The following is a 72,089-nucleotide window of genomic DNA, read 5'->3' as shown; positions in this document are numbered from 1 at the left end:
TACATACCCCCAACAGTGCTTCCATAGACTAGCTCACCAAGCTAGCCTGATGGCCCTTGCCTCCGGTGCCAAGTGGTCTCCCACCTATTGTTTCTTACTCCCCTCACCCCCGCCCATTGAAACCATTGCCCTAATCAAACCGACCCCAAACAATCTCCCAATTACCATAGGAGACAACCCACAATGTAAAACCCACAAAGAACCCCCGCAATAGTGCAAATCAAAGTAATAAAAAGTAAAAAGCCCCCACCAGCCACCCCCACCAAAAACCCATAGAACCGAATAACTTTTACTTCCCCCACCTTCACCCAAACTCAAAAGCAGAAGAAAAACGACAATCAGAATGTATAAACATCACTCAGAAAAGTTACAACTTAAAACCAAAAGGTTCTCAGTTCAGCACCAGCCCTTCTTGGCAAAGTCCATCGCGTCTTTGGGCGACTCAAAATAATGGTGCAAGTCCTGGTGCGTAACCCAAAGACGGCCGTGTATAGCAGCCCAAATTTCACCTTCTTCTTAAACAGGATCGCCTTCACTTGATTGAAGCCTGCCCTCCTTCTGGCCACCTCCACACTCAGGTCCTGATAGCCACGCAATATGCTATTGTCCCATTTGCAGCTCCGCGTATGCTTGGCCCACTGGAGAACAACTCCTTGTCGAAAAGTCTGTGGAACCGGACCACCTTCGCCCTTGGGAGGTCCCCCGGCCGTGGCTTCCTCACCATCGCCCTGTACACGCTGTCCACCTCCAACGGTCGGGGAAAAGCCCCCTCCCCCAGAAGCTTCTGAAACATACTCGCCACAAACGTGCCAGCATCAGCCCCTCAGTCCCTCCAGGGAGACCAACAATTCTTAAGTTCTGCTGGCGAGCTCTGTTCTCCAGATCTTCCGCCTTCTCCTGCAGCCTCTTTTGCTGATCCTTCAGCATCCCCACCTCTAGTTCGACCACCGTTTGGTGCTCCTCCTGGTCCACCAGCACTTTCTCCGGCTTCTGAATCGTTTGATCCTGGGCATCCAGCCTGCGCTCCAGCTGATCGATCGACTCCTTTATCGGGTCAAGACAGTCCCATTTCTGTCTGTCAAAGCCCTCTTGGATCATGTCCTCCGTCAATGGTTGGGCCGTCGCAGTATGGGTCCGAACATCAGCCATGTTGTCTTCAGTCGCAACCTCCACCCAGCCCTCGCTTATCTTTTTATTTCTTCCTTTTCCATCCCTTGGGGTTCTTTGTTCCATGCACGAATGTGTTGATCCAGAGCCAAGTTATCTGCGCCTTCAAAGCCAAAACTCAAAACCCCAAAAAGATCGGGGGAAAAGGTCCAAAAGTCCGGCCAGAGCGGGAGCCACTAAATGTGCGACTGACTCCCTCATAGCCGCCACCGGAAGTCGGCAGAATATCTTTTTGGCTTAATGTTAGCACCTGTTACTGGTGAATAGCACTCATGCTGCTACTGCATCATAGCAGTGTGAAACCGCTAGTTTCACCTGATGCATTCAGGGTAATCTGAGGCAGACGGGGTACTTTTCAGGGCTGAAAGTGACAGCCTTAGGCCTATCTGTGAGTTTGCGTGATATACAGTGCAAAATGATCTGATCATTATCCCGCAGGATGGTTTGATGTAACCTATTTCAAGCTTGCATGGTGAGCAAATGCCTCAGATGCTATTTACAAGGATGTCAATAATGCCAAGCTGCATGTGGAGCTATAAGAATCCCAACGTGTATATTGACCAGTGAAACTAGGTTTGAGGTAGACTGTGATAGAGAACCTCCTGGCAGATGTCTCAACTAGTACATCAAGGAAAGTGAGTTAATTTGACTGCTCCATTTCAAAGGTGAAATTGAGAGCAGGGTGAGCCAATTAAGACAAGTAAGGAAATTATTACCTGTAGCTGCAACAAACCTATCATTCACATATCAGAAATATGCAAGTGATAGGAGATTGGGTATCATGCCATCGAAGACAAGTTTCTCACAGAACCCAACAAAGATGTTTGTGAGAGCTCGGGTAGAAGGGATCCCACTGCAACACCATCTGTTTAGGCATTCACAGTGTCGTTAAAACTAAACTCAACTGCGTGAGTTTCCGAGTGCACAAGTTCAACGAATACTGATTCTCCCAATGGTCTTTTGATATTGATTGAAGGATACACTTTGGCCAGGTCACCAAGGATAATTCCAAGGTCTTCTTCAAAATAGTTCTATTGGATCTTTTAATCTACCTTAGAGAATGGATGGGACCCCGGTTTAATGTCTCATCCGAAAGATAGCACTTCCGACAATGCAGCACTGCAGTGTCAGCCTTGAGTGCAACTCAAACACATAACTTTCTGCCTCAGCGGAGAGATTGCTACTCACTTTACTATTATGGACATTGAAAGAGTGACATTGAGCAAAGGATTGGCTACGTGGATGCAATGAATGATTTGTTAAACGTTTGGGAACATTGGCACATTATTAAACTGCAGTGTAATGTGTTCTTCTGTTGTCCATGGCTTGCACAATGTATCTGTGTCTAATTGATTGTCTAATCTTAACCATGTCCCTGGCCTGGAATAGCATAGAAGAGCATCTACAACCTTATCAGCTGATGACAGTGCAGTGCCTGTGGTCTAGGCCAGGGGTGGGCAAACTTTTCCGTGCAAGGGCCACATTCAGAAATTCACAATTCACAAAGGGCCGCATAGTATATTAAGTAAAATAATTACTTCACCCGGTTATGATTCTGGGCGCCTCATATAGAACATAGAACAGCACAGAACAGGCCCTTCGGCCCTTGACGTTGTGCCGAGCAATGATCACCCTACTCAAGTCAACGTATACACCCTATACCAGTAAGTAACCCAACAGCCCCCCCGCATTAACCTTAAAAAAAAAATTTTTTTTTTTTTTTTTAAATTTTTTAAAAAGAAATTTTTTTTTTTTTTTTTTAATGACTTGGTGGGCCGCAGAAATACCTTTGGCGGGCCGCATGCGGCCCGCGGGCCGTAGTTTGCCCACCCCTGGTCTAGGCAGTCATAGGTCTGGGTGCCACATGTGATACATAAGCAAATAAGAGATTCCTTGTAAATTGAAGCCTCTTCAGGCACAGCACCTCGAAAAAATGCAAGTACAAGGTAAACCTGTCAACCGATTTGGGTGTGCGGGTGTATTGCCCCATGAGTGCTGTGTTTCTGACCAGCCTGCTCAGCCACCATTCCTCATTCTTCCAACAAATTAAATAATTACTATTGGATAACCAATTTTGTCTTCTCTTAAATGCTAAGGGTAAAAATGGCACAAAGTCCTGTGGCACAAAGCCAGTTACTGAGACAGTTGACGACACATAAAAACCTCAGTCCAAAATAATCTTTAAACTGATGGTCTATATGTTGATACAAGGCTTTTAAGTTCTCTTTTTTTTCACTTCAGATACTGGATATTTTATAGCAGCAAGGATAAGAAATCCGGCAAATTATGGAAAATGGAGTGCATGACACCATGGTGCAATTTTCTGCAGGCAACGGCTCAAAATGGCTGCTTCTGTTAGCCAAAACAATGGCTGCTTCCTTTAGCCAAAACAATGGCTGCTTCCTTTATTTAAAAAAATGGCTGCTTACTTTTGCCAAAAGAAAAACTGCTTCATTTTGAAATCAAGCAAACCCCGATCTGAAAACCCAAGCTGCAAAATCTCTAGTTTGGAACGGTTTGTGCTATTAAAGAATTTCAAGTTCCCTTTGCTGTCGAGGACTATCAGTTAGTCTCAATGTTAATCTGCTTGTCTGCCAATTATTAAATAACTTCCAACTGTGGAATACTCAATAGGAAGTCTGTGTCAAATAAGGGCTACTTTAGAAAGTTGGGATGGTGCCCAACACCACAAAAGCCAAAGCAGACATCAGAATCTTTCAAACAATTACATTTTGAACTATTACACAAATAAACATCCAGATTTCTACTTTGAAAATATTCTCAACATCCTGCAGAAGATAATGGAAGTTCTAAAGACCACATCATTTAAGTAACTCCCAAAAACTGGCCCCAGTAAAAATGTCAGAACTCCAAACTGTAAATCAGAAATTCCTCATGTTCGTTCTTCATTGAACACAGATCACAATGTGGTCAAAACTAACTCAGCGTCAGCTATTTTTATATCCCAACAATGTGAATAATGCTCGATTATTTGAAATTAACTGTGGAAGAATGTAAACAGATTTTGAGTTTGTTCGTCATTAATTAATAATCCATTTGCCTTGCCAATCAATGCTGCAATAAGGATCCATATTTACTGAGACACATCCTGTGTTTTCAAATACATGACTGGGATTTTATGCCTAGGAGGTGAGTTCAGTTAAAGTTGGTGGCCTGTCTGTAGGCTTGGCGCAGTACCCTCTTGTTTGGGAGCCATGTGGATCACAGAGGCTCTCCTTAGTGGCGGGGCCCCTCCAGAATGACATCCGTACCCTGCTGGGCGCATTGTCACTGGCTGTGAAGCTTTGTGCGCCTTGACGATATTGCTAATTTTCAGCCGTGACGTCCGACCCTGCAGCAGAAATAGAAACTGGAGGAAGAGTGGCCATGTCTGCTTTTTAAGGCAATAGTTGCTTTCAAAGGTCTCATGTCTTTCCATAAGTTAATGGATAAGTGGGTGGGTGGGTGGATGAGTGAGTGGGTGGATGTGTGGGTGTGAGTGGGTGAGTAACTGTGTGAGTGGGTGTGTGAATGGGTGTGAGTGGGTGGGTGACTGAGTGAGTGGGTGGATGGGTGAGTGAGTTGGTGGGTGGATGGGTGTGAGTGGGTGGGTGACTGAGTGAGTGGGTGGATGGGTGAGTGAGTTGGTGGGTGGATAGGTGTGAGTGGGTGGGTGACTGAGTGAGTGGGTGGATGGGTGAGTGAGTTGGCGGGTGGATGGGTGTGAGTGGGTGGGTGACTGAGTGAGTGGGTGGATGGGTGAGTGAGTTGGTGGGTGGATAGGTGTGAGTGGGTGGGTGACTGAGTGGGTGGATGGGTGTGAGTGGGTGGGTGACTGAGTGAGTGGGTGGATGGGTGAGTGAGTTGGTGGGTGGATAGGTGTGAGTGGGTGGGTGACTGAGTGGGTGGATGGGTGTGTATGGGTGGGTGGATGAGTGAGCAAGTGGATGTGTAGGTGTGAGTGGGTGTGAGTGGGTGAGTGACTGTGAGTGAGTGTGTGAATGGGTGTGAGTGGGTGGCTGACTGAGTGCGTGGGTGGATGGGTGAGTGAGTTGGTGGGTGGATGGGTGTGAGTGGGTGGATGGGTGAGTGAATGGATGGATGAGTGAGTCGATGGATGAGTGGATGAATGAGTCGATGGATGAGTGGGTGGGTGAGTGAAGGGGCATGCAGTTGGGTCAGGTTGGTTGGTAGTCAGGTTGGGGTATAGTAGTGTCGAGCTGGGTTGGGGGTGATGGTGTGGAGGGGAGGGTCAATTGGAGTGCTCAGTTCAGTTGCATTGACTAAACACCAAGTTATATCAGTTAGTAGCTTGCATATCATTTCAGGGTATGTATTCAGGTAGGTCCTGTGTATCTGGCCCAAGTCGCTGACACAGAAATCAGTGTCAGACACTTTTGTGTAGTGTTTATGGCAGCACAAATCACCCATTGGAAGTTTAAACTTCCCAGACAATTACAGCACAAGTTCGTGCTCCAAGATTTCCAAAGTGTCGTGACGCGCAGCAGCAACTTAAGACCAGATTTCGCTGTTCTGTCCATTGGAAGATTTGGGCCAATGTCACGAGGAGGGGCACCCGAGTGACTGCGCAGGAGATGAGCAGGAGGAAGAACAGAATCCTTTGCAGATGATTCTCTGGCATATACAAATTGAACGAGGAAAATGCAATTCCACCCAGCTGGTTGATGTGGACAGTCATTGGAGGAAGATGGTGTAATCAATCATGCTGAAGGCTGCAGACAGGCCGAGAAGAATGATGAGGGATAGTTTACTTTTGTCAGTCACATAGGATATCATCTGTGACTTGTGGTGGTAGTGTTGGAACCCCGATTGGAGGGATTCAAACCTGGAGATCTGGGGAAAGATGGACGTGAATTTGGGAGGTGACAATATGTTCATGGACTTTGGCGACAAAAGCGTGGTTAGAGATTGAGCGGTACTTTGCAAGAATGGAGGATTGGAGGGTCATGGTTATTTTTTTCTGACATAGCTTGTAATGTAACATTATGAATGAATGAATAGTAGCCATTCTTCCTGTTGATAATGTTACCTGATGGTTGGCCTGAACACAAATAAGAAATATATTTTGTTGTCACACTGACCTTTTTGCTAAAGTTATCATCAGGAAGAATTTGTAGAGGGGTTGGGGATGTAGGGGAAGTGAACTGAATCAAGGTAAAGTGGGGGGCAGGGGAGATGTGGTGGAGTGCCAAGTTGGGGACAAATAAAAGGCGAGGTGGTGAAAATAATGTGTGGGTGGAAGTGGATGATGGATTTGTGGGTTTGTGTTGGGGAGTGGGGAGGGGGTGTTATTTAAGGGGTGAGTGACCTTTGGGGATGGACAGGGGAGTAAGCTCCTCCAGAGGCAGATTTGCAATGAAACACACTCAGGACCTGACCAATGCGTGAGTGTGTGTGAGTGTGTGTGTGGGGGGGGGGGGGGGGGGGGGGGGGGGCTGCCTAGGGTGCCTACATGGTGCACTGGGCATCCAATCAGGGCCTGACTACTCTGCATTTGCTGATAGGCTCAATGGTCTTTCAGCAGGCAATGGAGAGCAAAATCAGACTCTGATTGGTGAGTCTAAAAGAGCAGGAAAACACTGGCCCAAAAATATACAAGTGGTACGAATCCAGAGACCCAGGGTTTGCTTGGGTTCAAATCCCACCTTGGCAGATAGTGAAATTTGAATTACATTTTTGGAAAATCTGGAATTAAGTCGAATGGTGATCATGAAACCATTGTTGATTGTTGTAAAAACCCATCTGATTCACTAATGTTCCCAGGGAAGGAAACCTGCCGTCCTTGCCCAGTCTGACCGACATGTGACTGCAGATCCACAGCAATGTAGTTGACACTTATCTGCTCCTCACTGAAATGGCCGAGCAAGCCACTCAGTTGAAAGGCATTTAGGGATGGACAATAAAGGCTGGCCCAGTCAGCGACGTCCACATCCCAAGAACAAATTTTTAAAATGGTTAACTTGAGGCATGTGTGCACAAGTTGGTTAGCGACTCGACCAAGGCAGGCCAGCAACAAGGCACTGAAAGACACCACGAGGTGAGGTCAGCCCGCTGAACAGGTGAGGTGAGCAGGTTTGCGACTGAACCAGGGCAGCCAGCAACTGCGAGACATGAGGCAAGATGTCCCAGATCAAGCCTTAGCTACGGGGAGATGACGAGTGAGGCAGGAGACTATCTTGAAGACCCCAGGTGAGCGAGCTGAATGCAATAGTGAGAAGGGGAGTGTGAGGGGGCAGGAGGGGAGTGTGAGGGGGAGAGGGGGGTGTGAGGAGGAGAGGGGAGTGTGAGGGGGAGGGGAGTGTGAGGGGATGGAGTGTGGGGGGGAGGGTTGTGAGGGGGGAGGGGAGTGTTGGGGGGGAGGGGAGTGTGAGGGGGAGGAGAGAGGGGGTGAGTGGGCGGTGTGAGGGGGTGAGGGGGACAGAATGTGAGGGGGTGAGGGGGAGAGGGGAGTGTGACAGGGAGGGGAGTGTGAGGGAGAGGGGAGTGTGAGGGGGAGGGGAGTGTGAGTAGGGAGGGGAGAGGAGTGTGAGGGGGAGGGGAGTGTGAGGGGAGTGAGTGGGCGGTGTGAGCGGGTGAGGGGGACAGAGTGTGAGGGGGTGAGGGGAGTGTGAGGGGGAGAGGGGAGTGTGAAGGGAGAGGGGAATGTGACAGCAAAGGGAGTGTGAGGGGGAGGGGAGTGTGGGAGCGGTGTGTGGAGGTGAGGGGGCAGAGTGTGAGGGGGAAAGAGTGTGGGTGGAAGAATATGAGGGGGAAAGAGTGAGGGGGAAAGGGTGTGAGGGGGAAAGGGTATGGGGGAAGTGTGGGGGGAAAGAGTGTGAGGGGGAAAGAGTGTGAGGGGGGAAGAGTGTGGGGGGAAAGAGTGTGGGGGAAAGAGTTTGAGGGGAAAGAGTTTGAGGGGGAAAGAGTGTGAGGGGGAAAGAGTGTGAGGGGGATGAGTGTGAGGGGGGAAAGAGTGTGAGGGGGAAAGAGTGGGGGGAAAGAGTGTGAGGGGAAAGAGTGTGAGGGGGAAAGAGTGTGAGGGTGAAAGGGTGTGAGGGGGAAAAGTGTGTGAGGGGGAAAGAGCGTGGAGGGTGAGGGGGAAGAGTGTGAGGGGTGGGGGAAGAGTATGGGGGTGGGGGAGGGGGAAGAGTGTGGGGGAGGGGGAGAGGGGGAGGGGGAAGAGTGTGAGGGGTGGGGGAGGGGAAGAGTGTGGGGGTGGGGGGGAAAGTGTGGGGGTGGGGGGGAAAGTGTGGGGGTGGGGGGAAAGTGTGGGGGGTGGGGGGAAATGTGTGAGGGGTGGGAGGGAAAGTGTGAGGTGGGGGGAAAGTGTGAGGGTGGGGGGGAAGTGTGAGGGGGAAAGAGTATGAGGGGGAAAGTGTTTGAGGGGGAAAGAGTTTGAGGGGGAAAGAGTGTGGGGGGAAAGAGTGTGAGGGGAAAGAGTGTGAGGGGGAAAGAGTGGGGGGAAAGAGTGTGAGGGGAAAGAGTGTGAGGGGGAAAGAGTGTGAGGGTGAAAGGGTGTGAGGGGGAAAAGTGTGTGAGGGGGAAAGAGCGTGGAGGGGTGAGGGGGAAGAGTGTGAGGGGTGGGGGAAGAGTGTGAGGGGTGGGGGAAGGGGAAGAGTGTGGGGGAGGGTGAAGAGGGGGAGGGGGAAGAGTGTGAGGGGTGGGGGAGGGGAAAGAGTGTGGGGGTGGGGGGGAAAGTGTGGGGTGGGGGGGAAAGTGTGGGGGGTGGGGGGAAATGTGTGAGGGGTGGGAGGGAAAGTGTGAGGTGGGGGGAAAGTGTGAGGGGTGGGGGGGACGTGTGAGGGGGAAAGAGTATGAGGGGAAAGTGTTTGAGGGGGAAAGAGTTTGAGGGGGAAAGAGTGTGAAGGGGAAAGAGTGTGAGGGGGATGTGTGTGAGGGGGAAAGAGTGTGAGGGGGAAAGAGTGTGGGGGGAAAGAGTGTGAGGGGAAAGAGTGTGAGGGGGAAAGAGTGTGAGGGGGAAAGAGTGTGAGGGGGAAAAGTGTGTGAGGGGGAAAGAGTGTGGGGAAAGTGTGGAGGGGTGAGGGGGGAAGAGTGTGAGGGGTGGGGGGAAGTGTGGGGGGTGGGGGAGGGGGAAGAGTGTGGGGGAGGGGGAAGAGGGGGAGGAGGAAGAGTGTGAGGGGTGGGGGAGGGGGAAGAGTGTGGGGGTGGGGGGGAAGTGTGGGGTTGGGGGGGAAAGTGTGGGGGTGGGGGGAAAGTGGGGGGGGGGTGAGGGGAAAAGTGTGAGGAGTGGGAGGGAAAGTGTGAGGTGGGGGGAAAGTGTGAGGGGTGGGGGGGAGTGTGAGGAGTGGGGGGGAAAGTGTGAAGGGTGGGGGTAAAAGAGCGTGAGGGGTGGGGGAAGAGTGTGAGGGGTGGGGGGAAGAGTGTGGGGGAAAGTGTGAGGTGGGGGGAAAGTGTGAGGGGTGGGGGGAAGTGTGAGGGTTGTGGGGGGAAGTGTGAGTGGTGGGGGGGAAGTGTGATGGGTGGGGGAAAAGAGTGTGAGGGGTAGGGGAAAAAGTGTGAGGGGTGGGGGAAAGAGTGTGAGGGGTGGGGGCGAAAGTGTGAGGTGGTGGGAAGTGTGAGGAGTGGGGGGAGGTGTGAGGAGTCGGGGGGGAAGTGTGAGGGGTGGGGGGTGTGGTGAATGTAACTTGGTAATTCACTTTGTAGACCACCACCCCCGCCGGACTTGATTTTTTTTGCAGGGGGTGAATGTGGTGAATATAACTTGGTAATTCACACTGTATCTTTGTAAGCGGAGTAGCGCTATCCGGCCACTAGGGGGAGTAGCTCTGGGAATGCTCAGGAGTTTGTACGGGGCTCCACCCTTGGCTCCGCCCACGACTCCTCCCCCTTGTGCTGCTGTATAAATACCCTTGTCCAGAGTCAGCCTGCAGTTCACCGAGAGTTCATCAACGGGTAACAGGCTGGCTCTATAGTAAGTAGATTAAAACCACTGTTCATATCGGAAAGCACGTGTCTGGTGAATTGATGATCCCATCAGGGGGAAAAGAGTGTGAGGGGGGAATAGTGTGAGGGGTGGGGGAAAAGAGTGTGAGGGGTGGGGGAAAAGAGTGTGAGGATTGGGGGAAAAGAGTGTGAGGGGTGGGGGGAAAGAGTGTGAGGGTTGGGGGGAAAGAGTGTGAGGGTGGGGGGAAGAGTGTGAGGGGTGGGGGGGAAAGAGTGTGAGGGGTGGGGGGAAGAGTGCGTGAGGGGTGGTGGGAGAGTGTGAGGGGGTGGGGGGAAAGAGTGTGAGGGGTGGGGGGGATAGAGTGTGAGGGGTGGGGGGGAAGTGTGTGAGGGTGGGGGAAGAGTGTGAGGGGTGGGGGGAAGAGTGTGAGGGGTGTGGGGGGAAGAGTGTGAGGGGTGGGGGAAGAGTGTGAGGGTGGGGGGAAAGAGTGTGAGGGGTGGGGAAAAGAGTGTGAGGGGTGGGGGGAAGAGACTGGGAGGGGAGGGGATGGGAGACTGGGAGGGGATGGGGAGACTGTGAGGGGGAAGAGTGTGAAGGGGGAAGAGTGTGGGGGAAGTGTGTGAGGGGTGGGGAAAAGAGTGTGGGGGTGGGGGAAAGAGTGTGAGGGGTGGGGGGAAGAGACTGGGAGGGGAGGGGATGGGAGACTGGGAGGGGATGGGGAGACTGGGGGGGAGAGTGTGAGGGGGAAGAGTGTGAGGGGTGGGGGGAAAGAGTATGAGGGGTGGGGGAAGAGTGTGTGGGTGGGGAGACTGGGAGGGGATGTGGGGGGAGACTGGGAGGGGATGGGGAGACTGGGAGGGATGGGGGGAGACTGCGAGGGGATGGGGGGAGACTGGAGGGGGATGGGGAGACTGGGGGGGGAGAGTGTGAGGGGGAAGAGTGTGAGGGGAAGAGTGTGAGGGTGGGGAGAAAGAGTATGAGGGGTGGGGGAAAAGTGTGTGGGGTGGGGGAAAGAGTGTGAGGGGTGGGGGGAAGGAGTGTTGAGTGGCGGGGGAAAGTGTTGAGGGGTGGGGGGAAAAGAGTGTGAGGGGTGGGGGAAAAAAGTGTGGGGGTGGGGGAAAGAGTGTGAGGGGTGGGGGGAAGAGACTGGGAAGGGAGGGGATGGGGAGACTGGGAGGGGACGGGGGGGGAGACTGGGAGGGGATGGGGGGAGACTGCGAGGGCGAATGTGAGGGGAGGAGAGTGTGAGAGGGGGTTAGCCACGGTTGAAGACGGGTTACATTTTGATGGGAGGGAGAGTTTGTGATGGGGTTAAATCAGGATTTGCTGGGGGGGGGGGGGGTTCAGAAATGAAGGTTAAACTGTCAAACTCAGGCTGGTGGGCGGCCAGGCGGCTTTCATTGTTGTTCGCCCTTAGAGAGGGCATCGCTTCACCAAGAACAGATAATGTGTTTGTTTTGACTGGAACTGACGGAAAGATGTGACTTGGAGCAGCAGACGGGGTAAAACCCGCTCAGGCTCTGTCCTGCAAAACGTACAATCCGTCCTTCTGCCACGTTCGGCTTCCTGGCAAGGATTTCGCGCTTTCCCGTCTGTTGATGGAAAACAATCGCAGGATTTTCCCAGTGTTGTTACAATAACAAGGTTTTTCTGGTGCCTGTGCTGCACGACCGTTGATCAGATCCAAAGATACGGCTGTGTCATGTGTTGATAGGAACATTTTCAAGTACATTTACTGAAACTTGGTTGCCACAAGTGGTTCCCGCTAACTTGGGCGCAGTTTGGAAATTTGGACTTTTTGGACTGCCGGAGGAGATCTGGCACCCGCGGAGAGGGTTTGCTGAAAAGAGAACCCAAACTTGTTTAATGTTTCATCTTAAATTTGGGCGGTGCCAAACCTACTGGGGCAGTTTGTTTATACCCCACCTTGAGTCCATCTATCTCAGACTGAAAGGCGGTGGAGGTCGATAACACACCCACTTTTCTGACAGAAAGCTAGCGGTCGGGTTGAAGAGTGGAGTTTGCTGCGAATTTTTCTCTCTCTCTGCCTGGAAGCTCAGCGCCGGTGAGCCGAGTCTCTGCGGAGTGAGGAAAAGAGGGGCCAGTGGAAGGCGGGAGAGGAGAGTTGGCCGTGTGACTGACCTGTGCTGGCACTGTCCGCCTGTGTCCTCACCTCGCCCAGGCCCGGGAGCCCATGAGCTCAAGCAGCGCGGCGGCGGTAGTGGCGGCGGCGGCTGCCGGGCTGGGGGTGGCCTCCGCCACCGGCCTGGGGGTGGTCGCCGGCCTGTGGGTGGCCGCCGGGCTGGCGCTGGTAGCGCTGGGGGTCGGGCGTCTCTGGGGCGCCTACCGGCAGAGCCACCCCGAACTGGTCAGAGTGGGCGAAATCTCCAGGCTCTTCATTTACCCGGTCAAATCGTGCAAAGGAATCCCCCTGACCGAGGTGGAGGTCGATGAGTTGGGAATGAAGAAGGGCCCTTTGAAGGACAGGTACTTGCCTCCCTTCTCTTTTACACAAATCTTTACTTTCCAGTCTCTGCTTTGAAATGTTCTGTGGATAACCTTATTTTTGAAATTTTCAGTGACTGGCTAAGTTTGGCCTCATGTATTTTCAATGTAATAATAATCTTTATCAGTGTCACAAATAGGCTCACATTAACACGGCAGTCAACAGAATCGTAACATGATTTTCCTTTCCACCAACACTATTAACACTGTCACCAACAGAGCAAGTCACAGCCTTGGTGGCGCTTTGTTAAAATAATAGCACCGTCACTGGATCTTTCATAAAGATTCGCTCTTCGGCTGGCTTATTAGTTGCAACTTGAACACGCTTGAACACGCACCGGAAAATAATTTCAACACATACCAGTTTTGATTACGATACATTGCTGCAGTGTTTCACTCAGTTTGATCACCTCAGTGATTCACGCTGCTCCTGTGCCAAGGATACTTTTTGTGTTTGTTTCAATGGGAGTGCTCGTTAACAACGGCCTATTCACCATCGCCATTGTGCTGAATAATATCCTTCAGTCCAGTTACTAACACCGGACTGAGAATGCCCCACGTTAAATAAATGTGATTTATTTAAGTACACCAAGGTCAAAGCGTTTTTTTTTGAATGAAGGAGCAGGGTAGTTGTGTTTGGGGTGGGAGGAAGACCTATATTGTACTTTTCTCGACCACCGGACATCTCCAAGCACCTTGCAGCCAACACAGATCTATGATGTGTGGTCACTGTTCGGGGTAGGAAATGCAGCTAATATGTGCACAGCAATCTTCCACAAACAGCAATGCGATAACGGACAGGTAATGTTTTTCAGCCTTTTTGATTTGAGGGATAAATATTGACCGACACACCAAGGATCAATCTCCTGCTATTTGAAATTGTGCCATGGGATCTTTTATATATTCACCGAGTAGGCAGATCGGGCCTCCGGGCTAACATCTCAGTTAAAAGGTAGCACCTCCAACAATTCAGCAGCACACCACTGAAAGCTACGTTGTGGGGTTGACCGCGCAGTGGAGAAGCAATGATTAGGGGTCAGAAATGTAGAGGATATGGCCTCAGACATACATCGAACATAGAACAGTAGAACATAGAACAGTACAGCACAGAACAGGCCCTTCGGCCCTCGATGTTGTGCCGAGCAATGATCACCCTACTTAAACCCACATACCCGTAATCCAACAATCCCCCCATTAACCTTACACTACGGGCAATTTAGCATGGCCAATCCACCTAACCCGCACATCTTTGGACTGTGGGAGGAAACCGGAGCACCCGGAGGAAACCCACGCACACACGGGGAGGACGTGCAGACTCCACACAGACAGTGACCCAGCCGGGAATCGAACTTGGAACCCTGGAGCTGTGAAGCAACAGTGCTACCCACTGTGCTATTTAGGTAAAGGCTGGGTATATTCCAAAAAAGGGTGAAAAATAGGGGAACCCTTTCAAGGCTCCTTGGATGGCAAGGGAGGCAGAGAATATGATTAAACTAAAAAGAAGGGTGTAGAATACATGTTGAGTGAATTCTTTAAGCAAGACCCGGGCCAGATATAATAAATTGAGTGGGGACGTGAAGAGAAAAGTAAGACTGGTAGAGATATAGGCTGCAATTTTCCAGCTGTTCCCTCTGGCAGAATCTTCTGGTCACTGCTGGTGAACCCCTGCCACGGGTTTCCTGGCAACAGGCGGGTCCATACAACGGGACACCTCGTTGATAAGCCAGGAGCAGAAGATCCCGTCACCGGCCAATGGCGTGCCACCTCTACAATTGTGAGACATGTGGCAGGTGGTGTGGAAAATCCTACCCAGAGTACGAGAAAAGAGTAATAGTTAACACAAAAGTCTGCTAGCAGCATGTAGGTAGTAAACAGTTAGCAAGAGGCAGGGTGGGTTCTATTAGGGACAAAGATAGTGATTTATTAATTTCCTTTTTAATACCCTATGTTTTATACTTGTAAATTTTATTTCTTTCCCATCTCATCTTGCAATCTATTTTCCCCTAAAAACTAGCACTCAGGTTTCTGGGTCACTCATTGGTGAGCACCTCACAACTCGTCCACAGCAAGCAGAGGCAGGGACGTTCCAGGGATCCGGTACTTGGAGGGATGCCCGAGCCCAGGACTCTACTGAGCTCCAGGCTGATGAAGTAGGTATGGTCATCCCAGAGCTGTTGGAGCTACAAAGGCAGAGTTGCGAACATCAGGAACGGATGACGACATCTCTCCTCGGATTGCAAGACCGATTTGAAGGCATCCCATTGCTACTGTCTGAGGAGATGGTACTGTCACTCCAACGCAATGAGGCCAACACTACGAGAGTGGCTAGCAGAGGGGAGACTTTGGTGCAGGACGTGCACTCAATGGTGGAGATGTCTACTTCATGGTTCAGCTTATGAGTTCCATGGTGCATGGTGCAGGCACTGTTGGGAATCCACGAATGTCAGCGCCAGAGGATGGTGTGGCTCCTGGATCTCATTTCAGCTGCCCTCTATCCCATGGAAGAGTCCAATGGCCCCGGGTACCTGAGGAAAGAGGATCAGTAGGAGCGCAGATCAGGACCTTTAATCCAGGACACCCTGGGTGTGTCCAGCCCATCTAATGCCCCCTCTCTCTGTGAACGGCACACCTCCAGCCTCTCACACGTAGGAGGATAGCACTGCAATACCGTGCAGTCCAAAAGCAGGCCGGGACGCTCGAAGTTCCAGTCCCCTAGGAGATGTCACCAAGGCCATTTCGGGCAGGATGTGGAAGTCAGCACATTGCCTCAACCTCAGCTGTGGATCCTGGGGAAGCACCGAGACATATTGGGGTGAGGAAGAGTAAGAAATGATAGGCACCGAGTGGGCATGGGTGAACCTGGGCACTCGTACAGGTAAGTCACCATTGTAATAACGCACTTGTATCAAAATTCACTTTTTTTACCCATAAGTAACCTTTTAAAAAAAATTAATTTACGAGATGTGGGCATCGCTGGTTAGGCCATTTATTGTCCATCACTAGTTGCCATTCAGAAGGTGGTGGTGAGTTGCCTTCTTGATCGCTGCAGTCCTTGAAGTGTAGGTACATCCATTGTGCTGTTGGGGAGAGAATTCCAGGATGTTGTCCCAGCGACAGTGAAGAAGCAGCAATATATTTCCAAATCAGGGTGGTGAGTGACTTGGAGGGGAACCTCCAGGTGGTGGGGTTCCCAGGTATCTGCTGTTCTTGTTCTTCTAGATGGTAGTAGTTGTGGTTTGGAAGGTGTTGTCTAAGGAACCTTGGTGAGTTACTGCAGTGCATCTTGTAGATGGTGGATAGGCTTTAGGGGGTCAGGAGGTGATAATAGTAATAATAATCTTTATTATTGTCACAAATAGGCTTACATTAACACTGCAATTAATTTACTGTGAAAATCCCCTAGTCGCCACGGCACCTGTTCGGGTTCACTGAGGGAGAATTCAGAATGTCCAATTCACCTAACAAGCAGGATTTTCAGGACTTGTGGGAGAAAACCAGAGCAGCTGGAGGAAATGAGTGAGTTACACGGCGTCAGATTCCTAGTCTTTGACCTGCCCTGGTAGCCACAATATTAGTATGGCTAGTCCAGTTCAGTTTCTGATCAACGGTTTTTGGCCATGGACTGCTTCATTATCTGAGGAGTCGCGAATGGTGCTGAACATTGTGCAGTCATCTGCAAATATCCCCACTTCTGACATTATGATGGAAGGCAGGTCATTGATGAAGCGGCTGAAGATGGTTGGGCCAAGGACATTACCCTGAGGAACTCCTGCAGTGATGTCCTGGAACTGAGATGATTGACTTCCAACCACCAAACCATCTTCCTTTGTGCCAGTTATGACTCCAACCAGTGGAGAGTTTTCCCCCTGATACCCATTGACTCCAGTTGAGCTGGAGCTCCTTGATGCCATACTCAGTCAAATGCTGCCTTGATGTCAAGGGCAGCCACACTCCCCTCACTTCTGGCATTCAGCATTTTGGCCATGTTTGAACCAAGGCTGTAATGAGATCAGGAGCTGAGTGACCCTAGTGGAATTCTAACTGGGCGTCCGTGAGCAGGTTATTGCTGAGTAAGTGCTGCTTGATAGTACTGCTCATGACTCCTTCCATCATTTTGCTGATGAAGGAGAGTAGACTGATGGGGCTGCGTTGGATTTGTCCTGTTTCTTGTGTACAGGGCACACCTGGGCAATTTTCCACATTGCCGGGTAGATGCCAGTGTTGTAGCTGTACTGGAACAGCTAGGCTAGGGGTGCAGTCTGTTCTGGAGAACAAGTCTTCAGTACTCTTGCCATGATATTGTCAGGGCCCATAGCCTTTGCAATATCCAGTGCCTTCAGCCATTTCTTGGTATCACGTGGAGTGAATTGTATTGGCTGAAGACTGACATCTGTGTTGCTGGGGACATCCGGAGGAGACTGAGGTGGATCGTCCACTCGGCACCTCCGGCTGAAGATTGTTGCGAATGCCTCAGCCTTGTCTTTTGGACATATGTGTTGGGCTCCTCCATCATTGAGGATGGGGATATTTGTGTAGCCTCCTCCTCCAGTGAGTTGTTTAATTGTCCACCACCATTCACAGCTGGATGTGGCAGAACTACAGGACTTAAATCTGATGCGTTCATTGTGCAATTGCTTAGCGCTGTCAATTACTTGCTGCTTATTCTGTTTGGCACACAAGTAGTCCTGTGTTGTGCTTCACAGGTGGACACCACATTTTTTTGTACACCTGATGTTGCTTCTAGCATTCTCTCCTGCAGTCTTCATTGAACCAGGATGAATCGCCTGTCTTGGTGGTAATGGTAGGGTGGGCAATATGCCGGGCCATGAGATTGCAGATCGTGGTTGACTACAATTCTGCTGCTGATGATGGCCCACTGCTCCTCATGGATGCCTCGATTTGAGTTCTTAGATCTGTTCAAAGTCCATCCCACTTAGCACGGTGGTAGTGCTACACCACACGATGACATCATGGCGCCATGCTCTCAAACCCCTGTGCTAACTCAGTGTTTCCTCCCTGTACAGTGAGAGGATGGCAGCACTATGTCGCTCCCACCTCCCACACTGCCAATGCAGTAAAGCTGTGCCATTGCTGTTGCGAGATCTTCACCTGCCCACATGCAGTAGCAAGACATTTCACAGAGGATAAGTGGAGTGTTGCTCTACCCTTACTGCAAGTCACCATCATTCTGTTGCGGCATCCAGCCAATCACTTTAGTTCCCTGCCCATGAATGTTGCGACCATCACAATGACCTCCCACAGGCACCATAATACTGAGGATGTCAGACCCCATGGTGGGAGAAGTCTTCAAAACCTAGTCTTTATTGTCCCCAAATCGGCTATGAGGGCATTCCTAGGCCCACATCTAATGCTGGCCATGGCCATCGCCCCACGTCCTTCCTCTGCCTCCTCCGCGGGTTGCTCCTCGCTAACCACCTCATCCAAGGAAATGTGGCACATCTCCTTCTTGTCCAGCTGCTCACCCTGCTGCAGTCTCAAGTTGTGTATTGGACCTCTGACATCTGGAGGAAAGAAGTTCTATGGTAATATACCTGGATCCGGTAGTGTCTCCTCCAAGGTTCTGCCACCTGTGGCCCTGCTCCTGGAAGATCAGTATGCCCTGCTTCCCGCTACTCTCCAAGGCACTGGCCCTGGCAGCGTGCAGCCGCATGTCGATGTTGCTGCTCCACAGCTATCCAAAAAATTTCCAGCTCCATGATTCTCTCAAAAGGAAGAGAACATCAAAATGAGTGATGAGGAGTCCTGACAATGCCCTGTCAGGATGCGTGACTACTCGTGACCCTGTTGTTATGAGAACCATGTTCTAACCATCTGAGCTAAGGATTAGCTATTGGCCACCATTCAGTGGCACACTCGTACATTGCAGTGCTGACTAGAATGGCACCATTAACTCATCAAGGAAGGATCTGGGATTTGATTCGGCAACTGGCTTTCCCTTGTGGCAGGTGAGGCACACCTGATTCATGGGCAGCATAGTAGCACAGTGGTTAGCACTGTTACTTCATAGTGCCAGGGACCCGGATTCGATTCCTGGCTTGGGCCACTGTGCGGAGTCTGCACGTTCTTCATGTGACTGTGTGGGTTTCCTCCGGATGCTCCAGTTTCCTACTACTTGTGACGATAATATTCGATTGGATTGGTTTAGTGTAATGTAATGGACAGTATTGTTCTACGTACAGCTCAGATACACATTATTATTATTTGAAGACTGCTATTCAGTCAGCTTCATCCTTGGATGGCACCCTCATTCCCCTGGTACTCATGGGCTGCGGATTAACTGAGTCTTCCAATTTAGCCAGCCAGCACATCAACGGCTGATCCCTGAGAGCCTGGCCTCCATAACCAAACATTTATGCCCTCTGGCTTAGAAGCATAGCCTGTATGTGGGGTTCACACACTCCCCCTCTACGTGAGGGCCTTCAGCCCTCATGAGGCTGGGAACCACCCCTTGTCAGAGTCCCCCACTCTCCCCATTTCACAAGAGTCCTCACAGTCACCCTCTGTGCTGACCCTGTGAATTTACCAGCTCGCACGTATTTTCAAAGTGCCACCCTAGAAGGGCAATCCTGCAATGGTGACATTGTCACAAGCTCGGCAATGAGGACAGGGAAGCGCTGCCTGCACACCAGCCGCCAGATCCCTTGAAACCTAGAGTCTCATGGCCATGAAAGGCCGTTAAGACCTATGAGCGACCCTACCCCTCGAGATGCCGTGATTGAACTGAGACTCAATGTTCATAAACATCTAGGAACTAAGGGCCTTCAATTCCTCTTATTCGTAGGAGAAAGCACTTATCTACTTTGATATAGTCAGGGCTTGTGAATCATAGCTAGATGCTTATAAACATCTGTGGTTGGGTTCGCAGCATGCTGCTTGACACATTCAAGCATGAAGGGAAGTGAAAATAAACAATCCAGCTGTCTAGAAGCTGTCAATTACAACCTACTAAAAGTATCTCTTTGAATATCCCTTGGAAGGCTTACAGATCGAAGGATCTTAGGGGGTTTAAAGCCTTGTGATGTGGTTTTGGCTTTCTATGAAGTCAGAACTGCTGCTTTCCAGAATTTGTCAGAGGCAGCAGGTGTAAGGGGCAGTGGAAAAAGCAGCGATTTCTGTTCACTGTTACTGCCTGGACTGTTCTTTAGTTTCAAAGCAGGGGTGACAGTCCAAAGATGTGCAGATTAGGTGGATTGGCCATGCTAAACTGCCCTTTTTGTGTCCAAAAGATTAGTGGGTTTACTAGGTTACAGGAATAGGGTATTATGCGTGGGCTTAAGTTGGGTGCTCTTTCCAAGGGCCGATGCAGACTCAATGGGCCAAATCACCTCCTTCTACACTGTAAATTCTATGAGACGGACAATCAGCGGTGACTTCCACCCCAGGCACCCGACATGCCCTACCCATGCACCCTCAGCCAAATGGGGACCCTGCTCACTGGACTGTATACCCTGTACCCCAGACACCTGCACGTCACATTATCTGGACTGGGAACAGGTCGTTCCCCAGTGCATACTCACCCTCTTGTCGCAGAAATGTTCCCGGTGGTGGGGCCCAGCCCTTGAGTGTTCGGAAGTTGGCTGCTGTGTCTTAGTTGTTGCCTCCCGCAATGTTCAGGCACAGTGTCGAGGCATCATGGTATGATTGGGATGATAGGCAATAACCCCCACATGGGCACCCTTGCCCATGGCGATACACTTGGGACGTGTGAAGTGCTTACGATTGCGATTCCCTATTATTAGCAACCTTTAGCTGCACAGCCAGAAGCCTCTGCGGTCAGTGGGAGTTATGGGTGGTCGGTGGGGCAGGCGTGCTGGGATGGACCCTGGAAAGGGACTACAGAGTCCAGGAGCTGATATGGTGAACCCGCAGGTGCTGAGACTACCAGCCCCCCCCCCCCCCCCCCCATCCCTCCCCAGGCCATGTGCGGCCACCCCACCCCGCAACTCCCCCCCCCCCCCCCCACACACACACACACACACACCCAAAGGCGGCCCACCCTGACTGAGGCTGGCCCCCGGTCCCCAGTGCCCCTGGGCTCTTCCTGTAAGCGAAGATGACTACTCACCTCCTCGGCTCCCTGCAGCAGCACTCGGCTTCATACAAGGTGCACTCATTGGCACCCGCGTGACCACTTGCTGGGGAGGCCGTTAGATAAGGGGTCACTCCCGTTAATTGTATGGAGATTGGGCTTAAGTGCCGATTATTGGTTTCTTGCCATGCTACTGCGGGATCGTGATTTTAGCAACAGGAGCAGGCCGGTTAGATTGCAAACAGATTGCTGCCCGACGCGGTTCTTGAATTTGGCCTTGCCCACAATTTAATGGCCTCATCACGCTCTGTCTGACTTGAGTGCAACACTGCTATTAAATTCCACTCTATTTTCTCCTGCCGGAGCTGAAATCGGAAGTGCAAATCCGGAAGCAATTCCCAATCCTTAGCCATACAGAGTTGTGAGGGATTCCCTAGGGACTCCCGCTATTGGGCCGCCAATTGGAGTAGGTGGGCCGATAGCAAGGTCACGTGGTGGGCCCTCCCCAACGCAATTCAGCCCCCCCCCCCCCCCCACCCAGTATTCTCTGGGTCACCCTCCCCCCCCCCCCCCCCCCCCACCTAGTACAGGGTGACCTGCCCACTGTGCCCGCCCTACCCCCCACCAGAGACCCCCAAAATAAAGTGTCAGGAACCCCAGAAGAGAGACCCTTGTCTGGAAACTAGAGAATAGTCTAGACAGAGGTTGTGAAAAATCACTGCTTTAACACTCACCTGGGCAATACACCTGCTGGCTCAGGCAGAGGAAGCAGCACGTGTCAATTCCTGGAAAGAGAAAATCAGTCAGCTGGTTTTAAACCCCCTCAGATCTTTGATCTGCAAGCCATTCATTCATTTCTCTTTGATATTGATTTTACTAGGCTGTGATTGACAGCTTCCACACACACCAGCTGTCAGCATTATTCCATTCATCTCCCTTCATGGATGAGTAACTTTGAATTGGTCAGCTGCGAAACTAACTGCAATGTGTATAAACATTGCAGTTTTAATGTAAGCCTACTTGTGACACTAATAAAGATTATTATTATTATATGAAAGATACCCATCTCAAGTGGGTTGAAGGATTCCCAATGAATCAAACAGCAACTGTAGATATTTTACACAGAAGAGTTTGTAAAATTCCTGAGAATGAACAGTGTAAAATGTATTAGAATTCCACCATTTCATCATTCTTCAAATGGAGCAGCAGAGAGCACAGTAAAATTGTCAAATATGCTCTTGTTAAGAAAATGCTAGATACAAATTGGAAAAAACGGCAGTTTGCAGTGAATCACACTGGCAATTTTGTTTATTTAACACAACACTACCTGCAGAACGCCAGCTGAATTGTTTCTTAGAAGACAGCCTAAAACAAGATTTTCATCACTGAAGCCACATTTAGCACAAGCATTAGAAGAGAAAAAAATCCAGGCAAAATGGGAGTTAACAATGGGGGTAGAGTGAGGAAAAAAGTCTGAAGTTCAACCAGAAGATTAAGCTGGAAGAACATCATCATAAGTGATTAAAGTTGTTACCAGGAAGAGTCATGAAAATATGTTGTTCTCATACACATTTGGTCAAGATGTTTGGTAGTGGTTTGCACGTATAGATAAGTATCTTACCTTCAGAGATTCACATAAGAAGAAGGGGATTGGGAAGAATCAAAGGAGCCTAATTATCCAAGCACATCTTTTGGGACCTGTGGGAGGAAACCAGAGCACCAGGAGGAAACCCACGCAGACACGGGAGAATATGCAGGCTCTGCACAGACAGTGACCCAAGCCGTAAATCGAACCCTGGTCCCTGGCACTATAAAGGCAACAGTGCTAACCACTGTGCAACCGTGCCACCCATGAAAGACATGAAATGTCTACAAGCTGTGTGTGTTTGAACCTTTGTTTAATGTTTTTATTAAGGAGGGAGGAGTGTAATAGTGCCCTCTTGTGCCATTTTTGTGTTTGCATGTATGTATATAAAGTTAAAACAGAATAAACTAGTTTTTCAGGTGGGTACTTTGAAACTCAATGTTTTGTACACACACTTTTGGCTGTCTTGCAAAGATATCACAACGTATGGACCAAAATTAGGGAAAGTATACAGGAAAGGCACTAGTACATCAATTGTAGAATTCAAGAAAAACCTTATCAAGACAGAGATAGAATCTAATATTAAATTCACCACAACATAGAGCGGATGAGGTGAATAAGTTAGATATGTTCGAAGGAGTGCTGGATGAATGCAGTAGGGAGTCAGAAATATAAGGAAATAAAGATGAGGGTAGATGAGAGGAATCTTGTGCAGCATAAACACCAGCATAAGCCATTTGGACATAATGCGCTGTACTGCACTGTAAATCCTCTGTCATTCTTGTAAATATATATTTAAGTACCTCCTTCAGGTACCACACTCTGAGGGCCTTGGGCTTTGATTGGATTGGTACTTGATTGTGCTTGACAAAGTATTGCAGTGGTTTTCCATTGCCTTCTGCAGTATGGCTAACCAGGAAACTCTTAGCGCCTGCCATCAGGGGTACTGGAAGGATTTACAGGCTGACAATCAACCTGTTTGGCTACAATATGAATGTACCTTCCAAGATCACCAATTCTTGAAGTGGGATTTGAACCCAGAGCATCTGGCCTAGAGGTAGGGATGCTACCCCTCTGCCCTAACACATATCAATGTTGCTTTTACTTATGTAATAATATCATTCCCGTAATAGCCTCCCCGAACAGGCGCCGGAATGTGGCGACTAGGGGCTTTTCACAGTAACTTCATTGAAGCCTACTCGTGACAATAAGCGATTTTCATTTTTTCATTTTCATTGATCTCTGCTTCATTGCACAGATAGTCAAAGATGTTTCCTGTACAAATTTAATCAGGTTCCTAACCCTAAATGTTCTAGTTTGGCTTGCACAATATTCTGTTCAATGATTCTATCAGAGGAGTGGGACTGACTCAGTCCTGTATAGACCCAGTAGGGACACAACAAGCCAAATGACATCTTGCAGTGCAGTAACATCGTCTTTCAACACATCTTTCCCTATATTACAACAATAGCTACAATTTAAAACATATTTTCATGTGTGTAGAGTGTTTTGAGGCAATGAAATAATAATAAATGTCTAATGATTTCTTAATTAGAACTTGCAGAACAATGTGCTAAATATGAAAATTTGCAGAGTGTGGCATCATACCAAATTGCTTGCTTTACTCATAGCCTCTTTAAACTTTACCTTTTCTCCCAAGGCAAACAGGAGGTGGGTTTTAAACAGCCACACAGCAAAGAAAACTGACATGCTCTTTTTGGTTTTTCATGCTCCCAGTCTGTGCTATAGTACTTCATTTAGATGAATCAAGATGTCCTTTTAAATATATATTTTTTTATCTTCCAGACAATGGCTTATAGTTGATGAGAAATGGCGTATGATTACTGGTAGGGTGGAGCCTTCTCTGGTGCTTGTCACCGTATCCGATAAGGATGGCTTTCTGTGTCTTAATGCACCAGAAATGGAAGAACTGAAGATTCCTTTGAAACTGCCAACGTCAAATCCTGTAAAGATGTGCAGGTAACCTATTCTGAGGTTTAAAAGTATATATTTTTATTCAGATATTTCAGTTTATAACATGCAAAGTATTCCAACCATTCAAACAAAATTTTACATTATTACAAAACCACAATATCCCCAACACAACCCGATCCAACCTAACCCAGCCTCGTACCAAGGCTAACCACCCCTACCACCAAAGAAAACCCTACCAAACTAACCAGCACCCCTCCCCCCTCCTCTCCCAATAGCTATGGTAACCAGCTCATTACAAAAGGTAATGAATGGCTGCCACCTTGACTAAAATCCATCCTCCACCCTCTCCTAGCATAATTCATCTTCTCCAGGTGCAAAAATCCACCAGGTCCCATAACCAAACCAAAGCCTTAGGTGGCGCCGGTGACCTCCAAGGAGGCCCAAGTCTGAAATACCAAAGATGACTACCATTGGGTACAGCTCCACCCTAACCCCTAGAATCCCTGGTATTGTTTTGAAAAAGGAGAACCAAAACTCAACAAGCCTGGGCAAGACCAAAATATGTGTGCATGATTCACTGGCTTCCTAGAGCATCCTTCACACCTGTCCTCCCCCCACCCCTCCCCTCCCTGAAAAGAACCCACTCGTTTGCGCCTTGGTCAAGTGTGCCCTATGCACCACCTTAAAATTGTATCAAGCTTAACCTTGATCATGAGGAGGTGGAGATGACCCGATGCAGAGTTTCACTTAACACTTCCACCCCAAGACCACCCCCAACTTCCTCTTTACTTCTTCCAAAGAAGCCTGCTCTGTCACCAACATCTGCCCATATATGTCTGCAATCCTTCCTTCCCCTAGCTCATCCAAATACAGAACCCTATCCAAAAGCAAAAGGCATTGGCACCCAGGAAAACGAAGGAAGCTCTTTATGCACAAATTCTGCACCTGCAGATATCTAAGTACATTCCCTCTCGGAAGCTGGAACTTCTCTGAAATCTCTTCTAGCCCTGAAAATCTACCCTTCGAAAACAAGTCTCTAAATCTCTGTAACCCCTCCCTCTCCCATGCCTTGAATATTGAATCTAGGCCAAATGGCACAAACCTATGGGGCGGGATTCTCCGTCCCGCCAGACTCATTTTCTGGCACGGTGTGCACTCGCCAGCAGTGGGATCCTCCGTCCCAACTGCTGGCCAATGGCGTTTCCCATTGTGGCCACCCCCACACCGGCAGGAAATCCGCGGGCGTGAGTCCGCTGCTGGCGAAGCGGAGGATCCTGCCGGCGGAGAATCCCGCCCATGACTTTTACAGATCGGTGCCAACAGTGACATGGAGCCTAACATAAAATGCTGCCCTAAATTGGTTCCAAATTCGACGAAAATCTTACCAGTGAGAATGGGAGAGGAGTGGCAACAAGAGCCCTCAAACTCGATCCAATGCAAGAAGCCTCCTCCATCTGTCCCCATATAGTGTCCAAGCCCTTAAACCACTCCCGTACTTTATCAATGTTTGCTGCGCAGCAATAACAGCAGATTAGGTAGTGCTACCCCCCACCCCTGACTATCTATTCCTCTGTATAAAAAAAAAGCCCATTACACCTGAGGGGTCTTGCCTTCCCAAATAAACGTAGACGTTAATTTATTAACACTGCTGTTATAACCTGCCTGCTTAACATTGGCTGGGGACTAATGACAATCCCACAATCCAGGGGGAGTATGAGCTTCCCCAATGAGGGGGGCAGGAGAAATTATTAGCAGACTCCCTGCATAAATAGAGCTGGCCAGTTTGGAACCAGAGGAGAGGGAGAGTGAGCAGCAAGGGAAGTTGCTGCTGTATATATATGTTATTGTAAATAAATGTTATTTCTTTGTATCCTGAAAACCTGTGCTGGTTTCTTTGTGGCCCTCACAAAACTGGCGATGAGGGTTAAAGTGAATAGCTGTCTACACTGCTGAAGTCACCTCCCTGGATTTTTGTTGGATACAGGTTGGAAGTTGTTTTCTATTACACCATGCCTCTGTATGAACGTTTGGATGTTTTTGATGCTGCGCTGGAAAGCTGGAACCAGTACGCACAAAGGATGCGTTACTATTTCCGGTCAAACAACATCACTGAAAACGAGTGCCAGGTGGTCATATTGCTCACTGCCTGCAGTCCGCATACATTTGGGGTGATTAGGAGCTTTATGTACCCCGCTGTGCTGGACACCAAAACGTTTGATGAACTTGTGAACTTAGTGGGGCAACATTTTAACCCAACCCCATCCACGATAGTCCAACGTTACCGGTTTAATACCGCTGAGAGGACCCCAGGAGAATCCCTTGCCGACTTTCTATCCAGGCTATGCAGGATTACGGAGTACTGTGACTATGGTGAGACCTTGTCAGAAATGTTACGTGACTGTTTGGTTTGCGGTATTAACAATGCGGCCACCCAGAGAAAGTTGTTAGCTGAGCCAACATTGACTTTTCAACAGGCCATTCAAATAATATTGTCCCGAGAAAGCGCGGAACGAGGAGTGCAGGAGCTACAGGGAATGGAGGTGCATGCCTTGGGGTGCAACCCCTCCGTCCGAAAGCATCCCCCCTGCACCCCTGCGGTACCTTGGGCGAGGCGACGTCCGGATCGACGGCAGTGGCCGTCAGACATTCCTCCCCGAAGGGAGCCTTCTCCAGAACCAATGGATGAGGAGCCATGTCCGTGTCAGGCTTGTAGGCGCCGACCCCGTCGCGGACGCCGGTCCTGGGGGCGCCAGAAGTGCCGTCGCTCCGACCGAAACTGGGGCCAGCCGAGGGGCCGTACCTTTCATTTGGATGAACCTGCGTCAACTACTCCAGAGGACGTGGAGACGGAGGATGACTGCCTGCAGCTGCATTGTGTGGCAGCTCCTCATGTGGCCCCCATTAAGGTGACAGTACGGGTCAATGGTCACCCGCTTGAGATGGAGTTCGACACTGGCGCAGCGGTCTCCGTGATCGCCCAGAGGACATTCGACCGCATCAAGCAGGGTATACAGACCCTTACATTAACCGACACACAGGCCAGGTTGGCCAGCTATACGGGAGAACCATAGGACATTGCAGGAACTACGATGACCCCTGTTATTTATGGACGCCAGGAGTGGCGTTTCCCACTTATCGTGGTGCACGGCCACGGGCCCAGCCTGTTGGGTCGGGACTGGTTGCGCCATTTGCAGCTGCAGTGGCAGCACATCCTCCAAACAGTTTCTGGAGGGTTGACTGAGGTTCTAGGATGATACCCAGATGTATTCCAGCCCGGTTCGGGGAAAATAAAAGGGGCTGTAGCCCGTATCCAAGTCGAACCAGGAGCTATGCCGCGCGATTTCTGGGTGCGCCCGATGTCTTACGCCTTGCTCGAGAAGGTAGAAGGGGAGCTCACTCATTTGGAGACTTCGAGTATCATCAGGCCCGTCTGTTTCGCTGACTGGGCAGCACCAATAGTACCTGTAATGAAGCCAGATGCCACAGTTCGCTTGTGCGGTGACTATAAACTTACAGTGAATACGGCTTCCCGACTCGACCGATACCCAATGGATCTCTACGCGAAGCTTGCAGGTGGACTCTCGTTCACAAAATTAGATATGAGTCACGCCTACCTACAGTTGGAGCTGGACCCTGCCTCCTGGCCATATGTAACGATTAATACACACCGGGGCCTGTATGAATATACACGTTTGCCGTTTGGAGTATCCTCTGCCTGCGCTATTTTTCAACGCTTTATGGATGGCATTTTGAGAGGTTTACCGCGTGTTGCTGTCTACTTAGATGATGTTTTGATCACAGGGACGTCGGAGCAGGAACATTTGGTAAATTTGGAGGCTGTCCATAGACGCTTTTCGGAGGCTGGAGTCCGTTTACGTAGCACAAAGTGCGTTTTTCAGGCGAAGGAAGTAGTCTACCTGGGTTATCAGGTGGATCGCGAAGGTTTGCACCCCGTCGCAGAGAAGGTGCGCGCGATTCAACCGGCCCCCGTCCCGACTGACACTTCGCATCTTCATTTGTTTCTCGGCCTCGTAAACTATTACGGGAAGTTCCTCCCCAATCTGGCAACTACGTTGGCCCCATTGTCCCTTCTGCTAAAGAAGAATCACACCTGGGTTTGGGGTCAGCCGCAAGAAACCACTTTCCGGCGGGTAAAACAACAATTGTTGTCATCTGGGTTACTAAGCCACTATGATCCTGGAAAGCCTTTGCTCGTCACATGTGATGCATCCCCGTATGGTATTGGGGCCGTCCTGTCCCACAAGATGGAGAATGGGGCTGAGCGGCCGATAGCTTTTGCATCCCGCACATTGACTGCAGCGAAAAAAAAGTACGCGCAGATCGAGAAGGAGGGCCTGGCAGTGGTCTTTGCGGTGAAATGTTTCCACCAGTACGCATATGGCCGCCACTTCACTATCGTGACTGATCATAAGCCTCTGTTGGGACTTTTCAGAGAGGATAAGCCAATACCGCCCATTGCTTCCGCACGGATCCAGCGCTGGGCTTTGTTGCTCGCTGCATACGAGTATTCTCTGGAGCACAGACCAGGAACCCAGATAGGGAATGGCAACGCACTGAGCCGATTGCCTTTATCGACCGGCCCCATATCGACCCCCACGATCAGTGAGGTGGTTGCAACCCTAACTTTTATGGACACCTTGCCTGTCACGGCATCACAGATCCGTGAGTGGACCCAGACGGAGGCAGTCCTGTCAAAGGTTCGGCACATAGTCCTGTATGGTGGGCAACATAGACAGCTCCCAGGCGAGTTGCGGGCATTTTCCTCCAAGCTGTCCGAATTCAGCGTGGAAGACGGCATCCTTTTGTGGGGGACGCGTGTGATTGTCCCGGAAAAAGGACAGGAGCTGATACTGAGAGACTTGCACAATGGGCATCCAGGTGTGACCAAAATGAAAATGTTGGCCCGGAGTTATGTCTGGTGGCCAGGCCTCAACACCGACATTGAGAAGGTGGCCCAAACTGCTCCATTTGCCAGGAGCATCAGAAGCGTCCGCCGGCCGCGCCCCTACATCACTGGGAATGGCCAGGGTGGCCTTGGGCGCGCTTGCATGCGGATTTCGCCGGCCCTTCTCAAGGATCCATGTTCCTGCTATTAATCGAAGCCCAGTCTAAATGGCTAGAGGTGCATAAGATGGGAGGCACAACGTCCTGCGCAACAATAGAGAAGATGTGTTTGTCTTTCAGTACGCATGGCCTCCCCGAGGTGCTGGTCACGGACAATGGCACTCCGTTCACAAGTGAGGAGTTTGCGAGGTTCATGAAGATGAACGGCATACGGCATATCCGCACTGCCCCTTACCACCCGGCTTCAAATGGGTTGGCGGAGCGCACAGCGCAGACATTCAAACGAGGCCTAAAGAAGCAGTCTTCCAGGGTCGATGGACACGAGACTGGCTCGGTTTTTGTTTTCATATAGGACCACCCCCCCATGCGGTGACTGGGGTAGCTCCCGCAGAACTCCTAATGGGCCGAAGACTTCGCACCTGCCTTAGCATGGTTTTCCCGGACATTGGCGCAAAAGTACGCCGCACACAAGAACGCCAGGGACATGGTTTTTCTCGGCATCGGCCAATTTGGCAATTTATGCCCGGTGACCCAGTGTTTGTCCGGAATTTTGCTGATGGTGCCCATTGGGTCCCTGGCATAATCTTTCGCCAAACGGGCCCTAACTCTTACCAGGTACAAGGGGCGTCTCCAGCGCAATCATGTATACAATGTTCGGTCCAGAAGACTATCCCTGCCAAAGATTCCCCGCCCCAGGTGCTCATTTCTACAGCCGCAGAGGAAAGTATTCCTCACAATGTTCCTCTGGTGCCTCACTCAAAGCCTGCGCAGGTCGTGACAGAACCGCGTGGAGATAAAGATGATGGAGGCAGCAGACTGACTCCGAGATGGAGACACAAGACACCTCAGAGGGGGAATCCTCGGGCCCACGGCCATGGATGTACAACCGTTATGCCGTTCATCACAGAAGCGCCAGTCTCCATCTCGTTACACGGCGCCCAATCCAGCGCCTTGTGCAAATGGTGTCCGGCCTGCGGCAAAACGAGTCCGACGCCCTCCTTCGCCAGGGTCTTCAGTGGATTCCTTGGACTTTGGGGGGAGGGATGTTATAACCTGCCTGCTTAACATTGGCTGGGGACTAATGACAATCCCACAGTCCTGTGGGAGTATGAGCTTCCTCAATGAAGGGGGGGGGGGGGGCGGAGAAATCATTAGCAGATTCCCTGCATAAATAGAGCTGGCCAGTTTGGAACCAGGGAGAGAGAGGAATGGGCAGAAGTTGCTGCTGTGTATATATATGTTATTGTAAATAGATGTTATTTATTTGTATCCTGAAAACTCGTGCTCGATTCTTCGTGACCCTCACATAAAACTGCCAAAGAAAGACTGTGAGACACTGAAAAAAAAAACCTTGGCAGAATATTAATTTTCACAGTCTGGACTCTTGCAGTCAAAGTCAAAGGAAGGACATCCCACCTCTTCAAATCCACCTTCACCCCATCAACCAGACTAGTCAAGTTAAGTTTATGGAGTGAGGTCCAATCATGAGCCACCCGAATTCCCAGATACTGTAAATTAGTCTTAACCGGACGAAACGGTTGTTTTCCCAGATCAGCTCCCCTCACTTTTGCCATGGTTTAACTTCTACCCCCAAAAGGAACCAAACTTCCTGAGCATCTCCATTATTCCCCCCACATTGAAAAGAGGGGCTATAATGTACAATAACAGGGACACCCTATGGTCCCTCCATTCCAGTTCTACCCTCCTCCACTTAGAAGACGATCAAAGCACCATGACCAGCAGCTCAATTGCTAAAGCAAACAGCAGCGGGGATGATGGACACCCCTACCTCATACCCCTGTTCAGTTGAAAGTACCTTAAGCTCAAGGCATTGGTACGGACACTCACAGCGGGAGCCCTATACAAAAGCTGAACCCAGGATATAAATTTAGGCCTGTAACCAAATCTCTCCATCATCTCGCAAAGGTACCTTCACTCAACCCGACCAAAAGCCTCCTCCCTGTCCATTGAGATAATCACCTCTCGCATGGCCACTGAAGAGGGCGACAGCACCACATTCAAAAGTCTCCTAATGTTGGGTGACAGCTGCCGGCCCTGATCGAACCCTGTCTGCTCCTCCAAAATCACTGCTAGCAGGCAAGACTCCAAACGAGTTACCAACACCTTAGCCAACAGTTTTGCGTCAACATTTAACAGAGAAATAGGTCGATATACACTTCGTGGGGTCCTTGTCTTTATTCAAAATCAGGGAAATCAATGTCTGCACCAGCATGGCTGGCAGTACCCCCTGAGACAACAAATTGTTAAACATCTCCAACAAAAGCAGAACCAGCAGCCCAGCAAACTGTTCACCAAACTCAACCGGGAATCCATCTGGACCCGGTGCCTTACCTGTCTGCATTGGCGGAATGCAGTTCAATCTCCTCCTGTCCAATCTTTGCCTCCAGCACCTGCCTCTTCTATCCCACTCCACCTCCGGAAAATTCAACTCATCTAGAAATTGTACCATTGTTGATTCCTCGTACGGAAGCTCTGACTTGTATAGCCCACAGTAAAAGGTCCCATTGACCTTCCCGGGAGGAAGTCTGCCGCCTCAGGTGGTGGGCTAACAAGTGGTTAGCCTTCTCCCCATACCACAAAACGTTCCCCTCATGCAGCGAAGCTGGCTCACTGCCTTCCCCATTGACAACAACTCACAAAGTCCACCTATACCTTCTTCATCTCTCCCAAAAGCTCCGGTGTTCGGGTATTTGAGTACTGGCGGTCCACCTCTGGAATAGAATCCACTAGTCTTTGCCTCTCCACCCTTCCAGATTTATCCCTATATGATTTGTATGAAATAATCTACCCCGCCCCCCTACTGCTTCAATGCTTCCCAGAACATGGAGGGTGAGACCTCTCTGCTCTTATTTAACTCCACATACTTTCCAATAGCAGAGGCTAGCCGCTTGCAAAAACCGTTCTCCACAAGCAACGCTGTGTCCAATCTGCACGGGGATCACTGAAAGTGTCTCATCTCCAACAACAGATCCATGTCATGTGGGGCATGATCTGATTTTACTATTGCTGAGCACCCCACCCACCTAACCCCAGAAATTAAAGACTTACTCAACACAAAAAAAATCAATCTGGAAGTAAACCCGATGTGGAGAAAAGAAAGAAAACTTGTTATGTCTCTGATGTCTAAATCTCCAAGGATTCCCCCCCCCCGTCCCCCCATCTGCTCCATGAACACCAACAGTACCTTTGTCACCCCCAATGTAATGAAGAACATGGGACTCAACGTGTCCAGCCGAGGGTGCAACACACAGTTGAAGTAATTCTCCCCCTCCCCAAGCCTCGTGACCAACACATAATCGAAGAACCCCCCCACCACCCACATAACTAACTGATGCGTATCAAGATGTTACCAATGATGGGTGTGTCCAGAACCAGGGGTCACAGTCTGTGGAATCAGGGTAAACCATTTCGGACAGAGATAAAGAGACATTTATTCACACAGAGTGGTGAGCCTGTGGAATTCATTACCACAGGAAGTAGTTGATGCTAAAACTTTGAATATATTCACGAGGCAGCTGGATATAGCACTTGGGGAGAATGGGATCAAAGGCTATGGGGAGAAAGCAGTATTAGGTTATTGAGTTGGATGATCAGCCATGATCGTGATGAATGGGGGAGCAGACTCGAAGGGCCAAAAGGCCTCCTCTTGCTCCTATCTTCTATCTATGCAAGATCAGGAATATACACCAGTACCTTCTGAATAAATTCCATGTCATCCAAATCAGCGCATATACATAAACTAAAACCACCGGCATGCCCACTAACACCCCACTTACTATTCCATATCTCCCTCCTGGTCCGCCATAATGTTGACCGCAGAAAAAGCCACCCCCTTATTAAGCAACACTGCCACCCCGAACGTCAAAATAGAGTGAAACACTTGTCCAACTCATCCTTCCCCCAGACTTGTTTGATCCCTAACTCTTAAATGGGTGTCCTGTAAAAAGACCACATCAGCCTTCAAATGGGAAAATGCCCGCAATCTTTTAACGTCCATTTTATCCCCCTCACATTCCATGTAACCAACCGAACCAAGAGTCTCTGGTCTCTCTCTCTCTCCCTCTCTCTCTCTCTACAGCCGCCCCCCCCTGCCTCCCACACTCAGTCTGGTGAGTCGCAGACCTGCACCAGCTTCAGGCCCACCCATAATGGGCACCATCACCCCTATCCAATGAGTTCAAAAATTGAGGAACCTGTCCCTAGCTCCTTGCCCTCCCTTCCACTTAGCCACCCCCAGACACCAGACATACAATCCAATGAAAACCAAAAACCCCTCCCCACCCCCAACAAAACAAACCACCCAAAACCTAAGCTTGTTACCTGAAGAAACAAAAGAACCCCCTCCCCATAGGTAACTAGCTGTAGCCACCTCCTCTACTCCGCTGCTGTTAACTAGAAAACATGCTCGGTGACCCCCATCTCGGGTGAAAAACAAAAATCTTTCACACCATGTATCCATAACAGCCCCCCAACCCATGCCCAATATCAGGCATTATAGGAAGAAAACAGAAAACTCCCTCTCTCCAACAGTTCCAACAATACAATAAACAACCCTCATACACACCCAGAAACAACCCACCAACAATTCCCATTACAACAACACACCTTACCCCACTTTACAACCATCCCACACACGAGAGAAGAAAACTTTTATAAATACAGGAGAACTCAAAAATGTTCAAACAAAAAGGATCAGAGTGCTCAAAGCCTTTAGTTCCTCCCCAGTCTGTGTTTATTAACAAACTCATTCGTTTTTTCCGGCGCATCAAAATAATCTGTCTCTGAAAATAATGCGAAGGTGAGCTGGGGACACCATCACAAAACTCATTTTGCTTATGTAGAGGGTCTCCTTGGCCTTATTAAACACTGTGCACCTTCTTGCCAACTCTGCCCCGACATCTTGATATATTCGGATGGGATAGCTTTCCCTTTTATGTCCTTCACCCATTTCAGGACCTGCTCCATATCCAGGTACCCATGGAACCGGACAATTATCGCCTGTGGTGGCTCCCCTGATCTGTGCTTCTGTCTAAGTGATCAATGGGCCCGTTCCAATTCAGGAGGCGTTGAAAAGATCCCCTCCCCCGCCAACTTCCCAAACATCTTACAACATAGTCTGTGGCGCTTGTACCTTCCAGGCCCTGCGGTATTCCAACAATCCTGAAATTCTGTCATCTGGAGCAGTTTTCCAGATGGTTTACTTTGGCCTTTTTGCTCCAGCACCACAATGCCATCTCCACCTCCAATGAGACAATCTGCTCACTCTGATCATTGAGCGCCACCTCCACCTTCTTAATCGTCATTCCCTGTGCCTCCACCTGCTGGTCGGTCGCACGAATAGGTACCCCGGCCCTCTCAATCGCACAAATAAGTACCCCGGCCCCCTCAATCGCACAAATAAGTACCCCGGCCCCCTCAATCGCACAAATAGGTGCCCCGGCCCCCTCAATCGTACGAATAGGTGCCCCAGCCCTCTCAATCACACGACTAGGTGCCCCGGTCCCCTCAATCGCACAAATAGTTGCCCCGGCCCCCTCAATCGCACGAATAGGTGTCCCAGCCCCCTCAATTGCACGACTAGGTGCCCCGGTCCCCTCAATCGCACAAATAGTTGCCCCGGCCCCCTCAATCGCACGAATAGGTGTCCCAGCCCCCTCAATTGCACGACTAGGTGCCCCGGTCCCCTCAATCGCACAAATAGTTGCCCCGGCCCCCTCAATCGCACGAATAGGTGTCCCAGCCCCCTCAATTGCACGACTAGGTGCCCCGGTCCCCTCAATCGCACAAATAGTTGCCCCAGCCCCCTCAATCGCACAAATAGGTGCCCCAGCCCTCTCAATCGCCTTCATCAGATCCTCAGCAATCACTTGTCGCTATTTCTCAAATTCCCGTGACAAGAACTCCACCCAACGTCTCAGTCGTCCACTGAGGAGGCAATGATGCCACAGAGACCGCTGCCATTTTTTTCTTTCTGACGCTCAAGAGACGTCTGAATCCGATGAAGATCGCTTGCCTGACTTATTCCTAGTATTAAACCCCTTAGACATCACTCAACAGAGGGGATCTAATTCTGTCACACTGTACCAATTTCTTCCTAAAAATCATCCGTTATACGGGTAAAAAGGTCCAAATAAACCAAATCCCCTGACTAGCCACCTTGTGTGCGGCTGCTGACCTCATAGCCACTACCGGATGCCCTCACTGAGTTCTCCATATATTTCTGCTTGATGCTTACTGCTGCCGATAGCCACTGGTGGCCAAATCAGATTAAATGGGGTGTGCTCTGTATGCTTTACTTCAAAGGAATGTTTTAAAGGAGGAGAAAAAACACTTGATACAGTGGTGGACCTTGTCGTGAAGTGAATTAGATCACCTTGCTGAAAGCAATATCTTTTCTTCACCTCTGACGCCTGAGTTTAAATCTAATCTGGATAGAGGTTTGCATAGACTGCTGCATGGTATGCTTCCTATGACTTTGGGATTAATTATGCTTGACTTCATGACTCAGTAGTGAAGAGTTATCGGTTCAATTCTAGATTTTTATTTCATAACCAGAAAATGTTACGGCCGAGGAGGATACTGTCCTATAATTTCCTTTGTGCTGCCGTGACCTAAGATGATAGAAATGGCATCTGTTAAAAGGAAGACCCTCACCACAATACAATTGTTGTGTGATGAGGTAAAGGGTGGATCATATAGGGCAACAGAAAACAACATTTTGGTTCATGATCACCGTTGCCAGCAGCCTCCTTTAATGGGAGTACGAGACAATGGTAATCTTAGCACAGTGTAGAAAGCTCCTGCAGGTTAGCGCTTTTGATTGGTTTTGATGGAAAAACACAAACTGACGAGCTTCAAAATGGAACTTGATTTAAATCTAATTTTGTAATAACAAGAGGGTGAGAATTCCTCTGGTCACTGTTATGGTTTTGAATTCCAAACAGAGGAAGCCTTCACGAAGCAGCCAAACACGTGGGGACCAAAGGAATTCTTAACCCCAAATGGTATCATGTTAAATGCATTTGATTTACTTTTTAAAACTTTTGTTTTTGCAAAGTGTGTGGGGATGCGATATACAAGGTAGAGATTGTGGTGATGAAGCTGCTGATTGGCTTAGTACCTACTTACAACATAGCAGGGCTTTCCGACTGGTGTGCTTTGAACCTTCAATGAAACCAAGATATCCAAAAGAAAAGGACCCACTTTTCCTGGACAATGACAAGGTAATTTGTTGCAGCATATGGCACAGATGAAATTGCAATACTTTTAAGGCTTGTATTCATCTTATAAAAAATAATTTTGATTACTTGAAATCACTTTGTTGTTTGAGGACAGAAGATTTGCATCTCAGCTTCTCCCTATGTTGATATATGACCAGCTTCTAAAATGTGTATGAAAATGGACTGTCCTCTGAACTTGCTTTGGTCTTGAGGTCTTGAGTTTCCTTTCTGTTCTGTCTCTCACTCTCTCTCTCTCTCTCCCCCCCCCACTCACACACTTCCCGTACTAGAATTGATGATGATGATTCACCTGGTGGGAAATTGACATTGTTACCTGACACTGTACTGCGATGTCTGCTTATTTTTGATTGTACAGCACTTAAGCGTTTAAAAATGGCTGAAGGGACTCGATTCTGGGAGTCCCGTCCCCATTGCCAGTGCCTCAATTTTTGCTGGCATGGGATAAGATTGTGAGTCACGAGCCCACATGCTGCAATCTTGATCTGGTTAATGGTAGGCATCTCCTAGCCCCTTGCAATTTCATGGGCTTGTGGCAGCGTCTCCAGGATTTGTGCTTCATGCCCCTCAGAGGAATCGTGAATCATAGTCTGGATTTAGGAACCTTTTAAAAAGTAAATTAAATAATCTTACCCATGCCATAGAATCATACAAAAGTTATGGCACTAAAGGAGGCCATTTGGTCCATCTTGCCCATGCCAGCCTGAGGACATGCAGGTGCTCTTTCTAATCCCACTTTCCTGCACCGGACCATAGTCATGTAGCTTACAGAACTTAAGGTGCAGATCCAGGTACATTTTAAAAAGAGTTTAGAGTCTCTGCCTCCACTACCAACCCGGGCAGCAAATTCCAGACTCCCACTACCCTCTGTGTAAAAAAAAAAATGTTCTTCCTCATGCCCCCTCTACAGTTTCTGCCACTTATCTTGAATCTATGTCCCCTGGTTTTAGAATTCTCCACCAAAGAATACAATTTTATCCTGTCCACTCTATCTCTTCCCCTCACAATTTTGTACACCTCAATTAAGTCACCCCTCAGCCGTCTTTGTTCCAAGGAAAATAACCCCAACTTATCCAATCTCCCCTCGTAGCTACGCTTTAACCCTGGAGATATTCTTGTAAATCTCTTCTGCCCTTCCTCCAGAGCAATTACGTCCATCCTGTAATGTGACCAGAACTGCACACAATACACCAGTTGTGACCTCACTAGTGTTTTATACAATTCTAACATTATACCCTTATTTTTATATTCTATACCTCTGCTTTCTTTACAACCTTGTCTACTTGAACTTCTGCTTTTATGGGCCTGTGCACTTGTACACTAAGATCTCTCACTTCATCTACCCCTCTTAGTTATTCCCATTTATTGTGTAATCCCTATAACTGTTTGCCTTCCCTAAATGCATGACCTGACACTTCTCGTGTTAAACGGCATCTGCCACTTTAGCGACCACTCCACCAATCCATCTATATTATTTTGGAGATTATAGCTATCCTCTACACTGTCCACCACTCGGCTAATTTTTGTGTCATCTGCAAATTTCCCAATTGTGCCCCCACCCCCAACATTCACATTCAAATCGTTAATAGATCACACAAACAACAAGGGCCCCAACACCAAGCTATTTGGAACATCACTTGAAATAACTTTCCATTTGCAAGGACAGCCATCGACTACTTGTTTCCTGTTATTAAGCCAACTTTTTATCCAGTTTGCCACATTGCCCTGTATCAGCTGGACTTCTACCTTTTTGGACCAATCTGCCATATGGGACTAAGGTCTTGCTAAAATTCATGTTTACAACATCCACTGCACTGACTTCATCAACCCCTCTTGTCAACCCTTCTTGTCACTTCCTCAAAGTATTCAATCAAATTTGTGAGGCAAGACCTTCCTTTAACAAATCCATTCTGAATATCCCTCACTATTCCATGCTTTTCTATGTGTCGGTCATCCTATCTCTCAGGATTGATTCTACTAATTTGCCCACCATCGACCTAAGACTAACTGGCCTATAATTCTTTCAATCCCTTTTTAAACAATGGAACTGTGTTTGCATTTCTCCAGTCCTCCAGTACCTCATGCCCTGCATGCCCATTCCCTGCTCCCATACCACAGAATGCCATCTCTGTTCCCAGCCACTCTCCTTGGTACCCATTACTGTCCATTCCAAATCAATGCAAACTCCTGCCTCTTCTGTGCCCATTCACCCAGTATGCACGATGTACATAATCAATGAACCATATAAAAATATTGGCAAGTGTAGAACTGTTAAGAGAAAATAAAGGACCCGTTCATAATTTATTTTCCCATAAAAGTGTCAATCAGGCAGACCATTCATGTATCATTTAGAGACTTTAAACATTTCACACATCTTAATGTTGTCCAAATAAACATTGAGACATCGACAAAAGAGACCATAAAAAGAACAACTTGTTATAACCACGTAAAGGTTTCAATCAAAGTCAACAATTCAACTCACTTGTCAAAGCAGAACCCCCTGCTGAAATAATTGCTTTTATTGGTCTGGACTCGTGCTTGGCTGAGTCTATCTTTCTATCAAATGCCTTTTGAAAGTTCATATATACATCTACTACACTACCATTATTAACCTTCCCTGTTCATTCATCAAAAAACTCCAGAGTTATTAGGAGATGTTTTGCCTTTAGCAGTTTGTGTTGGCTGTCTCTTTGACCTATGTTTCCCCAAGATCAATTTTTTTTTCTTGGTAATATTCTCTAATAGTCTTCTCACCGTTGACAATACGCTGATTGAACTGCAATCACTATGATTGCACTCCCTCTTTTTGTGTAGGGTGTAAAATTTGAAATCATCCAATCCTCAGGCACCACCCCCATATCCCAGAAGGATCATAAGATTATGGGTTATGGCATAATAAGTTCCAAGAAATTATTAAACTAACCAATCCATTAACATTATGATTAATATGATGTAAACAATGTTTTCTATTGCAAGTTGTGCCTCCCTGAAAAGCCATGAGATACCAGAGGCATCACTGTCAACTTTAGAGATTTAATAAAGCCACTATTATTGCTGAAAAGTGGATCATGTTGCTGAAGCTTTTCATCTGGCACTTGTTAGCACAAATGTAAGAATGCTAAATTTCAAATGATCAAACGCATGCTACGGGAGTAAACCATGCTGATTGTTTGGCAAGTTGACTTAGATTGGCCATGGAGAAAGCAACAGGAAACTGTAGGCTCCCTAAGGGCCCTGTTAATTCAAAAAAGATGCACGGCTTGAACATAATCCTTTTGTTGGCAGAGAAAAAGTCCATATGAATGTATGTCACTTCTAGCAAGCATAATGAGCTACTTGGGTTTAACTGAATTGAGTGTTAGTGTAGCTATTTGCAAGTGTGAACTGGTTAAGCACAGTCTGTACTCTGCCTATTGGGAACAGCCAAAGGATCATGCTATTTGATTTGACCAGCCAGTTGCTGAGACCTATGTACCTGATATTGCACCAAAACCAAAATACATTTCTCAATTGTACGGAAGGCTGAATGTCTTGTTGGGCTGATGGCAACATCGTGTTAGTGGTTAATACCACCCACATAGCCAAAGCTTAGTAGCAGTATGAAATGGCTTGCTTTAATCTGTTGTTCAAAGCCATTATTAGAAGCAGTTACAGTGATCGGAACTTTTTTTATATTATGACATCAAAACAACAAGAAGCAAGTTTACAGAACAGAAAATTCTCAAAGACAGTTCGGCTATTCACGTTTGGAGGAATTTGTGTTCTAAGCTGAAAGTTAACTCGAGCAGAAGATTTTAACAAGTACTTTAGAAGAATATTTGAGAAATAAGAAAGGAGCAGAAAATCTTTTACCCTTCTAGCACACTGGTGCAGAAATTCCATTGAGAATGCATTAGGAGGGCCCTAAAATAGGGGGGGGGGAGGGAATCTGGTTTGCTGGAATTCAGCAATGCACTGTGGTTCCTGCAGGGCCTTGGAGGCCAAGCCTCTGGCTGGCCCCTATTGGTGCAGTGTTCAGGGAAGAGACATCCAACAACAGAAGTTGTTTTATTCCTCTGAGAGCTTCACTCTTTTCAATAGTGACAATGTGTAATGAAAAGGGTGACAATGGACCAGTTAGTTGAAGGCTAAAATTTAAAAAATAGTTATGTTTCAGCCACTCCTTTCCAAGCTCTTTACCTTTTGCACAAGGGTCACTGTAGAGCTTTTATGGTGGTTGCCGGGGTGATCTCAAAGCCCTGTGTGCCCTGGAGCTGACAAGTTATGCTAGACTTTCAGGTCTGTGTCTGAGGCTGGCTCCATTGTGGTGTTGGCGCCTGTCGAAACCGAAGCTCCTGCTGTGGCAGTTCAGAGGTCAGCAGTGGACATGATTCTGCGGTAATTGCTGGCCCCCGTTTTCAGGAATGAAATTTTGATGCTTAAACTTTTTGTCACTTCCTATAAAGACCACACTCTTGGGCAGATGAAATGGAGTGCAAATTTGGCAACGTGTTGCTGACCACACCCATAAGATATACAGAGACTTGCTTATTTATATAACTTTTTTGTTCGCATTATGTGAGTAATATATTTATTTATTTTTCTACCTGTATACAATGGGAAAGGGAAGTGCTATTTTGCTAAAAGCAGTCAAAGACCACACACTTTTTCAAACCGATATCTTACAGGCTTCTTTCCAAATCTTTTAAGTTATAACCTCTTCCCCTTCCATGTCTAAACAGCTCTTTGCAACAGTATAACCTGTGACTGTCACCATGAATAACATGAAATATCTGCTAAGATAAATAAAACACTTGCATCCAGTATGCAGCTAGTATATTTCAAGTAAATAACTTTTGAAATGAGAGAGTTTTAAAAAATCTGGAAACCTCATCGCACCCTCCTGTTTTCATCTCAGTCCTTAGTATCGTCATCTCATGGCCTCTTCCAAAGGCTGGAGCTTTCCCTTAATGCTGCTCCCTTATCAAACAAATAATCTGCAGTTAGCCTTTAGTTCGCCGCAGAATATGCCTATTATGTTGTATTTCCTTGATCGTTTCTGGATCAAAATCGTGGAACCTGGAACTCCCTAAACAACAAGGTAGTGGGATACATTTCACACCCAATACTCCCCCCGCGCTGTGGGAACCATTGCAGGCAGGATGGAAGATTTGACGACCATTTGAAGGTCTGTTGACCTCTGGCGGAACTTTTCAGTCTCGGGACGGGTGTAACCAACAACCTCCGTCCCGTAATAATAATAATCTTTATCAGTCCCACAAGTAGGCTTACACTAACACTGCATGAAGTTACTGTGAAAATCCCCTCGTTGCCACAGTCTGTTTAGGTACACGAGGGAGAATTCAGAGTGTCCAATTCACCTAACAGCACGTCTTTTGGGACTTGTGGGAGTAAACCCGAAGGAAACCCACACTGCACGGGGAGAATGTGCAGACTCCGCACAGGCAGTGACCCAAGCCGGGAATCGAGCCCGGGTCCCTGGTGCTGTGAAGCAACAGTGCTAACCATTGTGCCACTGTGGGTGCATTACATCACATGAACTGCAGCAGTTCAAGAGAACTGTTCATCACCACCTTCACAAGGGCAATTAAATGCTGGCCTTGCTGCAACACCCACATCCAATGAACAAATATAATAAAATAAAGTTTACTCGAGGATCTCCTAACCAGTGGACTTGAAGAGCAGGCCAGATTAAACACCGCTAAATGCAGCTAATTGTGGGAAACCCTAATGGGAGATTAGGTAGTTTGAAATACAACTAATGTGTACTCTGTACTTCATGTTTTTAAAACTAATCAGTGTTGACCAAAGAATCTTGCACCAAATATTATGATGTGTTTTGTTTTAATGGGTAGTATAATTTGGTAAAAGTAGAGGCCGTAGGAGTCTCTTATTGTTCCAAGTGGATATTTGCTGTTCATCCAAGGGTTCAATGATGCATTATTAACATAAAGGTTAAACTGATATCTTGCTCCTGAAAATCTCTTGTTTCTCTATTGTCACGCCTGTGGAAATCTTTCACTGTAATGAGGTCAATCTTTTTCACTCCCTATTGTAGACTGTCTACAACGATACCAGTTCCTGCATGATGATGTCTGAGGCGACTGTAGAAGATTTTAATACCAAGTTGGAGAAAAAGGTTAAAATGGAAAATTTCAGGCCTGTGGTAGTAGTGAAGGATTGCAAACCATACGCAGAGGTGAAGAGTTTGCTTACATTTGCATGGAAATGAATAGAAATTAATGTGTACTCTGTACTTCATGTTTTTAAAACCAATCAGTGTTGACCAAAGAATCTTGCACCAAATATTATGATGTGTTTTGTTTTGGGGTTGCACCCAAAGCAGCATCAGCTTTGTTGCATTCTTGCCTCTGAATCTGAAGTTGGCAGGTTCATGTCCCTCTCCTGGAAACTCCTGTGAACAGAATTTGGCCTGACAGTTCACCACAGTGCTGCAGGAATGCTGCACTGTTTGAAGGGATGTCCTTTGGATGAGGAGACAAGATGAGGTATTCAAAATCATGAGGGGTGTTGATACAGTAAATAAAGAAAAAGCTGAAAGTAATTGTCAAGAGAACCAGTGTTAGCATGGAAGAACTTCGGCTCTGAGTTGATGAGCTGGGGTCCGAGCTGCGGATACTGCAGCACATCAGGGTGAGGGAGAGATACCTTGACGCTGTGTTTCAGGCAGTCACGCCCTGTAGGTTAAGTACTTAAAACTTGGCCAGTGGTTCTGGGCAGGATGGTGTAACTGTGAGTGAGTCTGGTCGAGAGATCCTGAATTTAGCATTAGAGGAGCCTCAGCTCTTGACCTTGTCTAACAGGTAAAATGTACTTGCTCTCTCTGTGGATGAAGAAAAAGACTGCAGGGGAATGGGCAAACTGTACAGGAGGCCATTCCAGAGGGGAGGGGAGGAGTAAAAAGACAAGTGGTAATGGATTCTATTAGCAGGGGTATAGATAGAATCTTTTGTAAACAGGATTTGTAAACAGGAGTACGCATGGTGTGTTGCCACTTGGTGCCAAGGTGAGGGACATCTCAAACCGGCTTGAAAGGATTTTGGAGAGGGAGGGGGAGGTTCCAGCTGTTAGGGTCCATGCTGGGACCATCAACATACCCAAGAGCAGGCAAAGGACCTGTTTGGGGATTCTCAGGAATTAGGAACAAAATTAAGGAACAGGACCTCAAGGGTTTTCATCTCTGGAATATTACCTGAGCCATGTGAAAATTGGCATAGAGATAAGAAAATCAGGGAAGTAAACACGTTGCTAAAGGAGTGGCACGGAAAAGAGGGGGGACACTGGCATCAGTATTGGGACAGAAAGGAGCTGGACCATTTGGACAGGTCTGGGATCAATGTCCTAGCAGAAAGACCAAATAGGGTGGTCACAGGGACTTTAGTAAATGGGGGGAGGCCTCTGGGTAAGTCAATAACAGTTTCAAAAACAAGTCACAGGAACGAGAGCAAAGAAACAGTCAGGAATCCTACGTCAGATCGCAGGTAATAGCAAAACTATAATAAGTATATCGATTAAACCAGAAGAAAGAAATAATAAATGGATGAATAAGGCATCAGTGCTGAGGGACAGGTTACAGTGTATAATGTTCAAAATGCAAATGTATAGACTGTAAAGAATAAATTAAATGAGTTGCAGGCTCAAATGCAAATTGGAGATTACAATACTGTTTAGTATCTATTACTGAAACATTGCTGCGGAATGGTCAGTACTGGGAACTTAATAAACCAGGTTATAAAGTTTATGGATGGTAGGGAAAATGGCAGGGGACAGGGGTGGTTGGGTGGGGAGTAGCCTTACTGATTAGAAATGGAATCAATTCATTAGTAAGAGAGGAAGGGAAAGTATCCAGGTGAGACAGCGTGGACGCAGGAAGAGTAAAGGATCTAAAATTGTAATGGGTGTTGTATACAGACCCTCTGGCAGCAGTTCGGAAGTGTAAAATTGTATAAATACAGAAATTAAGCAAGTGTGTTGCAAAGACAAAGGAGTATTAATGAGGGATTTTAACTTTAACATACAATGGGAGAGGTATTCAAGCATCTGCCGGAAAGGTAGTGAATTTCTGGAGTGTGTCAGGGATAGTTTCCAATGACCATATGTCCTAGATACAACAAGGGGGGGGGGGGAAAGCAATATCAAATAGTGATCACAACATGACCAAGTACAATGCAATGTTTGAAAGTGAAATTTATATTTTTTAAAAACAATATTTATTGTCACAAGTAGGCTTACATTAACATTACAATCCAGTTACTGTGAAAAGCCCCTAGTTGCCACATTCCGCCGCCTGTTCGGTACACAGAGGGAGAATTCGGAATATCCAAATGACCTAACAGCACATCTTTTGGGACAAAACCGGAGCACCCGGAAGAAACCCACACAGACTCAGGGAGAACGTGCAGTCTCCGCACAGACAGTGACCGAAGCCAGGAATCGAACCTGGGACCCTGGTGCTGTGAATCAACTGTGCTAACTACTGTGCTACCGTGCTGAATGTGTGGTTCTGCATGCGTTATCAGTGACACATCAGTGACAAAGAGATGTGACAGAGACTGTCCACAGTAAACTGGGAAAATCTGTTAATGGGTTAAGCAACTGAAGAAGTCTTTAAAGAAACATTTAACGCAATACACGGCCAGTTTATATCCCTGAGAGGGAAAAGCACTACTTCACAGAAAAAACAGCCATGGACAACTAAAGAGATACGGGAAAGCAAAAATTTTTAAAAAAAGACTTGGAAAATACAAAAACAACACAGATCTTATTTGAATGGGAAAGATACAGAGACCAGTAAAAATCCATAAAACAACGTATAAGAGTCACTAGAAGGATTATTAAAGAAAACTTACAAGGGACATCAAAATCATTAAGAAGATGTTTTATCGTTACATAAAGGGAAAGCAGGTGAACAGGAGCAATGTTGGCCTGCTATAGACTGTGGGGAAATGGTAGACTTGTTGAATAATTATTTTGCCTCAGTATTTTACAGTAGTAAAGGAGGATAGCTTGCCGGAAGTCCTGAGGACATTGATTGGGATTGGGACATGGACTGAATAAAATTACCTAAGCAAAGCATTGACAATGAGGACATTCTTGGAACGAAAGAGTGACAAGTCCCCAGGACTTGCTGGATTTCATCAGAAGATATTAAAGGAAATAGGGGAAAATATTTGTCGATGCCCTAACTATAATCTTTCAGAGTTCCCTAGATTTAGGAGTCATCCCTCGGGATTGGAAAATTGCTCATGTCACTCCACTTTTTAAGAAGGGTGATAGAGGAAAACCAGGGAATTACAGACCAGCTAGCCTGACATCTGTGGTGGGGAAATTGTTGGAATCTATAGGCAAGGATAGGCTAACTGAACACCTCAAATTTTCAGTTAGCCAGGGAGAGTAAGCATGGATTCATGACGGGTAGGTCATGCCTGACAAACGTCATTGAATTTTTGAAGAGGTGACTAAGGTAGTGAACAGGAGAATGTTGTTTGTATAGATTTCCAGAAGGTATTGGATAAAGTCCCACATAAGAGACTGTCAATTAAGGTAGAAGCCCATGGAATTGAGGACAAGTTATTGACATGGCTGGGAAATTGGGTTGAGTGGCAGGCAACAGAAAGTAGGGATAATGGGTAGGTGCTCAAATTGGCAGGATGTGACTAGTGGTGTTGTACAAGGATCTGTGTTAGGGCCTCAATTGTCACATTAATTAATGACTTGGACAATGGCTTAGAAAGTCACACATCCAGATTTGCTGATGACACCAAGTTGGGTGGCATTGAACACCGTGTAGATGAGAGCAGAAAATTACAAAGGGTTATTGATAGACTAGGTGAATGGGCAAAACTGTAGCAGATAGATTTCATTGTGAGCAAGTGTGAGGTTATCCATTTTGGACCAAAAAAGAATAGATCAGGGTACTTTCCAGATGGTATGAAGTTAGATTCAGTGGGTGGCCAAAGATACATGGAGGTTCAGGTGCATAGATATTTAAAATGTCACGAACCAGTGCAGAAAATAATCAAGAAGGCTAATGGAGCGCTGGCCTTTATATCTAGAGTGTGGGGATGTAGAAGTTATGCTGCAGCTTTACAAAACTCTGGTTATACCCCATTTGGAGTACTGTGAACAGATCTGGGCACCACACCTTAGGAAGGATATTTTGGCCTTGGAGGGTGTATGACCTAGGTTTACAAGGGCGATTCCTAGACTTTTAGGGGTTAAGCTATGAGGAGAGATTATACAAATTAGGCCTGTCTTTAGAATTTAGAAAGTTAAGAGGGGACCTGATCAAAATCTTCAAGATAGTAACAGGAAAAGACGGTCCACTGGTTGTAGATTCCTGAACCGGGAAGCACAGTGGTAGCACTGTTGCTTCACAGCTCCAGGGTCCCAGGTTCGATTCCCGGCTTTGTGTGGAGTCTGCATGTTCTCTTCGTGTCTGTGGAGGTTTCCTCCGGTGCTCCGGTTTCCTCCCATAAGTCCCAAAAGACGTGCTGTTAGGTAATTTGGACATTCTGAATTCTCCCTCCGTGTACCCGAACAGGCGCCGGAATGTGGCGACTAGTGGCTTTTCACAGTAACTTCATTGCAGTATTAATGTAAGCTTATGTGTGATAATAAAGAATATTGTTAGTTTTAAAAAATTAGGGTCCGACCATTCAGAGAGATGTTAGGAAGTGCTTCTCAGTTTGGAACTCTCTTCACAAACTGCAATTGCTGCTAGATCAGTTGTTAATTTTAAGTCTGAGATCAGTTAATTTTGTTAAGCAACGGTATTAAGGGATATGGGCCAAAAGCAGGCATATGGAGTTAGGCCACAGATGAGCCATCATTGACTGGCAGAGCAGGCTTGAGGGACTGAACAGCCGACTCCTGTTCCTATGGTCCCCCTGTTTCTATTTTCCTATAATTTGTTATCTGGAATGCCCTGCCTGAAAGGGTGTAGAAGGGGATTTGGTAATATATAATTATACACAGAAATGCTCCAACATTTTCACTGTAATTACTTTCTATGTTTTTAATTTTTAGGATACATGGAAAGGTTTACAGATTGGGACTACAAAATTGTACCGTAGAATGGCTTGCACCAGGTTTGTACTTAGCCATCTCTTCTGATTTTCTTGTCTTAACAGTACTTGCTGCACAATTTCTGCAGGTTATGGGAAGGAAAAAATGACTGATTCCTCCTGCGAATTAAACTCTTGGTTGAATGTAAGGAAGTGTGCAAAAAAAGCAACAAACACCAAGAGGCGTGATTCACCGAAAAGATTTTGAAGTGTGGTAGCGAGCGGGAACTGCTGTGAGCTTCCTCCCGTCCCATGCGGCGAGACAGAGAACTCTATCCAACATTAATTGGTCCACTTAATGAGGCCCCACGAGCTTCATGCCGGAAATTAACGCTCGCCAACCGATTTTCCGGGAACTTGCTCGCCAGGCCCCCGCCCCACAGCTAACAAGGTTGAGCAGCACTTCAACAGCACCTGCATGGCCAGCCACACTCAGCTCGCAGCCACAGCGCCAAGAAGACCGGCACCAAGATTTGGAGATGCGGGCCTGGGGAGGCTCCAAGATGCAGTGGAGGCCAGGAGTGATGTCCTGTTCCCCCGATGGTCTCGGAGGGTGAACCACAGCGCAGCCAGTGCCGCCTGGGACAAAGTGGCAGCGGCCGTAAGATTGGGTAGTATGACCAGGAGGACTGGTTAACGACCTACAACGGGCAGAAAGGGTGAGTTGACATCCCCCCCCCCCCCCCCCCCCCACCCACGCTGTGATCCATGCATGTGGCTAATGACGCCCTCTCTGAATTTCTTCAGAAGCTCTCCCAGAATCGCCGGGAGAGGGCACAGAGTGGTGGAGGGGTGCTGGACATACGAATCCTCAAGACATTTGAGGAACGGGTCCTGGAGGTGACGGCGTGGCCGAGAACAGAGAGGCCACCAAAGGAGAGGTCGGCACACACCACAGAGGTGAGGATCCACCAGGCCCCACCTGGGTGGACTGTCACACGTGAGTTTTAATGCCATATAGACTGACCCATCCCTCCCACTGACCACATGTTCATTCTCTGGCAGGACCTCCTGCCAATGGTGCCGGCCCATCCGGGGTGCCGGCTGATGGAGACGTTGGGGAGCGACCAGGACATTCAGAAAGAGATGTCAACGACACTCCAGCAGGTCCATAGCTGATTGGAGGAGACCCAGAGGTTACTTATGCAGACCTTATTGCACCAAGGCCAACACTGCTAGGGTGGTGACCTCAGTGGAGAGCCTGGTGCATGATGTCGGCAGTATGATGTCCAAGACCTTGGCGCAGAGCCAAATGACGCAGAGGCAGCTGGGACTCAATTCAGCTGCCCCACCATCTCTGTGGGCACCATGTGGGAGGAACGGGTGCTGGGTGGCAACCCGGACCCATCCTGTGGACTGGCAATAGTGGCCACCAGCTCCCCCGGTTTCCACCCCTCTGATGAGGCCGCGTCTCGCAGCCAGCACCCGGAACAGGTGGACAAGGCTGTGCATGTACTTCCATCAAGTGCCTTAGGGCCCTCTGGCCCCAGAGGTCACCCGCCAGGGGCATCGAAGGCCATGGGACAAGGTAAGCAGCTTCACTTCTGATGTGCACCCTGGGGCACACCTAGATGTAGCGATAGAGGTAGGAAGCCAAAGCATATTGAGGATCACTGAGCGCACTACAGGGGCGAGGGTGGGTGGGGGTAAGGAGTGGAGTGTGCGTTGGGGAAGGAGGCTTTTTGAGGAGATTGGGGAGGACGAGGGAGGGTGTGGATAGTGGGGCGGCACCATCAGGACAGTGGGGCTCCTGTCCTGCAGCTCCAAGTGGGTGTACACTTGGAGGAGGAACATTAATAATAATAATCTTTATTGTCACAAGTAGGCTTACAATAACACTACAATGAAGTTACTGTGAAAATCCCCTAGTCACCACATTCCGGCACCTGTTCGGATACACAGTGGGAGAATTCGGAATATTCAAATTACCTAACAGCACATCTTTCGGGACTTGTGGGAGGAAATTGGAGCACCGGAGGAAACCCACTTGGCACGGGGAGAGCACAGTGACCCAAGCCAGGAATCGAACCTGGGACCCTGGAGCTGTGAAGCAACAGTGCCACCATTATAACCACTCAACACAACCAATATGACGCCTCTGGCTCATTGTTCTGCAATGTAAGATGACCACCAATAGCATCCCCCAGACTTGCCCCCTGTCACTCCCTGCCCACGCACACCCAGTCACAGACATGTTGCCCGCGGCTGTGGCACATCCCCTGGACGTTCGGAGGTTGGCTGTTGTGGCTGTGGTACTGCCTCCCTCAAGCACAATGTCCATGCATCAAGGTGTGATTGGGATGCAAGGCAATGAGCCGCACATGCTACCTGTCCCGCCCAGCCACGGGCATCCACTTGGGATGTGTGAAGTGCTCACTTAACCACAATTCCTTATTAGCAATTATCTTCGGCCACATGTCCAGAGGCCTCCATGGTCAGTGGGAGTTGTGGCTGGTCAGTGGGGCAGACAGGCAGAGGCTAGGGTTTCCCCCCGGTACGGGAACATACGGTACAGTGGTTGGCATGGCGGATCTGCGCATGCTCGCATGGTGCCCACCCCAACCCAGGCTGCACTCCATGACTGCCCCACCCCCTTCCCAGAGCACAGGGGCAGCATGCCCGGTGCCCCTGGGCTCATGGCCTGTGAGCGAAGATGGCTGCTCACCTCCTCTGCTCCCTGCAGCAGCCCATCCACCAAGTTCACATTTTTCAAAAGGAGTACTAATTGGTGCCAGTGTGGCCATTTGCTGAATCACGGGAGGCCATTAATTATGGGGTGGATCCTCTTAATTATATGGAAATTGGGCTTGAGTGGTGATAATTGGTTTCTCGCCACACTCTGGCGAGATCCCGATTTCGCCTATGGGAGTGGGCCGGTTGCAAATGGTTTGGCGCCCGGTATAGCTCTCATTTTTTTGACAAAATAATTTATTGAAGGTATATCCAGAAAATACAAAATATACAAAAACAGGAACAGTCCATAACACAAAACAATATCGAACACTTCATTACATATTAACAATGCATATAACACTGTAGCAATGTGACACAGTAGGAAGCCCCATATATACAAGTACATCAGCCACACCCCCAAAGAATTATAAAACAAAACAAAATAGAGTACCCCCTATCCTATAACAACCAATAGTTACTGTACTGCAAAAAGCCCCCCCCACTGCTGATGTTCTAATACCTCTTGAAAAAGTCGATGAACAGCTTGCACCTCACAAAGAATCCCTCATCCATACCTCTTATGGCGAACTTAATTCTGTGCAAATGAAGAAACTCAGCAAGGACCTGATAATTGGTGGATCCGACGACCGCCAGTTAAGCAAAATTTCCTTTGGGCTGATAGGGAGGCAAAAGCCATGACATCGGCCTCCTTCCCCACCAAGACACCCGGATCCTCAGACACTCCAAAAATAGCTACCCATGGAGAAGGCGTGACCACCATTCCTACCACTTGAGCCAGTACATCCAAAACACCCTTCTGGAACCCCACCAATTTTGGACAAGACCAGAACATGTGGACATAAGAACATAAGAACTAGGAGCAGGAGTAGGCCATCTGGCCCCTCGAGCCTGCTCCGCCATTCAATTAGATCATGGCTGATCTTTTGTGGACTCAGCTCCACTTTCCGGCCCGAACACCATAACCCTTAATCCCTTTATTCTTCAAAAAACTGTCTATCTTTACCTTAAAAACATGTAATGAAGGAGCCTCAACTGCTTCACTGGGCAAGGAATTCCATAGATTCACAACCCTTTGGGTGAAGAAGTTCCTCCTAAACTCAGTCCTAAATCTACTTCCCCTTATTTTAAGGCTATGCCCCCTAGTTCTGCTGTCACCCGCCAGTGGAAACAACCTGCCCGCATCTAGACTATCTATTCCCTTCATAATTTTAAATGTTTCTATAAGATCCCCCCTCATCCTTCTAAATTCCAACGAGTACAGTCCCAGTCTACTCAACCTCTCCTCATAATCCAACCCCTTCAGCTCTGGGATTAACCTAGTGAATCTCCTCTGCACACCCTCCAGCGCCAGTACGTCCTTTCTCAAGTAAGGAGACCAAAACTGAACACAATACTCCAGGTGTGGCCGCACTAACACCTTATACAATTGCAACATAACCTCCCTAGTCTTAAACTCCATCCCTCTAGCAATGAAGGACAAAATTCCATTTGCCTTCTTAATCACCTGTTGCACTTGTAAACCAACCTTCTGTGACTCATGCACTAGCACACCCAAGTCTCTCTGAACAGCGGCATGCTTTAATATTTTATCGTTTAAATAATAATCCCGTTTGCTGTTATTCCTACCAAAATGGATAACCTCACATTTGTCAACATTGTATTCCATCTGCCAGACCCGAGCCCATTCACTTAACCTATCCAAATCCCTCTGCAGACTTCCCGTATCCTCTGCACTTTTCGCTTTACCACTCATCTTAGTGTCATCTGCAAACTTGGACACATTGCCCTTGGTCCCCAACTCCAAATCATCAATGTAAATTGTGAACAATTGTGGGCCCAACACGGATCCCTGAGGGACACCACTAGCTACTGATTGCCAACCAGAGAAACACCCATTTATCCCAACTCTTTGCTTTCTATTAATTAACCAATCCTCTATCCATGCTACTACTTTACCCTTAATGCCATGCATCTTTATCTTATGCAGCAACCTTTTGTGTGGCACCTTGTCAAAGGCTTTCTGGAAATCCAGATATACCACATCCATCGGCTCCCCGTTATCTACTGCACTGGTAATGTCCTCAAAAAATTCCACTAAATTAGTTAGGCACGACCTGCCTTTTACGAACCCATGCTGCGTCTGCCCAATGGGACAATTTCTATCCAGATGCCTCGCAATTTCTTCCTTGATGATAGATTCCAGCATCTTCCCTATTACCGAAGTTAAACTCACTGGCCTATAATTTCCTGCTTTCTGCCTACCTCCTTTTTTAAACAGTGGCGTCACGTTTGCTAATTTCCAATCCACCGGGACCACCCCAGAGTCTAGTGAATTTCGGTAAATTATCACTAGTGCATCTGCAATTTCCCTAGCCATCTCTTTTAGCACTCTGGGATGCATTCCATCAGGGCCAGGAGACTTGTCTACCTTTAGCCCCATTAGCTTGCCCATCACTCCCTCCTTAGTGATAACAATCCTCTCAAGGTCCTCGCCTGTCATAGCCTCATTTCTATCATGATTCATACACATTGATCGGTCATTCCTGGGAAGAGCCAGCTCAGCCTTACTGGCATCATATGTGCTCTATGCATTAACCCTACATAGTGCTTTCTCCCAAATGCAACCCCACACCGTGCCTCCCAATTCCTCCTCCCATTTTTGCTGCATTGCCACATCAAAACCTGTTCCCTCCTGACCAACTCCGTGTATACATTAGAGATCTTGTCCTCCCCAATATCATCCTCCGAGAGGAGCCTGTCCTGTAGACCGAAGGGCGGCAACATTAGGAACAAACCCACCTCTTTACTCAAAAAGGCCCTTACCTGCAGGTATCTGAATTCCTTAAGGGTGGGCTCCTTAAGGAGCAATTGGTAAGCCTCCACATCCCTTCCATTTACTGGTTCTCACACCAGTATGGTGGCCCCCGCACGGGTCCTGCGACTTCCCCAATCTCGATCATAAAATAAACCCACAAATAAATAAATTACCCCCATCCCATCCTCCATATCTCCCCAGCTCCCGAACATCAGACCCACCTCATTAAAACGAAAGGAGGGAGAGTTTTAGACAGAAGAACATAGCAATGATACAAGGATGCACAGCAATCAAACTAACAACAAAATCCTCAATGGCACAGAACAACATTTTAACATATTTACAGATTCCCAATCCCCTGGTCCCGAAGAAACTTGCCTGCCTCCTCCAGGGTGTCTAAAAGGTACTCCTGTTTACGAAAGGTTATCCACAGACTGGGCGGAAACAGTCTTCCAAATCTCACACCTTCCTTGTGCAGGACCGCCTTGAGTTTGTTGAATTCAGCGTGGCCCAACCAGAGTATATTCTGATTACGCTTCCCTCTCACGAGCTCTTCTTCATCTGCCTGGCCCACCTCGGAATATTTTCCTTGTTCTAGAAACAGTGCAATTGCACCACACCATCGCCCTTGGTTGCTCACCTGCCTTTGGTTTTCTCCTCAGCCCTGTGTGCACAATCGATCTTTGGTGTTGAGGGGGGGGGACTGAAAACTTTCTCGCCGATCAGCTTCTGCAGCATCCGTGCGACATACTCTGAGGATTGCGAGCCCTCCAACCCCTCCGGCAGACCCACTATTCGGATATTTTGCCGCCGCTCTCGATTCTCCAGCTAGTCAACCTTCTCACATACCTTTTTGAAGCTATCAGCAATCTAGGAAAGCTCTGTTTCTACTGAGGCTAGCTGGTCCACTTGGTTGGTAACAAACTCCTCCATTTTCTAAAGCGAGGCGACCTGAGCCTCTAAACGCTGCTCAACTCTCTCCACTGCCGCCTTAATTGGTTCAACGTCCCTTAAAAGATCTTCAAAGGTTTCCAACTTATGCTTCTGGAACTGAGCAGTAGACCATTGGGCCCGAAGTGCCGATCCTGGGCCCACCGCCATCGTGCCTTCAACCACGTTCTCCAGTGCCGCGCGGCCTGCCTGCAGCTGCTTTTTTGTACCCCGTTGCTCTTCATCGTGTGCATTTCCGGACCGTGGACAAAAAATAGCCGACACCCTCACCAGCAAGAATCAGGACTTCGGGACCGCATTCAAAGGTCCGATCAGAACTTGTGGGCAGGTAAAGGTTTCCCCATGTGGGAGCCACCAAGTAAACGGACGTTTAACGCATGGCTTCCACCAGAAGTCCACGGTTCTCGTTTTGTACCTCTTCTGCTATTCACCAGCCTCCTCTTGTTAGAGCGAGTGCATAACGAGGCCGGAGAATCCCGCCCATTACATGCAGTGTCTTTCTTCCGACCTCTTGATAACTAGCATTCTTCAATTTAATCTGTGTCTCAGCAATCCTTTACGCTAGACATTGATCCTTCATTGCATCGCTGCAAATTACTACTGTCATCTTTTCCATGTTTGATAACCTAATATATTTACTTCTTCTTTTCAGATGCATTTTTACAACAGTAGATCCGGATACTGGAATCATAGACAAGAGGGAGCCACTGGACACACTAAAAAGGTACATAAGATAAACTGATGCAGTCAATTATCAACAAAGTGCACAATCTTCCTTAATGTCTCAGTGAGCTTAGTCTGTGGTAATTGAGCCATGTGGCCTAGCAAGTTTCTGGGTGGATTCTGTGCTGAATTAGCTGGTGTCAGATAGTTTTATAGCTAGCCTTGGTACCCTCTGTATTAGGGAGGTAAAATGCTCCTGATTGTTATCCAATAACCCCTGCTAGAATTTAGCGACAGTTTAAATTTGGGAAATAATGCCAACCATTTGCCATTTTCATTTATTGTCAAATTACAAAGTTGCTGCTTACTTGGAAGCATTGGAAAGGGTGTAAAGGAGATTTACCAGGATGCTGCCTGGATTGGAGGATAGGTCTTATGAGGAAAGGTTGAGAGAGCTAGGGCTTTTCTCTTTGGAGCGGAGGAGGATGAGAGGTGACTTAATAGAGGTTTATAAGATGATGAGGGGGATAGATAGAGTGGATGTTCAGAGACTATTTCCTCGGGTGGATGTAGCTGTTACAAGGGGGCATAACTATAAGGTTCGGGGTGGGAGATATGAGGGATGTCAGAGGAGTGGTTAGGGTGTGGAATGGACTGCCTGCTGTGATAGTGGAGTCGGACACTTTAGGAACTTTCAAGCGGTTATTGGATAGGCACATGGAGCACACCAGAATGGCAGGGATTGGGATAGCTTGATCTTGGTTTTGGACAAAGCTCGGCACAACACCGAGGGCCGAAGGGCCTATTCTGTGCTGTACTGTTCTATGTTCTAAGTGTAAACACGGCAGTTATTTTGGGCAGTAACAATCAGTGACTAGCTCACACATTGATGAGGCACAATAATTTATTATGCTTCTTGGTTACGGAATCACAAAGGAAATTCAGATGACCAGAAGCTGGATGAAGTTGACTAATCTCTAGACAGCATCAAGCACAAGTGAGGAGCTTCTGGTTTTCGCCCTGACTTAGCAATGTACAAATTATACAAAACGTTACACAATAACCATGATGTACATTGTAGTATAGAAAAGTACAATAGATTGAAATTGTAGACCGCTGAGTTTCAATAGAACCATCCGTATCCTAGATTCATAGTTGAGCTGCAATCAGTGACTAAGGAGAATGTTAAACTATAAACCATTCACAGAGTCAAAAGTGTTTTACAGCAAAGAGGCCCTTTGGCCCATTATGTCTGCCTAGTCATCAAATAGCAATCTAGAACTTGGTCCATTGCTATTGTGTTTCAAGTGGTTATCTAAATGTTTCTTAAATGGTGTGAGGGTTCCCACCTCTACCACCCTTTCAGGCAATGAGTTCCAGATTCCCACCACCCTCGTGGATGAAAAGGTTTTCCCTTAAATCCCCTTTAAATCTCAAGCTCCATGCCGCCCTACCCCCCTCCATCCTGGTTATTGACCCCTCTACGATCAGAACTGTATAAGGTACTCCAGATGGAGATTGAACAATATTATGAAAGCAATGCGACTTCTTTAGATCTATAGGGCGGGACTCTCCGACCCCCTGCCGGGTGGGAGAATCGTCGGGGGTCGGCGTGAATCCCGCCCCCGCCGTCCTCCCAATTCTCCCGCCCCCAAAAACCGGCCCGCCTTGGAGAATGGCGAGGTCCGGCGCGACTTAATGGGCGCCAGGGCCGCCCGAATTCTCCGGCCCACGATGGGCCGAAGTCCCGTCCGCTTGTAGCCGGTCCTGCCGGCGTATATCAGAGTAGGTCCCTTCCCGGTGGGCGGGCTCCAGGGTTCCTCGGGGGTCGCGGGAGCATCTGGCCCCGGGAGGTGCCCCCACGGTGGCCGGGGTCGGGGTCCACCGATCCACGGGTGGGCCTGTGCCATGGGGGCACTCTATTGCTCCGCATCGGCTGTTGTGGTCCTCCGCGATGGCCAATGCGGAGACGACCCCTCCCGTGCAAGCGCGGGGATGATGCCAGCACGTGCTGGCGCTCCCACGCATGCGCCAACTTGCATCAGCCGGCGGAGGCCCTTCGGTACCGGTTGGCGTGGCGCCAGGCCCCTATCCTGCCGGCTGGCGCAAACCACTCTGGGGTGGGCCTAGCCCCTTAAGATGCAGAGGATTCTGCATCTTTGGGGTGGCCCAAAGCTGAAGTGGTTCATGCCACTCTGTCCCGCCAGGACCACCCGCCCCGCCGGGTACGGGAGAATCCCGCCCATAATCTACACTGCTGCAAAATCAACCCAAGATTTTAAGTGCAGTTTTATTGCTGCTACTTACCACAATGGTGGTTTCATAGATTTTAAAACCTCTAGATCTTCTTTTGCAATTTGAATATTTCCCCACTTTCTCATGCTCTCTCTTTTGACTCCTTTCCCCATATTAATCAGTTTGCATCGACCAGATTGAATTTCTTTGTCACTTATTGAGCTAGTTTCCAAGAAGATCTTAATCTTCTGAATGTTGTTATATCTCATTATCTATCACTTATTTTAGTACCACTTGTAAAACTTTCTGATTTTAACTTGCTGTGGCATTGCAAAATTTATTGATGTGCCTGTCCATCTAGTGTGTGTCCGATATGCCCATAAGGTGTAAGCAAGTGTCCAATTTATCTGCAAAGTCACAGTGTGCCGATTGGTTGAAATGTAATGTTTGGTAAAAAGCAAGTATTCAAAAAATACAAATCCAGCACATTTTACCAGGTCTTTAAGAAGTCAAGGCCAGGAATAAGCAAAGCAGATAGAAAGCATTAAGAAACAAAATTCACTAGATTTGGGGAATGTTCCATTAGTTTGGAAAATAGCGAATGTAACTCCTTTATTCATGAAGGGAGAGAGACAGAAAGCAGAAAACTACAGGCCAGCTAGCTTAATGTCTGTCAGAGGCAAAATGTTAGAAGCTATTATTAGAGACATTATAACAGGGCACTTAGATAATTCAAGGTTATCCGGCAGTCAACATGGTTTTGTGAGAGGGAAATCATATTTAACCAATATATTGTAGTTCTTTGAAGAAGTAACATATGCTGTGAATAAAAAGGAACCAGTGGATGTACTGTATGCAGGCTACACAGATTCCTTCAGGTCTTTGTAGTTTCAGAAATACAGCACTCACAGCCTTTCTGGAGAGAGAGTGAGAGTGAAAGCAGGTCCTTGTTTTTGTTTGCAGCCTGTAAAGGTTTCTCTGTAGATTCATTCATTCAGGTTGTCTGCAGCTTCAAAAATACAACACCCACTGCCTTTCTGGAGAAAACACAGAGGAGACTGAGTAGGTCTGTGTCTTTGTGCGTCTAAGACTCAACTGATCCCTGAGGTCTCCGAGGACCATCCCACTGGGATAAGATCCAATAACCACCTGTTACCGGGCGAAATGCGGCCTTTTGGCCAATTCATTGGCCACCAGCCAATCAATCAAATGAGTCCCACCCCATTTCTCTTGTGACAAAGTCTGACATCTCCTGTTCAGATTAGCAGAGTATTCACTCCTGTAACTTCCGAATTCCTCACTCTTTTCTGCTGCTTGACTTAAAAATACGTGTCCATTAATCATCCACGGATCAAAAGTGATAATGGCAAAATAAAAGAAAGAGGAAATAAGGGAATAAACAGGAAGGACCCTTACAATGTGATGGACTGAGAAATTCAATGGGCTGATGTGGAGAGAGATAGAAGTGTACATTCAGAAGGTCAACCTATTATCATCATTGCAAGAAAGAGTAAGAGTGCACAAACTCCTTGTTTAAAAATTAGTAAGGATTGCTATAACAATAAGTGTCTTCTTAGTTTTATCTCTTTCTTTTGAATACTGGATTATCAAACTGGAATTTCTATATTTCCCAAACTAGAATAAATAAAGGTCAAAATGAATACAAAGAAAGAAACATATGAGATAAAGATCTGAAAAGAAGGGAACAAAAAATGAAGAGAAATTTACAGGGAACAACATTACTTGATCTTTTTTAAAAAGTCTTTAGTTGGATGTGGTCTTCACTGGCTGGGCCAGCATTTATTGCCCTCCACAATTGCTCCTCGAACTCCGTGGCTTTCCAGGCCATTTCAGAGTGCATTTCTTTAAGAGTCAACTACATTGTTGTGGGTCTGGAGTCACGTGCAGACCAGACTGGGTAAGGATGGCAGATTTCCTTCCCTGAAGGACATTAGTGCACCAGGTGGGCCTTTACGACAATTCATCATGGTTTTATGGTCAACCTTCCAGATTAATTCCAGATTTTTATTGAATTCAAATTTCACCACCTGCTGTGGTGGAATTCGAACCTGCTTCCCCACAGCATGACCCTGGATTTTTGGATTATTAGTCCAGTAATAACGCAACGCAACATCTTCCCTTATTGTTTCACACATGAGGAAGCACTCACCACCACGCCTGTTTATCTTCAATAATGTGTGTCAGATCACTACTGCAGATTCCACCGGTGCAGAAGAGTACTCCGAGACTGCCATGTACTGCTATTGATGTTAGCTTGTTGATGCTACTTTCTTAAACAAAATGATCAGCAAATTGAAGGTTAGATGGGTGATTGATGTTTCAGTGGTCAAGCCTGCTAGTTTTCTAGGCCAACGAAGGAGTCCACACAACACTCTGGTTCTGTTCACTGATGCATATCATGGTTTTACTCATTCAAGATTTTTTTAACTGGCTGAATTCAGTTGAGCTTATATATATTGTCACCCTTTCTGTTCACTATCTGGACTTGGTGCACTGCAAAATTGTTATCAAATTATTTTCATCACAGTCCTTAATTAAAAATTGACAATTGCTGTCAGTATGCTGGATTTAGCATCCTGATTAAACAACTTTTGAGGTTTTTGACAGGAAAAGGAGGTGGATTAGAGCTCGCAGATAGGCCGTAACAAAGTTTTCATTTTTCCGTCATCCCCATTGTACCCGACGGCTGTAAATCTCTGGAAAAAATACCAACTGAAGTTTAAATATTTGACTGACATCACACTTTCCTGGCTTCTGTTTATGCTGTCTGATGATTCTCCCTGATTACAGATCCCCATTAAATTCTCCTGCCATTGGCCATGTGGAAAGATATGGTAATATTTAATTTTCGGATAATTTGCTTCACAGCAATTCACACTGCTGCTGTTAGATTAAAATGGACACAGGAAATCAGAATGTAGAAAGACAGCCAGTGAATACAGAAAACAAAGGGAAATTTAATAAAGCAATAAGAAATTTAAAATGGGCTCGTTTTATGACCACCCCTCCCACACTGGGCATGTTTTTGGCGTGGGAACATATAAAATATTACGGATGATGAACCCACTGCCTTCCAGTCCAACTCTTATGGTTCCAATATAACCATGGGCAGGATTTCCGGGCCCTTCCCACGAGTGGGACCTTCCTCTCACACCAAAGTCGACCCATGCCATGTGTTCCACAGTGGTGCAAACTGCCGTAGACTTAGGCAGAATCGTTTGATCCTGCCGGTAGCCGATGGTGACATGCCTCTGCCCCGGAAAAACATGCTGCGGGGTGGCCTCAGTTCTGGCTGGTAGGTGGACGGGTGCCCAAAATCTTGGAAAATAATTAATGGCCAATTGAACCTGTTAAAAAGCCAATTGACCTGAATATTGCACTGCCCCTGCTGTTATATAGTTGGCATGGGGTGGGAGGGGGGCAGGATGTTTTGTAACCCAATTGGTTAAAAGGCCGGAATGACGTGTGGGAAAGTGGGTGGTTATGTCCTTTGAAGGGGTGCCCTCTCCTCATTGGGTCCCTCCTCCAAGCTGATACCCACCTTTTTGTGCCTCCTGACCTGACCTCCATACTACCACTACCCATCTCCTTTCCTGGTGCCTGATCCCTCCTTGCCCAGGAGTTACCTTAGTCAATGATCCATTGCTTTTCTTCCCAGGGCCTTTTTGCAGTCTCGCTACTGAGTTTTGTCGCTGCTTGTACTGCTTGAGACTTGAGAGGGTTAATTAATTGAACCACTGAGGAGTGCAAGTCCCAGGCTCTGCTCCTTTAGGCCACCTTTAACCTGTTATTCCTGTTGCACCGACTTCCCCAGCCCTGTATAATTATGTATATTTTCACTTCATCAACAATTTAAAATTCATATTATAGCAACCATAAGAAAATCCAGAGGGAGAAATGGCCAAGTTACCCATAAAGCCCATATATTGTGTCATGGACTTTGCTTTAACCCATCTGTTGATTCGCTACTTCAAGCAACTCCACATTCTTCCCCCTAGTTTTCTGAAACAAAATCTAGCTATGATTTTAATATCTAACTAGTCTTATTCTTTTCAGTGGCTTTCGTTTGGCAAAGTTGTTTTTTGTGCTAGCTAGACTGTTAGAATAATCCATAGCTCTAATGTAAAAACGTCCTATATAGCCCGTCGGCATGCTGACAATAGTATTACTAATGTTGTAATTCTATCAGCAACAATTGCACATCCCCCCATGTGTGCCTGGGTTTCCTCCGAGTGCTCCGGTTTCCTCCCACAGTCCGAAGATGTGCAGGTTAGGTGGATCGGCCATGATAAATTACCCCTTAATGTCCAAAAGGTTAGGTACGGTTACTGGGTTATGGGGATAGGGTGGGGGCATGGGTCGAAGTAGGTTGCTCTTTCGGAGGGCCGGTGAAGATTCGATGGGCTGAATGGCCTCCTTCTGCATTGTAGGGGTTCTATATAATGCTGTCCTCTTTGGACTTTTGTGCAAGGAAATTGCTGCGGGTTTTCCATCAGACTGAAGCAGATTGGCACCTAGTTGGAAGGACAGAAAGCCTTCCACGTAAGTCAAAATATGGCCGTCCTGGCACCAAAAGAAGCAGAAGAATTCTGAACCACACAGTAAATGATTCCCTCCGAGTCACAATAGAGGAATCATTCTAGCACTAAATCCATCAAGCGGGGATCACCACTTGATAGCCATAAAACACGGGCAGCACAGTAGCAGTGGGCAGCATAGTAGCACAGTGGTTAGCACGGTTGCTTCACAGCACCAGGATCCCATGTTTGTTTCTCGGCTTGGGTCACTGGACGGAGTCTGCACGTTCTCCCCGTGTCTGCGTGGGTTTCCTCCGGGTGCTCCGGTTTCCTCCCACAGTCCAAAGATGTGCAGGTTAGGTGGATTGGCCATATTAAATTGCCCTCAGTGTCCAAAAAAGTCAGGTGGGGTTACGGGGATAGGGTGAGCAGTGGGCTTAAGTGGGATGCTCTTTCCAAGGACTGGTGCAGACTCGACGGGCCGAATGGCCAGCTTTGCACATTCTCCCTGTGTCTGCGTGGGTCTCACCCAGGGTAGGTGGATTGGCTAAAGCTAAATTGCCCTTTAATTGGGAAAAAAAGAATTGGGTACTTATAAATTTGTTTTTTAATTAGTAAGAAAGGCATGATGCCTCTGTTTGTAGAGCACTTTATATAAACTGATATTACAGCTGCTAAAGGCAAGCATGTCAGGAAAAAATGTAGGGCCTGATCGAACGGCCTCATTGCCTGATTCAGCATGCAACCTCTCGCGGGACTTGAGATGCTTGGGATGTCTCGCGGGACATCGCGATCTGGATCTTACCCTCACGGTTGGGATCCAGATTTGCATATTTAAGTGAGCAGTTAGCCTCACTTGAAAATATCTGCACTGGATTTTCTAATGTCTAGGATCAAACATCCGTGCCTGGGAGACCTCACCCTGGCGCCAATTGGTACTCGTCCACCCAAACCTAGACCAGGTATATTAGCACCCCGGAGTGGGGGGGGGGGGGCGATTCTCCCAAGCCGTCAATGGCCACTGGCACCCTGGCAGTCCCACTCTGCCACTGCTTGGGTGTCACAGCCAGGGTGGTTGGGGCACTGCCAGGAATCGGGCCTGGGGGTGCCCCTACCCTTGTGAGGGGGGGACCTGAGGACTTCCTAGCAGGTAAGTTGGAGTGTTGGGGGGGGGGGGGGGGGGGTGTGTTGCGGGATGGGGGGGGGGGGGGGGGGCGGGAGTCCGGAGGCTGCGGGGAGGGTTTCCAGAGATCGGAGCAGCATGATCTGTTCCTGCAAATGAAGGTAAGTGCGGCCTTGGCAGGGTTTTCCTCACCGAGGCCATAAAGAAAACAGAGTCCCATTGGATACCGGGGTTGTTCTCGACATCCTCCCATTTGATAGCGGAGTTGCAGCTTCGAGAAACACCTGCGCGCCCAAAGCAAACCTCTTTTTCTATGATTCTCATTAATTTATGGTCTGAGATTGATTTAGCTGGGCGCAGTTTAAAGATTCAATAATTGCCTCCGTGATTCTGGGCTAATAGGATAAGATCCTGCTCCTGATCACTAGTCCCTGTTGCATTTGCCAATGTTACATGTTGGATGAGGATCAGATCAACTTGGTTAAAATGGCCTCTACAATCAGACTTCCTGGGTGGGATTCCCCAACCCCACGCCGGGTCGGAGAATCGCCGGTGGGAGGGGCGCGCGATTCACACGATGCGGCTGACACCGGTCCGCCAATTTTCTGGTCACTAGAGAATCGGCGGCATTGGCGCTGGCGGGGTCAGCACGGCGCCAGTCGAGCGCCCCCTCCCGGCGATTCTCCGCGCGCGATGGGCCGAGTGCCCGCTGTGTTAGGCCGAGTCCCGCCGACGTCGTTCATGTGTGGCCCTACCCGGAGGGACCTCGCCGTTCATGTTGCAGGGGGCGGCCTGTGTGGGGGAGGGGGGATCCGACCCGGGGCCCTCCACAGTAGCCTGGCCCGCGATCGGGGCCTACCGATTGGCGGCCGGGCTTATCCTGGTGGGGGCCCCTGTAACTCTCTGCCATGTCGCGTCGGGTCCGGCACGGAGATGGCAACCCATGCGCACACGCAAAATCGCGCCGGCCTAGTGCGCATGCGCGAACTCGCGTTGGCTGTAGCGCGCATGCGGGACCCGCAGCACCCGTTCTGACGGCCGTATCGGCAGCTGGAGCAGCGTGAGGCTCTCCAGTGCTGTGCTGGACCCCTGTGCGATGCAGGATCTCTGCTCCTAGGGGCTTGTTGACGCCAACGTAAAACACTCTGGCGTTTACGACGGCGTCAACACTTAGCCTCAGGATTAGAGAATCCCGCCCCCTGTCAGCATCTGTAGTCTAGTATCACACATGAAGATTAGCCACTCAGATGAGGTACCAGAGGTTGATATTTTCAGAAGGGGACAGAAAGCTAGCAAAAGAAAATTTTAATAAATACGGGCCGTAGTTGGTAACACGTCACCAATCGTTAAAATAAATCACAAAGAATAATTCATTTATGTCATTTGTGAACTGGCACTTAATGATTCAAAATATATTTTTAAGGATTGTTGAGTTTGATGATATAATAGAATTAGCTATGGATACATTCGCACAGAGCATTGGGGAAGTCTATGAAACCAGAAAGGCCGGTTATTAAGTGAACTGAACTTGGCTGTCTCCATACCAAGTGCTAGCTGGAAAATTAGGTCAAGTAGCAGCTAATGCTTCTACCACTAGATGTCATTATTGGAGCTATTTGGAAGCACAGAATAAAAATATAACACGAGAAAAGTAATTTAGAATATTGAACTCAACCCCCCATACCCTAATTCTCCTCAACCTAATATCCATTTTGATTTTTTAGTTCTGCATTTCCACCTTGCAGATAAATCCATCTTTAAACAGCCTTTGAGCAAAATTAAAGCGTGTTCTTAACCAGTCTTATTTTGATTTCTGATTCTAATAGCTTGATTTACTGTGGCAAAAAAAAATCTTGGATTTACTTTAAAACAAAAAATACCTTGAATAGTCCCTCCTCTTAAAAGGCTGCTTTCCATTTGTTTTGCAATCCAGAACAAGTATTCCCTATACTGGGAAGGAGGCAAAAGGTACAAATTATAATGCTATTGGCTTATTACCTATTTTTATGTGGCCTGGCTATTTCCTGGAAATTCCTTGAGTGGCACAGATCACGTGTTTCTACAAGAAGTGCAATAATGGAAATTATGCAGAGCGGAAGGATTGACAGCACCTCCTGATTTATCCTCCTGCCTCAACCTTAGCTGATCAATCGCCCATAAGGAAGTGCACCTGGAAGAAGTGGGCATTGGGCTTATACCCAATTTTGCTCAGGTAATAAGATCCGAGAGGAGAAAGCAGTAAGGATATGCAAGGTGCTAAAAGGTTAGACATCTTTTGGCAGTTCTTTTTGGATAGAAGCCAGGAAACGTCTCTACAGATGGTCATTATCACAGCTGCACACCTGCGAAGTGTGTGTATTATCATAACCCTCATGAATCCAGATACTAGACCCTGCCAGAAGTACTACTGGCATTTATGGCACTTGGCTAAATAAAACTGTGCAGCCCACCATCACAATATATTGTCCAGCTTCCCCCAACTTGTCCTGTCAGGACCACCTGGTCTCTCTGGGCTATCTGGAGCCAAGTGAAATGGAAAGTCTTGGAGTTATGTCTCCCTTCCTCCATCCACTTCTTTGCTCGGCAGTACTCCAACTAATCAATTGTAAGGGGGTTGAGTAATAACTAAGTGGGCAGCAGCAACTAGGGACTTTTTGAGTGCTCTAGTAAGCAACATAACCTATGAGATGTTTAACTATGCTTCCTCATCACAGCACTTGCAGACGATACATCACACGCTCCACCCATTGGAAATACTCAGCTTCAACAATTATTGCTCACTTCTCTGCAACCTATTAATGGTATATACTGAGGATACATTCTTTCTTGCAACTGCCGCAAATTCATCTTATAACTTGATCTTGAATATGAATCAAAGGATACCCTTTTACTAGTTGAAAATTGAGCCATGCTTACCATGGCTAATATCGCAGGATATTACACTGATTGCAGCATTAAAGTAGTTTGGTTGAATTTCAGCTGGTTCACAGATAACTCATGAATTAATGAGGTTATCCAGAAGTGCAAGCACACTCAGAATGAGTTTTCTGGTTGGTGACACCTTGGGGTTATGGAGTAAGATTTAATTGGTAATTTATTCCCCTTTCCCTTGTGATATATGTTTGCAGTACCTTTGGAGGAGTTTAGGAACAAGAAGCTGTTCTCTATTACTTTAGCATGTGAAGCGCTGTCATGGATCTTTTTTAACAGAGAAGCACTGGAAGAATGGTATCTGTCTATCTATCTATCTGTGGACTCATAATTCTGACATGTTGCATTAAAAGTAACAATACAACCCTTTAATCTGAACAAATTAGTCCTAGTGACTTCCCATGCAGCACAGCACTATTCATAGAATTTACAGTGCAGAAGGAGGCCATTTGGCCCATCGAGTCTGCATCAGCTCTTGGAAAGAACACCCTACCCAAGCCCACGCCTCCACCCTATCCCCATAACCCAGCAACCCCACCCAATACTAAGGGCAATTTTGGACACTAAGGGCAATTTAGCATGGCCAATCCACCTAACCTGCACATCTTTGGACTGTGGGAGGAAACCGGAGCACCCGGAGGAAACCCACGCACACACGGGGAGAACGTGCAGACTCCGCACAGACAGCGACCCAAGTTAGGAATCAAACCTGGGACCCTGGAGCTGGGAAGCAATTGTGCGAACCACTATGCTACCGTGCTGCCCGTGCTTTCTGTTGTTTGTGATTTACGTGGTACCCAGGTGATTGCATGTTGGAAAGGCATTTAATATTTATTTATATTTATTTGGTGGCACTAACGTCTGCCTCCTGTTGTCAAGTAAAGCAGATATTTTAATGCTGCAGAACTCAGGACTGTACCAGCCTGCCATCCACAGAACAGCTGAAGTATTGCAACAAGTATGGAAAGTTCACAAATACTTTGCTGTGGTGGAGTTGAAGAAAGAAACATCTGGTATATACATTAATTATTGCAATTCTCGGATTTAAAACTATATCCCAAAAATGGGTTTGCCTTATAAATTAGTTCTTATAACAGATGTTCATATGAGTTGCAGTCTCTATTTACATTAATCTTGTCTGGATGAATTTGGGTTCTATTTAAATATGGATCGTGTAATTTATGTTACTCATTTTTTGGGGAGTATGAAAGAGTTTGCGAGGACTGCCTATGTCAGTAGCTCTCTGTTTTGTTTTTTCAGGTACCGTCAGTGTGACCCAGCTGAGAAACACATTTACAAATCTGTTCCTGTGTTTGGCTCACACTATGGAATTGAAAAACCCGGAGTGATTCGAGTAGGGGACCCTGTGTACATGACTGTTGAGCAGAAGGAGTGAACAAAGACTGGAGGGCTGTCTCTCCTGCAAAAAGTTTAATGTCTTTACTTCGAGGAGCACATTTGATTGTTGTATCACTAATTGCTTGTAAAAGTAGTAAATTGAGGATTTAACATGAAACTAGAGATATATTGCCAGCTGAGCATTGCTTTAATCAAATAGCTGAAAATACTTTCTTAAAAAAAATGAAGTAGCAAATTATCGTGGCCCAAACTTCTACAAAGTTTAAAAAACTTTTATTGACATGAAGCATTTAATTAGTCCATGTAAAGGAATGAACATTGTTGTTAGGACTTCTCTTTATTTAGAAGTTACAAATGGTAACTTAAACACGATAAATTTTTACTCTGCCTGTACTTAATAAGATTTTTCACAAATATACAGTAAATTTTGATAGTCTCATAGGGGAATTGTCTTTGAGGGTTTACCAAAGCCCATCTGTCTGAAGGAGCTGAAGTAACCAATCTAACTTGTAACAATTCACTGAAGTACTTATCTCTGCCAATATTAATTCTGCTTCATATCATTGCATTCAATTCCAGCTATTGTGTTCTCCAATTCTTTGCGGCACACGTGCACTGTTACGTGCTTGTGTGCCTGTAGGGGGAGGGATGATATTTCTATAATGAAGAAGTGAAAATGGCTGATACCGTGGTATCCAATTGTGAAAGGGGAAAATAAGCCTTAAAAGTAGAAAATTCCACCTGTACTGAGATATTTCATTTGTTATTATTGCCAATGTTTTTCTGGAAAAATAGGTTTATGTGAACAGCTTGAGCAGTTGGTTAAATGCTGAGCAACTATCTGCCTCACAGTTAGAAATCAACTATATACAGGCTTTAAACATCCCCCCCACCCCACCCCCCCAATCTTCCTCTTGAGGTCAGTGACATGCAACCACAGTCCTTTGCAAATCCTTTGAAAAACTTGCACTTTGGGCAGCACGGTGCCGCAGTGGTTAGCATTGCTGCCTGATGGCGCCGAGGTCCCAGGTTCGAACCCGGCTCTGGGTCACCGTGTGGAGTTTGCACATTCTCCCCGTGTTTGCGTGGGTTTTACCCCCGCAACCCAAAGATATGCAGGGTAGGTGGATTGGCCACGCTAAATTGCCCCTTCATTGGAAAAAATGAATTGGGTACTCTAAATTTATAAAAAAAACTTTTACACTTTTTACTCTTTGGATATTTTTGAATTTTCTACTTTAAAAAAAACCCCACAAGGAACCCGAGATTCTAATGAAGGGTGCATGTCAACTACTGCTGGTGCTGTACATATATTCTTTGGTCAGAGGCACTATTTCCTGGTGAATGTTGTATTTTTATACTGCCCATCAATGGTTCCAGCAGTAGCTTATTTCTCCCTGAAGTCTGTGCTGGATGTACTCTTTGTATTATGGACTAGATCAACAATTTGTGAGCAGTGGTTTAGTGTGAAATAAACAACATTGTGATGATGTGACTGTATAACCCACTCAGTCTTTAATCGTGTGCATTGGCTCATGATTTCTATTTTTAATTCTTTCTCGGCAAATGCAAGCATAATTTTTATCTCAAAGCAACTAAATAATTTGTATAGTTTTTTTTATATGCTTCCATTTGAACCCTATATCATATTTTGTTATTGGAGCTTCACTGCAGCACCTTGGGGTATTTTATGTTAAGAGCAGAAAATAACTTGAAATTGTTGAATTGCACTTTCTTTTGTTGAGCACAGGAAGAACAGTGCTAATGCATGTTTTATGATAGCTATTATATCTTATTTTCCAATATATATAAAGTGATAACAGAAATAAATCCAGGAACTGTATTAAAAAGACATATAACTCTGAAGGAATTATCTTATCACTCTAGGGAATGCAGATTTTTTTTTGCACTGTGTTTAGTATCAGGCTGTCCTAGTCTCATTATCCCCAGAGGACGATAACTTTTAGAAAGATATTAAAATATCCAGTAACTGACTTGAAGAATCACACAAATTTTCAAGTTTTAATACTTTTACCGTAATAAACTACCGTACAAGCAATATTGTCAGACACTATTCACTGATAGTATTCGACTTATAGTCTAAATCACCAATAAGACCCCCCCAATTAACTTTTCTCTCTCTCTCATACACACTCACACAACCTCTTCTCTCTCTCACACACACACCCAACCTCTTTTTTTGCTCTCTCTCGCTCTCTCCCTCAAACCCAACCTCTTCTCTCTCTCAAGGTGAGATCTTCTGATCAGCTGACGCTGCAGATAGCCCCGTTTTTTACAATAATCCGCTCACCACTTTTACATGGCGTTCCAATCTCTTGAGGCCCCACAGCCCGAATGCACCACCCGACTCCCTCTCTCACACACACACGCACTACCACCCGACTCCCTCTCACATGCACCACCCCCTCTCTCCCTCTCACACACAGGCAGCACCCCCCTCTCTCTGACACACAGGCAGCACCCACCCTCTCTCCCTCTCACAGAGGCAGCACCTCCCTCTTACACCGGCAACACCCCCTCTCTCCCTCACACACCGGCAACACCCCCCTCTCTCTGACACACAGGCAGCACGCCCCTTCTCCCTCTCACACCGGCAGCACCTCCCTCTCACACCGGCAACACCCCCCTCTCTCCCTCACACACCGGCAACACCCCCCTCTCTCCCTCTCACACAGGCAACACCCCCCTCTCTCCCTCTCACACAGGCAGCACCCACCCTCTCTCCCTCTCACACAGGCAGCACCCCCCTCTCTCTGACACACAGGCAGCACGCCCCTTCTCCCTCTCACACTGGCAGCAACCCCCTCTCTCTGACACACAGGCAGCACGCCCCTTCTCCCTCTCACACAGGCAGCACCCCCCTCTCTCTGACACACAGGCAGCACGCCCCTTCTCCCTCACACACCGGCAACACCCCCCTCTCTCTGACACACAGGCAGCACCCACCCTCTCTCCCTCTCACACACCGGCAACACCCCCCTCTCTCTGACACACAGGCAGCACCCACCCTCTCTCCCTCTCACACAGGCAGCACCTCCCTCTCACACAGGCACCACCACCCTCTCTCCCTCTCACACACCGGCACCACCCCCTCTCTTCCCCTCACACCGGCACCACCCCCCTCTCTCCCTCTCACACAGGCACCACCTCCCTCCCTCTCATACACTGACACCACCCCCTCTCACCGTCTCTTGGACATCCCCCCCCCCCAATGTCAACGCATTGGAGCTGTCAATGGATTTAATTCTGCTGGATTTTAAATTTAAAATAAATCTGGGGTTCAAAAAAATCAGTGTTTAATATTTCATTCTGTTGACAGCCTGAGGGTTATCATTATAGGATTTGTGCTGCAAGGACTGTTTTTATAAATTAACTTTATCACAGTAGGGTGCCTGTTAAGTGAGTAGTTTGGTTTACAGCTCTTAAGTGGTTATAGAATATAAATATTTGTTTTCACAACAGGTTAATTGAGAAATTTAGATATATTGAATGTCTTTGTTATCAAAGAAATATTTTTAAAACTTCACAGCTCCAGGGTCCCAGGTTCGATTCCCGGCTGGGTCACTGTCTGTGTGGAGTCTGCACGTCCTCCCCGTGTGTGCGTGGGTTTCCTCCGGGTGCTCCGGTTTCCTCCCACAGTCCAAAGATGTGCGGGTTAGGTGGATTGGCCATGCTAAATTGCCCGTAGTGTAAGGTTAATGGGGGGATTGTTGGGTTACGGGTATACGGGTTACGTGGGTTTAAGTAGGGTGATCATTGCTCGGCACAACATCGAGGGCCGAAGGGCCTGTTCTGTGCTGTACTGTTCTATGTTCTATATACATAGACACAACTTTATTTTATATTAGCATGGCTCCTGAGGTTTGACCCATGGTGGGTACTAGATGAGTTAGCATGGAAGGGCATGGGTGAAGCCCATGGGTTGAGTTGAGCTGGCACGAAGTTGGCAGGGGCTATAAAGGGCATGGTGATGTGGAGTGCATAGGGGTTATGAGGTTAACCATTGGTTAGGTAGAGAAACGTGTTTGCATGGAGGTATGAGGGGCCATGAATGGTGGGAGGGAGGCATAAGATGTCATAGGTTGGCATGGGTGGGCCTGGGGACTGAAGCTAAGGTGTGTTCTTTGTTTTAATCATTTTTTTAAGTTCAACAAACTGCTGAAGCAGAGAGGTGGGAATTCTGCTCGGCCTGCCTCTACACCTGGTAGTCTTCACAATGTTCTGTGGGCTGAGGGCCCAACGTCTAATCCAGCCTGCCCTTCTGGAAGGGACATCAAAACTGCAGGCCGCCATTTTTAAAAGTTACAGAATTTTCCCATCTCGGTGCATCTCATTCGAGAATAAAAAATCTGAGCCTAACACTGATTCAGCTGCCCATGACATTGTCCACGTGTGTGGACTTCCTTGCATCTTTTCAGTAAAGCAATCTGAGCCTCAAGTGTTCTCGTAGCAGTCAAGCCACCCAGGTTTGTTGCTGAGAAAGATTCAGAGTAGGTTGCATGACCCCTTCACGATTCTATTTTACCTTGCATTGAACAGACAATCCCAAGCATAACAAATGTACAAGGGAGATAATGCTGAGGGATATCGGGGAAGGGAGGAATCATCCAGACTATTATCACACTCAACGGGCTTTCCATCAGTGACTGATAAGGTTCTGATTTTCCTGAAGAAAATGCAAGATCATATTGCTGCACCATTCAAACTTTGTTATGGGCTCTTGGCCAAAATCCTGAAATAAAACACACCACAAAGTACCTTTCTGTACCAACTTTATCCAACACTTCCAAAAATGCATACAATGTTCAACCATTCACCCTTGTGATTTCTCTAGTGCTTGTCTTGTCAGTGCTATTACATGGCCTAGTCCATTTACACACAAGTAGGTCAGTGCCTGCAACATGGAGGAAGGCTGCTGACTTTCAATGGAGGAGACGGCAGATGGCCTTGTAGCAGGACACCCTCAGCTCTGAACCTTGAGGCTGACTGGCTGATATACAATAATTAACAGAGTTCATATTCCCATCACTGCAAACTTGACAGCTGTCAAGTTTGCAGTGATGGGAATATGAACTCTGTCACCTTGAGAGATTATCGTAGGTTTGTGTACCAATGCCAATCCTACGCCCGGCCCGCCCTCCCTCCGTAAGTTTGCATAGCACCAAACAGAAATTTCATGAC

The 72,089-nt window shown here is 47.5% G+C and overlaps 1 protein-coding gene across 1 annotated transcript; it reads left to right on the top strand.

Annotated features, from left to right (window-relative positions):
* The first annotated feature begins 11,540 nt into the window (after nt 1–11,540).
* On the top strand, nt 11,541–68,398 carry marc1 (mitochondrial amidoxime reducing component 1). The gene is made up of 7 exons (XM_038810758.1): nt 11,541–12,559; nt 24,019–24,192; nt 36,311–36,476; nt 42,550–42,690; nt 47,541–47,602; nt 54,691–54,762; nt 66,789–68,398. Exons 1-7 carry the CDS (start codon nt 12,267–12,269, stop codon nt 66,922–66,924), a joined length of 1,044 nt encoding a protein of 347 aa, XP_038666686.1. The 5' UTR covers nt 11,541–12,266; the 3' UTR covers nt 66,925–68,398.
* The last annotated feature ends 3,691 nt before the right edge of the window (nt 68,399–72,089 follow it).

This window comes from Scyliorhinus canicula, chromosome 1, assembly GCF_902713615.1.
Source record: "Scyliorhinus canicula chromosome 1, sScyCan1.1, whole genome shotgun sequence".
In the NCBI taxonomy this organism is placed as follows: domain Eukaryota; kingdom Metazoa; phylum Chordata; class Chondrichthyes; order Carcharhiniformes; family Scyliorhinidae; genus Scyliorhinus; species Scyliorhinus canicula.
This window is presented reverse-complemented; position numbering and strand designations above follow the sequence as displayed.

What these genes read in the sequence shown, in the direction of transcription:
- marc1 (XM_038810758.1), top strand. Translation starts at nt 12,267, where the DNA reads ATGAGCTCAAGCAGCGCGGCGGCGGTAGTGGCGGCGGCGGCTGCCGGG. An exon ending in AAGGGCCCTTTGAAGGACAG is followed by an intron (nt 12,560 to 24,018) that starts GTACTTGCCTCC and finishes TTTATCTTCCAG; the next exon opens with ACAATGGCTTATAGTTGATG. An exon ending in AATCCTGTAAAGATGTGCAG is followed by an intron (nt 24,193 to 36,310) that starts GTAACCTATTCT and finishes GTTTTTGCAAAG; the next exon opens with TGTGTGGGGATGCGATATAC.